This window comes from Andrographis paniculata, unplaced genomic scaffold (assembly GCF_009805555.1).
Source record: "Andrographis paniculata isolate CXL003 unplaced genomic scaffold, ASM980555v1 Contig71END, whole genome shotgun sequence".
Lineage (NCBI taxonomy): Eukaryota > Viridiplantae > Streptophyta > Magnoliopsida > Lamiales > Acanthaceae > Andrographis > Andrographis paniculata.
This window is the reverse complement of record NW_026137608.1, coordinates 2058291-2130379: the sequence shown is the minus strand read 5'-3', so window position 1 is coordinate 2130379 and position 72089 is coordinate 2058291. Positions and strand designations below refer to the sequence as shown.

The window sequence follows — 72089 nt, the reverse complement described above, 5'->3', positions numbered from 1 at the left end:
GGTTTCGTTTTGATTCAGCCGTTCGGAATATTTGTTCAAATATTATAAATATTTTTGATTAATTTTATTACTTTTTTTTATATAAGTAGTATTGTTGGTAGTTTAAATATTTTTTTATACTACTTCCGTCCATCACCAATCTATTCGTTTATTTTTTGCATGTTAATATTTGAATATTAATTATTATATCATAACGTAGTACAAATCAAGGAAAAACGACAAAATTATTTATATTGGTGTCTTATAATACTAATGTAATGACATTTGTACAAAAAGTTATACAAATATAAAGATATTTTTAATGTTAAAAACAATGACGCCAAATACAAATGGATAGATTGGTGGTGGACGGAGGTAGTATTTTATTTAAATAAATTATACAATATGAATAATAAAATTTTATATGATTCAAAAAAATATATTTATTTGTTTATAACTAATTTAAAATTAATTTTATAAAAAATGAAGAATTTTAAATATAGATAAAAATATGGGTAAACTGATTTTTTTGTCTCATTATTAGACCACTCTATCATTTATGTCTCGTAACTGAAGTATATCGCAAACTAGTCCTATAAATAAAAAAATTTCGCACTTTACTCATCGGATGCCGGAGATGCCTATGTGGCCACCCACGTGGCTCGCCAAAGGACACGTGTCCGTCAGGGGTCACTCCACTCACTACAAGAAAATAACATTTTTGTAACAAAATTTTTTCGTCCCTAAATTCACATTTTTCGTTACTAATGACATTAGAGATAAAATTAGGGATGAAATTACATTAGTTACGTGAATTTTATGGACATAATTCCGTTACAAATATATTATTTTCTTGTAGTGACTAGGTCATCGACCCCTGGCAGACACGTGGATTTTTTTAGTTTTTTTATTATTTTTTTAAAAAAATAATTTATTTATTTTATCTTTTAAAAAAAAATTAAAAATTTAAAAAAAAATTAAGACAAAATTACTCATAATTTTCTTGTGGTTTCGAAATTCAGCGTAAATTCCCTTTACTTTAAAAATTATATGGTGCTTTCTTATATTTTCCAAATTATTGCATGAAACTCTTTTGTGGTTTCGAAATTCAGCATAAATCCCCATTTTATTTTAAAAATTGTATGGTCTCCCCTCATACTTAAAAAAAATATTGCATAAAACTCTGTCATACAAAAAATATAGATATGAAATAATCTATTAATCACATAAGGGAGGTTTCATGCAAGTGCAACATTTTTTAAAATATAAGGGGCGCCATGCAATTTTGAAGATATAAAGAGATTCTATGCTGCATTTCGAAACCACCGGAGAGTTATAAGCAATTTTACAAAAAATTAAAAAAAAAAATTTAAATTAAAAAAAAGAAATAAAATGAAAATCCATGTATTTGCTAGATGTTGTTGACTTGGCGGACACGTGTCCTCCGGCGAGCCACGCGAGTGCCACGTAGGCATCTCCGGCGCTGGAAGACTAAAATTGTATAAGTTTTCTACTTGCATGACTAGTTTGCAACATGCTCGAGTTATAGAACTAAAATGATAAAGGGGTTCAATTACAGAACTAAAAAAAATCAATTTACCCTTATTAAGCACAAAAAAATAAGGTTCGGGTTTGAGCCCATAAATGATGAATGGATGAGCCCAGTGACAATCCAGTAGAGGGCCAGAGTCATTTGGTCGGATGGTTGTTGGGGCCAGGCCGGTCGGACGGTTGCCCCTACGGATAGTTTTCATCCGAGTCTAGGCCTTGGGACGACTACAAAGGTTACCGACGTGGAAACGGTTTTGGTAGGATGGCTGGTCGGTTGGTCACAAAGGTTACCGACTAAGAAGCGGTTTCGGACGGTTCAGATCGGTAATCAACGATAAAGCGGTTTCGGACAGTTCAGATCGGTAACCCATGAGGAAGTAATTTTTTACAGTTACCAACGTGGAAACGGTTTTTTATAGTTACCGATGTGGAAACGGTTTTGGACGGTTTGGTTTGATACATATATAAGCAACCTTAGCGATTGAGATGGGCATCTTCAATCAGACAAACTTCTAAGAGAATCTCATTGGGATCATCATTTTAGTTTTCCAGTTATCTTTTTCAACTTTCCTTTTTCCTTTTTGTTTATCGCTTGAGAATTATTAGTTACAAGCTTTACTGTTCAAGTTTGAAATATATTTTTGAATTTTACTTTTTATTTGTTGAAATTTTACCATCAACAAATTGGGGACCACAGTGGGAGAAAGACGAAATTGCTGATCCTACGTCTAACAAAAATTTCATACAACTCCGCTCTGGTCGAGTCGTTGCAAGGAACTTCATTGCAGGTTCTCAATCTTAAGACCTCAGCACAGCCATCGGGGCCACCACGGAAACACCACCATTACTCACTACGGGGATCGTCTCCCAAATACCATCTGAATGGTTAAATCATGTTCAACAAACGAACAATCAGCAAATAGAAACCTTGCAGATAATGTTGCACGAACAACAAAACTTAATACAGAATATGCTTGATCAAGCCCTGTCGAGAGTTTCACTTAAGTCCGAGCCTTCACCTCCAGGAATGTCCCATTCTCGCTTTCAGGCAAACTTTGCAGGGCCGTCGTTTATGGATAGCACCATGCCAAGTGCTATAGCCCCTAGTAGGGTAGAGAGAGGGAAAACTCCCCTCACTTTTCCAAATACTATCTCTCTGGGGACTCGGCCTGAGCCGTTTCAACAGAGGGATGACCGACCTGAAGATCATCTTCATGATCCCATTCCAGTTCCAGATCATCATCCGATCGGATTGGACCCAAACAACGTCGCACAGGTTATCAATCGGCCCGCATACCAACGACTGTTCCCTGAGATGATCAGTAATGAACATCCTCTTCCCAGAACTTATCGACCACCCGAATTTCATGCATTCTCGGGAGAGGACGAGTCTTCTACTATTGAGCATATGAGACGCTTCACGGCCCAATTAGGGGAAGTTGGTTGGCCTCACATGGTAAGGATTGGAGACAGCCGTCCAAAGGGAAGTCGGTTGGCCTTATGATATGTCTACTAACTCCTCTTCAGCAGGAAGTCGGTTGTCCTTAGGAGAGTCGGCCGTTGGTTGTCTAGCTTTGGAAGGGCCAGCCGCCGGGGGACCCAAACACGGGAGCCCAATCATCAGAGAATTTATAGCCAGAAGGTCGGCTGCTAGCAGGTCGATTGATAGTTATTCAGAAAAAGCCGGTAGTGTGGTCAGGCATGAGAGCCAGGAATACCTTGTTGACAACTGAATTGACACGCAAGAAAATAAGGTTGGTAGTTGTTGAAACGTGACTTGGATTTAGCGGTCTACCCGACCCGAAACCAAAGCGAAAGGGCTGTTTCAATTGGCAGAGTTTCTTTTGGGCTTATCCTAATTAATAACAAATAGGCTTAGGATTTAGGGTGTTTTGGGGTGCTTATAAATAGATAGCTATGGTTCTTAGTCAGATGACATAATTGTAAATCTCTGAATCAATATAATAAAATCTCTCCGGTTTCTGCCCGTGGAAGTAGGTTGACACACCGTCACCGAACCACGTAAAACCTCTGTGTTCTTTACTTTCTTTCTTTCTCGTTTTCTCATAACAAGTGGTATTAGAGTCATATCTCATTGATTGAAGATGTCCTTGTATAAGTTTGATCTGAAGAAGTTTAATGGGTCGAATGACTTCACGCTCTGGAAGGTCAAGATGAGGGCACTTCTGGTTCAACAAAGATGTACGGCTGCGTTGGAGGGAGAAAACAAGTTTCCTAAAGACACGAAGGAGGAGGTAAATATGGAGATTTTGGCAAGGGCTCATTCCACGATCTTGCTGTCAGTTACTGATGAGGTGTTACAGGAGGATGTAGATCAGACAACGGCTTTTGGGTTATGGAACAAACTGTATGAGAAATACCAAAACAATTCTCTCACGAACAGGCTATATCAGAAGCAACGTATTTACACCCTCCGGATGTCCGAAAGTACTCAGGTAAAGGATCATCTTGATACCTTTAACCGTATCATTCTTGATCTTCAAGGGGTTGAGGTTAAAGTAGATGATGAAGATCAAGCCCTAATTTTACTGTGTTCACTACCTGGTTCATATGAGAATTTTGTAGATACTATGCTATATGGTAGAACTACAATTTCTGTTAATGATGTGAAAGATGCCCTTATGTCCAAAGAATTGAAAAGGAAGGTTTCTCTGGAAGAGGGTTCTGGTTCAGGTTTGTTTGCAGGTAGGGGAAGACCACATGAGAAGGGTAACGGGAATGGGAGGTCGTGTTCAAAATCAATATCCTCTAGTATAGTTAAGTGTTATATTTGCAAGGAGAAGGGGCACGTTAAAAGGGATTGTCCACAGAATAAGGGAAATACAAAGGTTGATTATAGTAACAATGGCAGTAGTGCTGCTGTGGTACAAGACAGTTCTGATGATGGGGACTTCGGTGAAGTTCTGACAGCGTGTAGTGCTAGTACTGCTAATTCCTGGATTATGGATACCGGTGCTTCTCATCATATGACGTTCTCTCGTGATCTACTCACTTCTTTTAAGAAGTGGAATGGAACGGTGAAGTTAGGTGATGATGGGGTTCTAGCCATAAAGGGGAGTGGGATAGTGCAGATAAAATTGCATGACGGTACTGTCAGGAAATTTGACTGTTGGTATGTTCCTGAACTCAGAAAGAATTTGATTTCTCTTGGCACCTTAGCCAAGAATGGTTTAAAATATCATGGTGAAGGTGAGTGGGTGAAAGTCCTGAAAGGTGCTCTGGTAATGATGAAGGGAAAACTGCAGCATGGAATTTATTTTCTACAGGGCAGTTCAATGATGGAAACGGCGGCGGTATCCCAATCCTTGGATAAACATGATGAGAGGAAAAATTACATGATGAGAGGACAAATTTGTGGCACCGTCGATTAGGTCACATGAGTGAGCTAGGGTTGTCTGTGTTGAGCAAGCAAGGTTTATTTGGTGGGGATGTGATAGGTAAAATTCAATTTTGTGAGGCTTGTGTAAAAGGGAAGCAACGCAGGGTGAGGTTTAGTACCGGTCATCACACTTCAAAAAAAATTCTGGAGTATGTTCATTCAGATCTATGGGGTCCTTCTCCGGTGAAATCGTAGAACGGGTGTTTTTACTTTGTCACTTTCATAGATGATTATTCGAGAAAAGTATGGTTGTACTTTCTGAAGACTAAAGATGAGGTGTTTGGGAAGTTCAAGGAGTGGAATACCATGGTTGAAAAACGGACGGGTAAACAGGTCAAGACTCTAAGAATTCATAATGGGTTGGAGTTCTGCAACGCTCCATTTGATGATTTCTGCAAGAAAAAAGGTATAGTGAGGCACCGTACTGTACGACACACACTACAACAAAATGGAGTTGCGGAGTGAATGAATCAAACCCTCATGGCGCGTGCTAGGTGTATGCGCATATTTGCTGGCTTATCTAAGCAATTCTGGGCTGAAGTAGTTAACACTGCTAGTTATCTGGTTACTAGATCTCCATCAACTGCAATTGACTTAAAGACTCCTCAAGAGGTATGGTCTAGTAAACCCTCTGATTACTCTAATATAAGAGTATTTGGATGCCCTGCATACGCTCATATGAATGATGGTAAGCTGGAGCCGAGGGTGGTAAAATGCATATTTCTAGGGTATGCAACAAGAGTAAAAGTTTATCGACTGTGGTGTATAGAAGGTAAAAATCCTGGTAAATTTCTTATTAGCAGAGATGTAACGTTTGATGAATCTACTATGCTTGATCAGAGTAGAGGTTGTGAAAGTATTGCAGGTACAAAAGATTGTGGTGCTAACCAGAGGGTGGAGTTTGAGACTCCTGACAGAGTTGTGTTAGAGGAAGAGCAGCAGGATAATACTATGGATCAATTCGATCAACCAGATCAATTAAAACCTCAAGGGAAACCGGTTGAGGGGAAAGCTGATGACGCTGGTACTGGGGTTGAAGATTCCATAGCAGCAAGGAAGGGAAAGAGAAATATTCAGAAATCAGCTAGGTTTGCAATATGTGTCAATACGTGTGACACGAATTCTGTGGCATATGCACTGACGGTTGGTGATGATCTTGGCTCTGATGAGCCAAAGACATATAAAAAAGCTGTGGCGAGTAAAGATGTAGAAACCTGGATTATGACAATGAATGAAGAGATGCAGTCTCTTGAAAAGAACAAGACTTGGGATCTTGTTGCACTACCAAAAGGGGTGAAGCCAGTGGGATGCAAGTGGGTCTTTAAAAGAAATGAGGGAATTCCTGGTGTTGAACCTGCTAGGTTGAAAGCGAGACTGGTGGCAAAAGGGTTTTCACAGAAGGAAGGAATCGATTACCATGAAGTCTTTTCTCCTACGGTGAAACACAAAACTATTCGGGTTCTTTTGGCAATGGTGGGTGCTTTTGATCTGGAGTTGGAGCAACTTGATGTAAAAAAAACATTCCTTCATGGTAATCTAGAAGAATAGATTTACATGTCTCAACCGGAGGGGTTCTACAGTTCTAAAGGGGACCAGGTATGCTTGTTAAAGAAATCTCTATATGGCTTGAAGCAGTCTCCAAGGCAATGGTACAAGAGATTTGACTTATTCATGGTGTCTAATGGTTATACTCGTAATCAGTTTGATAACTGTGTTTACTCGAAAAAAGTTTATACTGATTCCTTTGTGTATCTGCTGTTGTATGTGGATGATATGTTAATTGCAGCTAAAAACATGGCTGTAATTAATGACTTGAAGGATCTACTAAATGGTGAGTTTGAGATGAAGGATTTGAGTGCGGCAAAGAAAATACTTGGTATGGAGATCTGGCGTGATAGAGAAACAAGACGGCTATGGGTTTCTCAAGAAAAGTATTTTGAGAAAGTTGATGACTCTAAAATTTAGCATATTCTTAGCTTGACAAAAATGTGTATTACTCGAATTTCTGCATAAGAACCATCAAAATAATTCGTAATTGGCATACAATATTGATTTATATCACTAGGTATGATCCAGAGTTCGTTGTTGAGATTATTAACGATTTTCGCCCTCTTAAGCGGTAATCTGGTACCAGATAATCTAAGGCAGATGCCGCAAGCGACAACCGCCTTCGCTCGCAAGCACCCAGAGCACACTTTGGAAATACTAAGGCATGAGAGGCAAGCGGCCACCGTCACAGCCCGCAAGCGATAACCTCTCCCGCTTGCAAGCGACAGTCCAAATACCCACCGCTGCAGACTATCACCATATTTCAACTAAGTACTTCAGCTACAACGGTACAACCATTCAAATTCCAGCCAGCACAAGTGAGCCAAGCTACGCTGATGCCCTCCAGCTCCCCAGCAAGCGAGAAAGATCTGTGCCCTTAACCTTTAACGCAAGCGAAGCGGGCACCCTGGGAGTTATGGTCAGCAACTGTTTCAACAGAATAACTACCAGCAACCGCCTAACTGCCCAGCGGTTGGAACTGCCTAACAGCTACTTGCAACCGTCTCTTTACACCTGCTATAAATAGGGCCAGATATCTTTATGTAAAAGGATCGAATTTTTGGTGATTTTCTGCATATTTAGCATTCGTCGTCTTCCTGTTTCAGAGAGCTCCAACCCTGTAAGGGAGTTCTCCACAGGAATGGCCAAGGGAGTAGGGGTTTTCCCTCTCCTTGGCCACGTCTTTATTGCTTTCTTAGATTAGATTACTGCTTTCATTTACAGCTTTGTAGTTCTAATCTTTCACGCTTTCATAGTATATAAAGAAATATCATTCACTTCTTCAAACAAAATTCTTTCACACTTTTCCACACTTATATAAATCAAATTTAGAGAGTTTCATTTCACTGGTATAGAGCGAGAGAAGAATTGATTATCTAAGCCTTGTTATGCGCCAAAAGCGGTCTCAAGGTAGTTTAATGCAGTTAAGTACGCGGGAGCCTTGTCGACCTGCTTAACTGCTGTGCTAAATTCGATTTTGATTAAATAGTAGTAACATCAGGGGGTAAAGCCACTAATGAGGCAGAAATTGGGAAAATTAACGGGACATAGACGGGGGTCTGTTAGGTCGCAGAAATTCCTAGTGACAGTAGGGTTTCTTTCATATAATGTCTTAATTCTGGGTATCATTGAAGTCTTGTTGTAAATCCCCCCAGGCCAAAAGTATTAGTGTGATGAGTTCTTTACAATTTAGTTTGTATAATTGCAATATCTTTCTCTCATCATTTCCATAATATACATATACTCTTCCGATAACACACTTACATCATTCGCTCACTATATCCAGGAAAACCTATCCATTTAGTAACGCACAGATCAGACACAACACCTCTCCTTCACTCTAATTCGCTCATATACATATATATATATAATATGCCGCTCATTCATGCCCCGATCCTCTGGTAACCGCGATTCATCCATGCCCCGATCATCTGGTTCCCACTTCCGCTCATGTCCCGATCATCTGGTTACCACTGGCACTCCACCTCTCGCTTTCGCTTCACTCGTTTCCGCTCACCTCATTTTTATTGCTTTATTTACCGGCTTTCAGTAGATAAATTTTGGACCCACTGCAAGCGGATCCTTTCTTGTATCTTTCGTCGCTTTCTTCATGATTTTCACCGTTGAAATTCATGACTTAAAATCCTTGTGTTCGACCTGGAAACTCACCAGTAAAAAAAGTATAAATAATTGTGATAACTACTCAGGGTCTACAACCACACAAAAATTGCTATATCTGAATGTTTCCCTATAAAATTCTATTCATTTATTTTCAAATGAAATTCCCTATGAATCTGTATGCAAATTGCAATATAATTCAAATTTGTGTTATCAAAAGTTTTGCAGACATTCTCTGTTGATCAGTCCAAACCGGTAAGTACCCCTTTGGCGGCACACTTTAAACTTGATCGAAGCACTATACCGGCTACAGATGAAGAGGTTAGTTACATGAAGACGGTTCCATATTCAAGTGCAGTTGAAAGTCTTATGTATGCGATGGTATGTACGAGACCGGATCTCGCTTATGCGGTTAGTGTGGTGAACAAGTTTATGGGTAATCCGGGTAAAGCTTACTGGGAGCTGTAAAGTGGATCTTGCGATATTTGAAATGAGCGTCTGATATTTTTCTGGTATATGATGATAAAGGCCATGGTGATGGTCTTGTTGGCTATGCAGACTCTGATTACGGGGGTGACTTGGTGAAACGAAGATCACTGACTTGTTTTATCTTCACTCTGTTTGGATGTGCAGTCAATTGGAAGTCTACTTTACAATTTACGGTTGCACTGTCGATGACTGAGGTGGAATATATGTCAATGACTGAAGGTATTAAGGAGGGTATCTAGTTACATGGTCTGGTGTAGAGTTTGGGTTTGAAGGTGAAGAAACCGGTGTTATTTTGTGATAGTCAAAGTGCTTTGAGTTTGGCTAAAAATCCAGTGTATCATGAGAGAACCAAACCTATTGATGTAAGGTTGAATTTTATCCGTGATGTTCTGGAGGAAGACAAGTTTTCTATTCAGAAAATAGCTACAGAACACAATCCAGCTGATATATTGACAAAGGCGCTACCGACGGAGAAGTTTGAGCACTGCTTGAACTTGGTGAATATTCGCAAGAGGTAAATCCCTCTCGGGGCATCTGGCAGGAAGGAGACAACTGAGAGATACTGACGAACCTTTGGCAGTTGGAGAAACTCCAAGTCAAGGTGAAGATTGTTGAAACGTGACTTGGACTTAGAGGTCTACCCGACCCCGAAACCAAAGCGAAGGGGCTATTTCAATTGGCAGGGTTCCTTTTGGGCTTATCCTAACTAATAACAAATAATAGGCTTAGGGTTTAGGGTGTTTTGGGGTGCTTATAAATAGATAGCTATGGTTCTTAGTCGGATGACATAATTGTAAATCTCTGAATCAGTATAATAAAATCTCTCCGGTTCCTGCCCATAGATGTAGGTTGACACACCGTCACCAAACCACGTAAAACCTCTGTGTTCTTTATTTGCTTTCTTTCTCGTTTTCTCATAACAGTAGTTAAAGACTCCCAACCGTCACTTCTTGCGCCGATCGAGAGTGACATTTGGGAGTCAGAGGAGGAAGGGGCAAGTTGTTGAGTACAAAAAAATTAGGTTTGGGTTTGAGCCCAGAAAGGATGAATGGATGTACCTAGTGACGATCCAGTGGAGGGCCAAAGTCATTCGGTCGGATGGTTGTTAGGGGCTAGGCCGGTCGGACGGTTGCCCCTACGGACATTTTTCATCCAAGTTTGGGCCTTGGGACGGCTACAAAGGTTACTGACGTGGAAACGATTTTGGCGGGACGACCCGACTAAGAAGCAGTTTCGGACGGTTCGGATCAGTAACCGATGAGGAAGTAGTTTCTGACAGTTCAGATCGGTAACGATGAAAATGCAGTTTTTTATGATTACCGAAGTGGAAGCGGTTTTTTACGATTGCCGATGTGGAAGCGGTTTTGGACGGTTGGTTTGATACGTATATAAGCAACTTCAACGATTGAGATTGACATCTTCAATCAGACAAAATCCCAAGAGAATCTCATTGCGGATCATAATTTTAGTTTTTCAGTTATCCTTTTCAACTTACATTTTTCCTCTTTGTTTATCGATTGAGAATTTATATTTCCAAACTTTACTGTTCAAGTTCGAAATATATTTTTGAGTTTTACTTTTTAGTTGAAATTTTACCATCAATAACCCTAAAAATATTTATATATTAAGGAAAGATAGAAATAAAAGAGTTTTGAATAGGTATCATGTGTAAAATGTTAGAAATTTAAATAAATTGATTTATATTTATTAAGTATGTTTAAAATAAATAATATTACTAAATGAGACGGACAAAAAAAAGGGGTCAACTATGGCAGACGAATGGAGTATTTGTTTTTATATCCGTGTCAAATTAATATTTTTAAAATGAAAAATAATTAGTTATAATTAATTTCTAATTATAAGTAAATAGTTATATTTTATCATATCATATCACAACAAAAGAAAAATTAAAAATATTTATTTTTTCTAATCGCATCACCTAATTTTGAATTATCTTATTTAATATTATGCATTTAAATTCTTGTTCCGAAAATCAAATATTGCATCATATTTGAAACGAAATATACTTAAGCACTGAAATAGTTATATACTCCATCTGTCCATATAGGATGTCCCCTTTAATTTGGGACACAATCATTTAGATAGTGTACATAAGTAATTTTTTAATAATAATTATGAAGTATAATTTTATTATTTTTTATATGAGTAGTATTTTTGGTATTTTAAATAATTTTAGTATTATATCCCAATAAAATATATACAATATGGATTATATTTTGTAAATAATAAAAAATTTATATAATACAAATAAATAAAAATAAAAATTTATATATTCATAATTTAGCTTAAAACTAGTTTTATAAAAAATAAGGAATTGCAAATATATTAAAAGTATTTATTTATTGAGGAGATATATAAATAAAGAAGTTTTTATTTGGTCCCACTTGTAAGAAGTTAGAAATTTAATTATATTTATTTATATTTTTTAAGTATGTTTTTTTAAAATTAATAAATTTACTAAAAATAGAAAAAAAAATCATCTTTACGGACAAAAATGGAAAATGAATTATCTATGGCGGAATGGAGAGAAAATTACAATATATATCTTGTACCTATGGTCAATTATCACTTTTATTTTTTAATTGTCACCCTGGCAAAATATATTTCACATGTGTCACTTTTTTGTGATTTTCATCATCTGGCCGCGCGTCAAATTCACGATAGATATAATCTCACGTGCAAGGATAAAAATCGCTAAAAAGTGACACATGTTGGATATATTTTAATTGTCATCATGAAAAAATATATCCTACATATTTTAATTTTCATCATGACAAAATATATCCTACATGTGTCATTTTTTTCGTGATTTTTGTACTCTAGTCGCGCGTCAAGTTCAAAACGGTGTCGGTGCAAGTAGGATAGTGCTACGGAGGACAAAAATCGCAAAAAAGTGACATCTTTAGAATATATTTTTCCAGAGTGACAATTAAAGGGCTAGAGTGATAATGAACCATAGGTACGAAATATTTATTGCAATTTTCTTGTGGAATAGAGGGAGTAATATTCTATATAAACTTATATCATACATTGTCAATATATATATTATATTATCACATGTTATTGTAAGCATAATAATCGATCTCAAAATGAGGAATAGAACTCAAGAATCGAAACTAAAATAAATTCCAAAATGTACCTTCAGCCATTGGTGTCAAATTCGAATACAATCTTTCTTGGTTATTCTAAGCACTTGCACTATATTCTCTAAATGGTGTAGCAGGATTAATATAGAGATGCTTAGGGGACCAAAAAGTTTAAAATTCATGTCTCAATTACTTCATTCCATCAAAGAAGTAACCAACATGAAGAGTGGAGTAGTGGGGATAGTAGTGGAGACCTTTCATATAGGTCACATTAACATTCAGTAATGAAATGGAGTAGTAGGGATAGTGGAGTAGTGGAGACCTTTCATATAGGTCACTACTTCACATAGACCACATAATATTAACATTCTCCCACTTGGTCTATAATTTACTCCATAAGAAACAAAATACATGAATCATAGCGATAGGCCCTCTTCAATGAGTATTATCTTCCATGTATTACAATGTAGTTTGATTCCTAAAACCACTCAAACATCTTAATGAATAAAAACCTAATGTTTATTCTAGGTCCTCACCTTTACGATAATTTTCTCAAGACAAATATACGCATAAAACCAAATGAGAAAAATATCAATTGAATAAGAGTTTTATTTAATACAAAAATGTACGGACAAATGAAATTATATCACAAAACCAAGTTTCATTCGTACCACATGATTCTTAAAATTCTTGGTGGCATGCCTTTAGTTAAGGGATCAGAAATCATCAATTCAGTGCTAACGTGTTCAGTGAACGCTTTATTTTCTTTAATACATTCTCTTATGGCTAAGTACTTAATATCGATGTGCTTACATCGACTACCATTTTTTATTATTCTTAGCCATAAGAACCATATCTGAATTGTCACAATATATCTTCAATGGCCTAGCAATAGAATCCATGATTTTAAGCCTAGATATGAAACTCTTCAACCATACACGATGACAAGTAGCTTTGAAACACGAAACAAACTCTGCCTCTATGGTATTGCACTTCTCCTGGATATGGCTCTATTAGCTAACATGAAAATGTAGCCGGATGTTGATTTTTGAGAATCAACATAACCAACAAAGTCTGAATTAGAGTAACCAATAACATCTAAAATATCGGCTCGTCTGTACATGAGCATGTAATCCTTTGTCCCTTTAGGGTACCTCAATACCTTCTTTGCAACTCTCCAGTGGTCAGGACCTAGATTACTCTAATATCTTCCTAATACTCCAACAACATATGCTATATCAGGTCTAGTACATACCTAAGTATACATGATGTTTCCAACCATTGAAGCATATGGAATGTTAGTCATATAATCCCGCTCAAAATCATTCTTAGGGTATTGATCTAAAGTGAATTTGTCGCCCTTGACATTTGGAGCTACATTTGGTAAGAAATCTTTCATCCGAAATCTCTCTAAAATTTTATTGATATAGGTCTCTTGAGACAAACCCAAAATGCCTCGAGATCTTTCCTTATGGATCTCAATACCAATGACATAAGATGCCTCTGCCATATCTCTCATGTCAAAATTTGTAGAGAGAAAATATTTCACCTCGTATAGCAAATCTTTATCATTAGTAGCAAGCAAAATATCATCTACATATAGCACAAGAAAACAAATCCTACTCCCACTAACCTTCAGGTATAAACATTGATCCATAACATTTTCTCCAAAGTAATGACATTATGGAACTTTAAATACCATTGACGAGAGGCTTGTTTTAAACCATATATGAATTTATTTAGCTTGCATACTAACTGCTCACCGTCTCTAGAGAAGAATCCTTTAGGTTGTTTCATATAAACCTCTAAGAAATGTCATTTTCACATCCATTTGATATAACTCAAAATCAAAGTGCGCTACTAATGCAATAATGATTCGAAGAGAATCTTTCTTTGATATAGGAGAGAAATTCTCTGTGTAGTCGACTCCTTCCTTTTGAGTGAAACTCTTGGCAACAAGTCGTGCTTTATATCTTTCGATGTTACCTTTCGAGTCTTTCTTTGTTTTAAAGACCCACTTACATCTGGCGACTTTTATACCATCAGGTAACTCGACAAGATTCCAAACTTGATTAGATGCCATAGAATCCATCTCTTCTTTCATAGCAATATACCGCAAGTTCGATGTTGATGAACTCATAGCCTGTGAAAAAATTTCAGGATCATTTTCAACTCCAATATTGTAGTCACACTCTTGTAGGTAGACAACATAATCACCACGGATAGCTGATCTCCTTATTCTAGTAGATCTTCTTGACACCGAATCATCATTCTCTTGAGAAACTTGTTGCTTTGCCGGTTGATCAACAATATCAACTGGTTGTTCAACAATTTATTGTTGTTCCTCGTGTATAGTGTGATCTACTTTATCAGTATCAACAGCTTATGGAATTGCGATAGTTGGTCGTCTAATAATGATTTTTACTTGAGGGGTATAAACAAAAACTAATCTATTACTTAAATCAGAGGGTTGAGCTTCATGATGATTCTTTTCAGAAACAACGTTCCGAAGGCGATCACTCCCACTGATCAAGTTATTTTCAAGAAATTTTGCGTTTCTTGATTCCACAATTTTAGTACTGTGAGATGGACAATAAAATCTATAACTCTTGGACCTTTCAGCATATCCAATGAAATATCCACTAATGGTCCTTGGGTCTAGTTTCTTTTCTTGTGGATTGTAAACTTTCATTTCAGACTGACATCCCTAAACGCGTATATGCCTTAAACTCGGTTTCCAACCTTTGAATAACTCAAAAGGTGTCTTTGAGACAACCTTAGTTGGAACTCGATTCAATATATACGCTTCCGTCTTTAAAGCTTCAGTCCACAAGAACTCATGGAGTTTTTACATTACTCCGCATACTTCTCACCATATCCATTAAGGTCCGGCTTCTTCTTTCAGTAACACCATTCTGGTCGGGAGAACCAGGCATAGTGTATTGGGCAAAAATCCCATGCTCTTGAAGAAACCTTGCAAAATGACCAAGTGTTTGTCCATTCTCCGTATATCAATCATAATATTCACCACCTCTATCTGATCAGACGATTTTAATCTATTTTTCACATTGTTACTCTACTTCAACCTTGAAAACTTTAAAGGCATCAAAAGCTTCATCCTTAGAATGAAGCAAATAAACATACATATAACGTGAAAAATCGTCAATGAAGGTGATGAAATATTTTGGACTACTTGCGTCCATGTTTGGACAACAAATATCTGTATGTATAACCTCCAATAGGTTTGTACTCCTCTTTGCACCCCTTTTAGACTTGTTGGTTTTCTTACCTTTAATGCAATCCACACAAGTCTCAAAATCAATAAAATTCAAGGTACCAGGTACTATTTCATTTACCAATCTTTTAATTCTCTCAATGGAGATATGTCCCAATCTCCGATGCCACAATATAGATGGATTATACATCGTTTAGTACCGACATTATCTTAAACGTGTAAAGTAGTTGGGCAATCAATATTTTGCATATTAAGTCGAAAAAAACCATCACTCAAAACTCCATTTTCAATGACATTTGATTTGAAATATAAACAAAAACCAAGGTTGGTGAAAGTAAAACAGTAGTCAAATGAAATAAGATTTGAAACAGAAAATAAATTTCTAGCAAAACTAGGAATGTAAAAGGTCTTTTACAAAGTTAAAACAAAACCACTACTTAAAACTAAATTGCACGTCCCAATAGCTTCACATGTGATGACATTTTGTTTCCAGAATACATGTTTAACTCACTTCCCATTGGTTTCCGAAGGTTTTGCAATCCCTGCATGGAATTCGTAACATGGATTGTATAACCATAATCAATTCATCATGTATTATGAGTGGCATCAACCATATTGGATTCATAACACACAAATGAAAGTTGAGTACTTTTTTTCTCAAGCCACTTGAAGTATTTAGGACAATTTTTTTTTTGTGTCCTTTCTTTTTACAGAAAAAACATGTGTTGGCTTTCTTGATGTCCTTTTGTGGAGGAATTTTTTCTTTTCCTTTATTTTTGGCTTGATTTTTCATATTCTTTCCTTTAGTCACAACCACCATGTTCACTTTCTCTCCCTCTTCCATAGCAAGATGTCCCTCTTCTTGAACACACATGGTCATCAATTTATTTATTGACCTTTATCTTTATGTGTGTTGTAAGAGATCTTAAAAAGACCATATTGCGGAGGAAGAGTACACAAAATAAAGTGAACAAGGAAGGAATCAAACATATCAACTTCTAGTCGCTTCAATTGAGACGTTATATCCCTCATGCGAATGATGTGATCACACACACCTCTTAACCCGGTAAGTTTTAAGGATGAGAATTGCATTATCAAGGTACTAGCCAATGCCTTATCAGAAATCACAAATTGATCATCAATAGCTTTTAACAAGGCACGGACATTAGTACAATGCTCAACATAACCCCTTATTTAAGTAGATATTCGAGTCTTTATGAACATAACGCAGAGACGGTTAGATCTCTCCCATTTTTCATAAAGATTGACCTCATCTGGAGTGCTATTTTAAGTAATAGGAGGTGGTTCATCTTTTTTGAAGGTATAATCTATGTCCATCCACTCCAAATGCAGAAGAATCCTCTCATTCCAAACTTTATAATTGTCTCCATTAAGATCGGGAATATCGGATTTCATATCAGAGATATTAATAGATTGAATTGTTGCAATAAAAATAAATGAATAAACATGCTCAAAACATAATTAAATCAAAGCACAAATAAACTATATAATATGTTTTACCAATGTAAGACATGGAAAAATATAAATCTATTGACATAAAACATGTCTGTGGACTAAAGTTTTAATTCAATTAGACTCGTTCAATCATACGATAAAACTATCAACTACATTCCTTTTCTAATTCCTATGGGTAAATTATAAATATAGTTGATATAATATTCTAATTAGTCATACAAATAAAACAAAATTCATGTGGGTAAATTTCATTGTATCACGTATGATTAATTACAATTTATGTTATTTACGAAATGTGATTGTAAGAATATAAAATATAATTTCAATTAATCAGAAAAGTGTGGCTATTTCGAGATTAATCAAAACTACACTAATCACATAATATTGAAAGAATATCGATCTCAAAATGATGTTCAACATCAATTTTATAAAAATATCTCAAACCAATGAAATCCGTTTAAAAGAAATTTTAGAAGAGGTAAAAATAAGCTCTGATACCAAATGTAAGCATAATAATCGATCTCAAAAGGAGGAACAGAACTCAAAAATCGAAACTAAAATGAATCCCAAAATGTACCTCCGGCCATTGGTGTCAAACTCTAATGCAATCTTTCTTGGTTCTTCTAAGCACTTGCACTATATTTTCTAGATGGTGTAGTAAGCTTTATATAGTAATGCTTAGGGGACCAAAAAGTCTAAAATTTATGTCTCAATTACTTCATTCTATAAAAAACGTAACCAACATGAAGAGTGTAGTAGTGGCGATAGTAGTGGAGACATTTTCACATAGGTCACATTAACATTTAGTAATGAAATGGAGTAGTGGAGATCTTTCATATAAGCCACTACTTCACATAGACTACATAATATAAACAATTGTCATATATAAATTTTATTTATATACATATATTGGATCAAATCAATTTGAAGCAATTCTTACAATAAACACTAAGGAAGTGCTTGACAATTATCTTTTAGTTTTTAACAATTAGTTTATTTGATTAACAATTAGTTGTTAACTTATTCAATTAGCTGATTTGACTAGATGAATATATTAGTTATTTATGCTAAAATATTTAATAAAATGGCAGTTTGATATTATTTGTTTATATAAAAATGAAAATTAAAAGATATTTTATATTGTATTCTTAAAATGTTTAATTGAATTCTCTCAGTGTGTAGGATTTTTTATAATTTTAGTATTAATTATTGTAAATTATGATAAATTTATTAAAATATTTATTTTTGCAATTTTTAAATATTTTGTAAGAAAATTGATGCATTTTTATTAAAAAAACTATGAACAAATTTTTTTATAAATAATATAAATATAAAAAACAAATAAATAATTCATATATGTATTTTTATTAAATTATTTTTTACTTAATGTATTCTTTCATTAAACTTATGTTTTAAATGACCATTAATAATTTTTCTTTTTCTTTTATTTTATTATTACAAACTGGAAAATTTTTTAAATAAAATAACTGATATATATGAAAAAATAATTTCATTTTTTTTTTAATTTATGAAAATAAATTTATAAGTTATTAGAAAAAATATATTCAAAAATAATAAATAGTGCAATAAAAATATACATTATTATGTGTGAATTAATTAATTAATTATTAAAGTCAAATAAAAAATAAGAAAAAATAAAAATAATATCTACTAAGAAACGCCGGGGTCACTACAAAAAAAGTGTTATTTCTAGCGGACCTGAATTCGCTACAAAAGCTCATTTTTTTGTGGCAAAAAGCTATTTGTGACGACTTTGTTGGGGATTTTGGTCGGTATGTTTAGTCGAATAACAAATAGTCTGTGTTGCCACAAATTTTGCAACAGAAGTCAACGCCTGTGGGATGATTTTTTGTTACGAATGTTTGTACACGACAAAAAGAATAATTCTTTTTGTAACAAATAATGTCCGTAACAAAAGATACGGTACAAAAATTTTCTGAAAATTACATCATATGTTTGTATCAGTTTTTGTTACGCGTACCTATTTGTGACAAAAATAAAACTCTATTTGTAACGAAGCGTAGTCGTAACAAATAACTGGTTGCAAATGTTTTCTGACATGTATAATAACTTTTAGTAACAGTTTTGGTACAAGCCTTTTGTGTCAAAAAATTGATAACATGTCCATTATAATAACATTTTGAAACAACTTGAAGAGAACATTGTAACAATTTTTGTAACAACATCAATTTCGTGATAATTAACGTTTAGGATTTTTTCCATAATCACTACACAAAATAGATCACCTGTTCATTATTAGTAGTATTTTTTCTACATACGGTAGGACTACATAAATGATAAGCAAGCCAAAATTACATACTAATGCGCAAAATGATCATCTAGTAAGCCGTAGAGACGTCATAGTTCTATGCAATAGTGTTCAATCTATTAGATTAAAACATGTAAGGCATCAATCCAAGTTCAGCACATAAACATGGTGGGCAGATGCTCATGGACGACAAAAGTACAGTGGAGGAATTCAGGTGCGGGGAACCAGCTACAATGAATAAGTAGGTTAATTGAGTATTTAATTGGAAAAAACATAAATTACTACATCAAATAAACCTTCAAAGATAAATTACATACATCTTTGTACGTTCACTCGATAGGTTCGACATTGACTACCTCACTGAGGGTACGTGCTCCAACAACTGTTAGTAGAATAAGTGCGGTCTCTAGAACCGTGGCAGCAGTAACATAGACCTTAACAATTGCTAGCATATCATCTATATATAAATAAAACTTGCTTTCATGAAAATAAACAATGATATCAACGAGCAGTTTATAAATGTGCATATAATTAAGAGAAATTCATTGCGAATAAGAAGCAACAAGCTAAAAGAAAAAAAAAAAAAAAAACCCATCAAATTTATGTCCATTACATCTACTAAATGTGCATATAATTAACTATGTAACAAAACCAGAAGAATTCATTGCATTTCTCACTCGCGGTAATCAACTCTAAGCTTTTCTATGAATAAAATATCTAGTAATAATCCAATGCTCACCGAAGTCTCGGCTCTTTAAAATAATAATATTGAAATCATGACCCATATATGGAATACGTATAATTTAAATGAACATGCATTCATGAACATGTTCACTATCAACGACAACTACGGTCCACCAACAAAAGTGCCATGGATGCAGTATACAATAACCAAAAGCACTGCATATCCCTAGCACTGAAAGTACACTGAATTATGTTTAAAATCCAAAGAAAACCTGCTGAATAGATAAATTCCGAATGAAACAAATATTGTGAACACAAAAAACACAATAATCCTAATAAAACAAGCTAAAATAAACAACAAGAACAAATGGTAACTCCTAGTGAGGGTTAAACCTCAAATCATAACTGTGTCAGACCCTACAATGATATAGAAGTACGCATTGAATATTATGCAGACACTTATACATTCAGACACATCACGTATTAAATTGCGATAACAAACCTGGGGTGGGGGTGGATAACATGATCCCTTCTGCAACATGTTTTACCAAGCCACGGGACATCAAAAGAACATGGGACCCGACCTACGTGAGGGTGTTTGCCACTATCAAGAACATTCTTATACGCTAACAATGTATAAGAAAAATAATGTGCTATGTAAATGAATTTAGATATTATGTTAAAAATCCATCACATATTCTTGTTAACTAACCGGAAGTGGTTCATGGACCTCGTTCCCCGGTGTCTCCAACGTTCTATGGGTGCGGCTACATCCCTACAAGCAATTAAGGAATTATTTGAGTCGCTAGTAGATTGGCGGAATAGAAAGTGTCATACAGTTTACGTGAAGATATTGTATCTTCCTTACCGGGGCTCCTATTGATGCTCCACCAGGAGAGTTCTTCCAAGCAGAATACTCGGGCATGCATGTTTCTAAGCTCAGCCATGACAGCCCTCAACTCAACAAGGCCTTCCTTAAATTATTCTACAAGTTTTTGGGCATCTTGGCTATTGGTAATGCCCGTTGATTGAGTATATGGGTGGGCACAATTGTCTGCACTATCTATAGTTGTCTTCCTTTTCCTTTTTCCCCTGAGAGCACGTTGGTATAGAGCCTCTCTTGCAGCCGGGGTTCTTTTATCGGCTTGGAGTTTGTTAAGTTCTGAACTCAAATAGGTCTACATAAAATCACGTGTTTAAGCATACATTTACGTAGTTGATAAAAACTAATGGAATGAAAGTAACAATAACTATGCCCTCAAATTTTTCGTATGCATACCAAGATATCATCTGTCGGCTCATCATCAGGGGCCCGTCCCTGGGTCCGAGAAGATATCCATATCTCTAGGTTGTCTGCGTCTTTTCCAGACGCCTTTATCTACAATGTGTTTATGAAAGAGTTAGTAATAATCCAATATTCTAAGGTTGGGTACCACTGTTTGGATTCCATATTTGTAATGTATCAAGAACAAATATTCATTCATAACCTCTTCAGCCAATGTATTGAATGATTTTCTTCTTGTCATGTGAGGAAATTTTCTTTTGTATGCATTTCTTGCATTTCTCCTTGCAACATCCTACAAAAATTAGATAAATTAAAGGAAATACTATGAAGCATGTCACCGATGCATTAATGAGTCCAAATCAGAATCTCTTGCTACGAATGGTTTAGTTTCAAAGCTTTAATTTCCTCTAACACCAAGCAAAGATATAGGTGGAAAAGAGAAAAAGAACAGTAGATGTAACAACAGCTAGACCGAGACAAAAGTAAATTGAAGACTGAAAGTAAAACAAAATTTGCAAAAGAAACTGATTAAATGGGGAAGTGTCAAAACTGTTTCTCGTCTTCTATTTTTCTTTCACTTTCAGAAGAGACTTAAAGACGACTCATCCATCATCGACTCTTGATCTTAAGATTTTTACTATTTCCTATACAAACATGAGAGTAATAACACATGACATGCCTAAAGACATCATTTTAAACAACACCAAGATGCAATGTAAAAACTGTAAACTTCATCTTATGAAAACAATGTTGATAAAACTTTAAAAGAACAATAAATTAGAATCTTCAGTCACATAATACATTACCTAATATACGATCTTCGAACAGTGATAAGTCCACCTCTGCAGCACCTCGTTGTTCAATAATTTAATCCTACAAATGAAAGTTGATGAAATGAGTATTATTCGACTATGAAACAGTCAATTTCAGAGAACACATCCATACTCGGTATTTACCCAAGATAAATTATAAAACCAAACTAGTTATTTACCCAGTAAAAATATGAAATAATTTGTACAAGAAGATTATCCAAAATCCTAGAACATTAGTGAAACTAAAAATCAATTTTGATAGCTTCAAAATAGAATGCCCTAGGTTTTAACTCACCGTTCGATTTCGTGAGAACTATAATGCGGCGAGGAAGAAGAGAAAGTGCTAACACGCTTTTTATCATTATTCTTTTTAAATTATTATATATTTTTAAAATATTTTATAAATATATTTTTTTAAGTGGTTAATATATACTGAGAAAATGGAGAAAGTGTTAACACGATTTCTATTCTTGATTACTTTTTAATTATTATTTTGTAAAAATAATTTTATATAGATTGGATAATTTTTTTTAGTACGTACTTTCGAGTAGCGACTGCGGGTTCCCACATCATATAATAAAATAATACTCCCTCCGTCCCAATACAATAGTCCTGTTTACCATTTTTGTCCGTCCCAAAATAATAGTCTCATTTTTATAAATAATCATATCACTATAAAACTACCCTTACTTTTTCATTATTATTACACAACTGCTATTATTTTTTACACTAATACACTCACAAGGGAAAAAAAGTCTTTTATCCGTACTTTTTACCCGCTACCAATATAATATCAATATTCCTTAAATCCCGTGCTAAACACAACCCAGACTATAGTTCTGGGACGAAGAGAGTATTATTTATTATTTTACTATTGACTTTTTATTACGGTTTGGTATACGTAACAAATACATAGATACCAAGTCTCGTTACAATTGTAGTTGTTACAGGTAAACGATCGAAACAAATAAAAAAAATGTTGACCAGCCTAATTTCTTTTGTTCTGACAAAAATCGTAACAAAAAATACTTTTTGTGACAGAACTATTGTTACGAACAAGATGTCAGCTACAAATCGTTGATTTTTTGGTAGCGGGTATACACTGATCAAAAATCAACTTTTTGAACCCAACAAACTATTTTAAAATGTTAATTTATCAAAAATCAAAATTAATTGATTTACTGGTTGAACAATTAAAGATTTTTCAATAACCTAAAATCTTCTTAAAAAATTGTTTGTCAAACACCCTTATAGGGTCGGTTTGGTTCAAATGAGGGTAGGGGAGGCGAAGAGAAGAAGAAAGAAGTATTAAAATTGTAATATTATATTTTTTTCATATCATGAGAATCCATAACAGCTACTTGACGAGTGTGTGCTCTAGGTAAACTCCCGGCTGAATATAATACCATGCAAACTAGACCCGACAAGACAATTCACACTAGGCGAACCATGTATAATAGGTAAACTTGGAGGCGTTGATGTAATATTATATGTTGGTTCATATAAAAATAAAGGAAGAGGAAAGAATGCAAAATAATTTTTTTTTTTTTTGTTTAGTCAGAGGGGGAAGCGGAGAAAAATATAATAATCTTGCAATTATACCAATGTAATATAAGTAAATAATAAAATTTGAATAATTTATTAATAAAACATATATTTCGACATAATAGTTAATATAATATAATTTATTTTATAATATGATGATATTTACTGAACTAAAATATAAATAAACATAATTTTATTTTAAAATAGTAACAGAGAAAATACATAAAATATAGTGATTAAATCAGTTATTAATACTAATTCTAATAATTTAAGACTTAATTAATTTAAATATATTTATTTAAATATTTTATTGTAAATTATAGTTGTACTATTTGTTAAACTAAAATTATATATATATTATAATTGAACTGATCTAAATATTTAATTAAAATATTTTAAAATATATAATTATATAATTTAGATCTATAATTAAATATATGTACAATATATATTAATATTATAATTTCAATATTCGAAAGAATAAAAAATAAAATAAATAAATATTTAAAAATTTGAATAATATAATAAAATATAATAGTATTGCTTCAATTTGGCTCAAATCCAAACTCAAATTCAACCCGCAATCCAAATCCTATACTTCGGTCCGATTCTATACCCATCGACCCCTCCTTTTCTTTTTTTTCTTCACTGAGTGAAAAACATAATTAGTTCTTCTTTTTTTGCACGATTTTTTTATGGGTTTTCGAGGAGGTTTCCTTTTTCGTTGTGGTTCAACCGTTCTCGTTCCCAATTATTCCGGTATGTTGTTCTTTTGTGTATTCTCTGTGAGTTTCTTGCGTAATCAGTCAATTAGTCGAGTTAGGGTTCTATAGATTAAGTCCCATCGGTTTGGGGATTTGTTTGGAGATTGTTGGGCTAGTCTCTAAGTGAGTCATTAGGTTGTAAACTGAATCAACCAAATAGTTTCCCCAATCGTTCTTGTCGAATCGATTTGTGAGTTGTCGGGGAAAATCAATAGTAATATCAAAGTCAATCCGTCAAAGCATAGAGAAATCAATTTAGGGCAGAATCTTCGGTTATAAATCAGTCGATGGTAATAGATCTGTTGAGTACAAAAATAAGATTAGGATTGAAGTCTAGGAAAGATGAATGGATGGGCCCAGTGGTGGGCCAGACCCATTCTGATGAGATGATTTTTGGACCCAACCGATCGGACGGTTGGTCCTTTAGACAATATTTTTATCCGAGTTTGGGCCTTGGGATGTTGGTCACAAAGGTTACCGACGAGGAAGTGGTTTCGGACTTTTCGGATCGATAACCGACGAAGAAGCAGTTTTGGATGGTTCAGATTGTTAACCGATGCGGAAGCAGTTTTTCGATTGGTTCGGATAGGTAACCGATGCAAAAGCAATTTTCAGTTGGTTTAGATCGTAATCGACGCGGAAGTGGTTGTTGGGCGGTTCAGATTGGTAATTGACGTGAAAGTAGTTTTGACAGTTACCAACGTGTAAACGGTTTTTTGGGCGGTTCAAAGGTAACCGCCGTGCAAAGAGTTTTTGACGGTTACCGACATGGAAGCGGTTTTTTGGACATTTCAAAGGTAACCGATATGAAAGTGATTCTGGACGGTTTAGTTTGATATGTATATAAGCAATCGCAGTGAGAAATGATGAATATCTTCAATCAGACATAATTCAGAGAAATTCTAATTGGGATTCATCATTTTAGTTTTCCACTCATCTTTTTCAGCTTTTATTTTTCTTTTCTTTAGCAATAATATGTACTCTCTATCTAGGGATCTGTGATCTCAGACACTTCACTCAAGTTCAAAATATATTTTCAAATTTTAAACTACAAGAAAGTAGTTAATTTGCGAAGGATTTTTGTGATGGATTTTTATTCTTTCACAACACTACAAAATGTAGTTATTTGTGATGAATTTTTTTTATAAATGTTTTTATTCCTTTCCAAGAATAAAATAGCTTTGTGCTAAATTTCTCACTATTAGTGAAGGAATTTAACAAAAATTTATATTTCTTTCTCAAAATTCTAATTTAAATCAAACCCTACCCTCATTTTTATTCCTCCAATTTGACGTAGTGATTTGCAAATCTTTCTTCGATGGCGATTTTGATTCTCTTCTTGGCGGTGACAGTGATGACGACTGTGATTCCCTTCTCGGTGGCAATAGAAACTGCGATTATCTCTTCAGCAGTGACGGCGATGGTTAAAGCTCGACGACAGCGTGAATTTGGGTAAGTTCTCCGATAGTTTATACGATAGTAACTTTTGGTGTTTTTTGGAATTGGATGGATTTTTAAGGGCTTATGTGTAAGATTCTATGTGTATGGGCAGTATTTCATAAGTCAGAAACATAATTTTGGAAATAATTTGTTTTGAGCATTCTCTTTTGTGTACTGCAGTGAAAAAGTTCTATGCGTATGGGTATGCATTTCGTAAGTCAGAAGCATACTTTTTTCTAGGAATTGGATCACCTGCTCAGACTTAGATTTTATTTTATCTACAGGCATACTTAAGTAGTAGAGCTATATGTTCTACTATTTTTCGTACATACGTGTATATGATCAATATAAATGAAAATTCCTCGAATATTTCTAGCAACTCCACAAATAGCATAATTGAAGATCCAACATTTGTACTTGAATTTGAATGGATAACAAGAAATATGGTGAGAAATATCAGAGCAAATAGATGTTTTGGCTGGGTTCCCCCACTATGGTGGGTAGTAGTAATAATAAATGGGGTTTCATTTTGGATTGGATGATGGAGGTAGGAAGCAGTGGACAAATACATTTTGGCTTTGTTCTCTCAGACCCCAACCTACCCAATGACAATCAATCAATAATATTTGCAAGGTGAAGAGAATTCAAATGAAGTTTGTTTATGTTTAATCTCAACTCTTTTCATAACTTATAGTTTATATCACTCTCAACTCAAACCTAACTATATAATTTTATGGAACAAAACTACAACTGCCCTAATACGTGTATATATATAAATATATATTAGTCCAATTGCATTTGACATAAAAATCTGACAATCTAGTTTTGCGCAAATACTATTTTTAAGTTTAATTATTTCAGATTTTCTGCTGCAATGGTCAAGTAAAGATGTTATGTAGAAATAAAGTTGGACTAAAACAATACTGATATCTCAGAAAAAAAAAAAAAAAAATTTTCACCAAGAATAGACTGCCGATAGATGCCAAAGTATATATTGTGGCAAAGCTTCAAATTGCTATAAATAGTTTTAGCGAAGAACATCTTATTGGTGAGGGATCCCTTGGTTCTGTTTACAGAGCAGAGTTTTCTGATGGCATGGTATCATCATGACATGACACAAAATAAATTTTTTTAATTCAAATACTGAAATTGTGAGGAGGGGATGTCCTTGATCATATACTTCACTTTTTGACAGGTCTTAGCCGTAAAGAACATTAGAACAGTCCCTCTGCCCATCATTGAAGAACAACAGTTTTTTGATGTGATCCGAAATGCAACACACTTGAGGCACCCTAACATCGTGACACTCCTTGAATACTGTACAGAGTACGATCAGCACCTCGTTGTGGACGAATTTATCAGGAAGTTGTCCCTCCATGAAGCTCTTGCGTTGCATTACCTACAATCTGACAATCTGTTTTTGCACAAATACAATTTTTATGTTTAATGATTACAGTTTTTCTACTGCCATGGTCAATTTTGAAGATACTTTATTTTTATTTTATTTTTCTAGTTTTTTTTTGATTTATTTTATTATATTTGATATAGAATGGGAGTGTGGTGACTGATTGCATTTTTTGAGGAACTTAGATTTGTGAGCGGAGTATTGTTTCGGATTTTTGATATGCATTCTTTTAATTTTTTTTCCGTGGCACGTGTTTTGGTACATGAGGGAGAGTTCTAATTTTGTGTACTTCCATGAATTGGGGAAGCGATTGATAAGGTTTATGTGAACTTCCAAGTAATGAAACATTGTTGATAAAGTATTTTACTATTTGACTCTCTTAGTTATTGGCCTTGGTAGTTAGTGTTGGTGTTTTACATAACTAGAAGGCTAAGACTATGTTGAGCCTTTTCTTTTTGTTGCCACTTATTCCTCTAGATGCCAGTTGCCGATGGGATGATTAACACAGTCTTGAAGGTTCATATTTGTTATGGTGTTTTCAACAGTTTCACAGAGTTCATCCTTAGCTATACTGGTGAGGATCCTCAGCATTCCTGAGTAGGTGATGGTCGCTAAAACTCTATTTATTTTGTGGTTAGTTTAGTTGTAGTCTTTACTTTACAACTACACACTTTTGAATAATTTTGTTCATAGATTACAAACCTCTTATCACACATTTCTAATTTAATACTGCTTTCAATATTTCGCAGCACAATAGAGAAATTATCATCCAATTATGAAACTACTTATACATTTAATGGAAAACTGAAACTCAATTTTATTATTATATTAATTATTAAAATTGATATTGGTGATTGCTAAAAATGAATATTATATGAGGGGAATGAATAAAGGGACTAATAAAAAATAAATTTGTGTTTAATGAAGTTCGTTAAACTAAAAGTTTGTCACTTCATTTTTATCTTGTTATTGTTTTCTTTTAGTATATTTATTTGTGGATATATGCACAACGTCCATCTCTGTAAATTTGATCATGATATGAGATGGATATTGATGTGCTGATTGGCTTGCTTGCTGTGCTTAAAAAAATTACTCATGTAGAATCAATCAATCAGCTCTACTTACAAGATTTCAATAATGGGACCATTCATATCCTATAGTATTTTAAATACAACCAAATTAAAGTTAACTAGTTAGGTAAATTAGGACACCTATATTCAACAATTCACCCACAAGCTACAAATATCTTTTGGTTATGCAATAGTTTGGGAAATAGGTATTCATTCATATCAGTAGGCATGTCATGCCATTCTCTCTTACTGCCTTAAGGTCCATCTATCTTGTAATTGAAACTGCAGTAGAGTTGGTAATCAATGTTGTAATAATACCTGTGATTGATTGATTAAGTAATTAATTACATAACTTAAGTTTGTACTGCAAAAATAGCAGAGCAGAGCATCTGGCATATTCAGGTATCTTAACTATTGATTCAAATAATGTCATTCCATGTGAAATATCCTCTGGTCTTGCTCCTTTCTATTTTTTTAAGATTAGAATCATTTTGTTATTTTTTTTATTAGGTATTCTAATCAACACAGAAGTACATCAGGTGTGGGATCCTGCCCACAAGGAAATCTTAATACTAGGACACAAAAGGCCTATAACAAATGGATGAGCAATATTTGGATGGGCGGGATAAAACCGCACACAAGATCATTCCCATTGCGGTGCTCGATGCGTGGAAAGGGCTTGATTAGAAAAAATGTATATTCAGGTTAGGGTGGTTGGCTTCAACATTGTCTACTGAACGATCGTCATTCAGTACCAGCTGAACCTACAGACAGGGAATGTATAATGAGAATAGATAAGAAGCAACGGACTCTAAAGGAACATAATATGACCATCTTGGAACAGTTGTGGAAGATCCAGGTTCACTTAGACCTTCGTGACCCGGACGGTGATACCGGTGCTCCCCTGGTCACGTGATATATATTTGCTTTTTATTTTGTTTACTTTCGGCATTTTCTGAATTGATGGAATGATTGCTTTATTTTTATTTATTGTATGGTATTGGAGATAGAGTTTATTTTGTATTGCACAGTGTGTTACTATTTTAAATTTATTGAAATGACTTCTTATATTGTTAGTTTGTTCTTGTTTGAGACAGGTGTATAAATTTAAAATAAATTTATATTTTTAGTTTCTAATTGTTTGGGACAAGGTATATGAATTCAAAATGAATCCATATTTTTTTTAATTGTTTGAGACAGGTGTGCGATCAAAATGAATTATTCATAGAAATTTGTAAAATAATTTGCGATGGATTTTTGCGAAGGAAATGAATCCCTTTACAAATTTTGAATCAACAAAAAACAAATTTTGCGAGGCAATAAATTCCCTCGTATAAAAAATGTAGTTATATATTTGCGAAGGACTATACACTCACAAAATTCCCTCGCAAACATTTACGAGGGAAATTTTCCATCGCAAATTCCTTCGCAAACTTTTCCGAGGGAATTTTCCTCACTAACGAGTTTTGCAAGCAGCTGTATAGCGATGACGTTTATTCCTTCACAAATTCTCTCACTAACGGGTTTTGTGAGGGAAATAATTTGATTTGCGAGGGAATTTTTCCCTCGAAAATCAAGAGTTTTTTTATAGTGTTACTTTTTATTGTTGAATTTTTACCATCAACAAATTGGCGACCACAGTAGGAGAAAGGTAAAATTGTTGATCCTACGTCTAACGAAAACGTCATAAAACTCTGATATGGTCGAGTCATTGCAAGGAACTTCATGGAAGGTTCTCAATCCCAAAGCCTCATCACAGTCATCGGGGCCACCACGGAAAGGCCACCATCAATCCCCACCACGGGGATCGTCTCTCAAATACCATCTGAATGGTAAATCATGTTATACAAATAAACAATCAGCAAACAACAACCATGCAGATAATGTTGCATGAGCAACAAAACTTGATACAGAATATGCAAGATCAAGCCCTGTCGGGAGTAACACCTCACTCCACGCCTTGATCTACAGGAATGTCTTTGTCGCGCCTTTAGGCAAACTTCGCAGGGCCGTCGTTCGTTGATAGCACCATTCCAAGTGCTACAGCCCCTAGTAGGGCAGAGAGAGGGAAAACTCATTTTTCTACGGTTACCGACGTGAAAGTAGTGTTTCGAGCAGTTCAAAGATAACCGACATGAAAGTGGTTCTTGAGGGTTTAGTTTGATATACGTATATAAGCAATTGCAGTGAGAAATGATGGACATCTTCAATTAGACAAAATTCAAAGAAATTCTCATTGGGGATCATCATTTTAATTTTCCAGTTATTTTTTTCAGCTTTTCTTTTTATTTTCTTTAGCAATATTATGTATTGTCTGTCTAGGGCTCTGTGATCTCAAACACTCTTCACTCAAGTTTGAAATATATTTTTGGATTTTACTTTTTATTGTTGAACTTTTTCCATCAACAAGATCAATTTTGGTAAAAGACTAAACTATCCTTTTGATTTCTTGGTTAATCTGTTGATTGCATATTAATTATTTTCTTGTTGAATATGCTAGTTGCATATTAGTTACTTTCTTGAGAATCTTGATGTTGTTTGTGCTTTTGTTTGCTAATTGATTGATAATTACTTTGTGGATCTAGTTTGTTGTTGTTGCAAATCTTGTGTTTGATTGACAATTAGTTAATTGCTTAGATTCTAAGTTTTTGAGGTTTTTTTTTATGGATAAATATTTTTCTTTTAAATGACTGCTCCTATGGGTATTTTTTTAACATGCAGCCATTTGATGGGATAATAGATTTTATTACTTGAAAACAAAGTGAAAAGTATCTTAATTAATCAAAAAATTTCTCGAGTAATAGATTGTACATACGATAATGCTACACCTCTTGAAAAATGTGTTGAAATAGATGAATGTGCATGTGCATGTATTGTGTTGCATTCAACTGATAATATGCTTAGAAAATTAGATAAGGTTTCTAATGCAAGAATATTGTGGGATAGGTTAGATGCATTGTACATGAAACTGACATTGTCATATAAGTTGTTTTTACTTGAATTCTTTTTACAATTCAAACTAGACACTAAGAAAAGTGTGGATGAGAATATGGATGTCTTTTAAAAACTAATTCAAGATATAAAGTTGAGTGGAGATTAATATATTGATGAATATTCTCTTATTGTGCTTTTGAATGTCATTCCCGATTCTTATAGTGATGTTAAATTCGTAATTAGATATGGTAGGGATAATATTACTTTAGATATAGTAATAAATGGCTCTGAAAATAAGGAATTAGATTTCGTAGCAAATAAATCAATTGAAAACTCAAGTAGCGAGGTCATGCATGTTAAAGGTAGAACTTTCAAAGGGAATAATCAAAACAACAACAATTAAGATAATCAATCATTAAATAATAATAATAAGAAATATAAAAAAAGAATTATAAGTCAATGCCTATTAAATGTTATAGTTGTGGTGGAGTAGACCATTATATTAAAAATTATTCTAGTGTAACTAATCAAAATCAAATAAATAACACAAATTAAATAATTGCGTCCAATGATCAATCAAGTATGGCGTAATGTAGTCAAATTTTAGGTGATGTATATTGATTGAACTCGATTGTTCTTTACTTGTCTTTAAAAGATTTACATTTTGAATTTTTATTTTAATAAGTGCTAGAATATTTTTCTTTATATAAAGCATATGTTTTTTTTGTTAAATCAATGCAATAATTTTTTTCAGATGTATTAAAATTGTGCATATTTTTAAATAAAATCAGTGCTGCTAGATTCCGTTCCATGCTGAAAATTTGTATGTAACAAATCAGTTTTGAAAAATTTGTGAATACCGCATCTCGATCATTAACTATTGAACGAGGTACACTTAGTGAATATTTCAGCAACATAACGGGCTGAAAAGGGCATGCATAAAGAAATAAAGTGCGGATACTTGGTTAAGCGATCCACCACCCCTATTACACAAGAGAACCCTTGGGATTTAGGCAGCGAGGTGATGAATTCCATAGAGATATCTTCCCAAATCATCATCAAAATCGGAAACGGTTATAGAAAACCTGCCGGGGAAGATATTTCATATTTGGCATTCTGGAAAACGATGCAACTGGCCACATAATGCCGCACCTTACGGTACATCCACGCCAATACACATAAGCGGCAAGACGACAATATGTGCGATAAACACCCGCATGTCCTCCACTAGGGGTTGAATGAAACTCACAAAGCAACCATTGAATCCATTCAGAACCATCTGGGATGACTAACCTACCTCGACAGAGAAGTTGGCCATCAATTAAGTCAAAGTTACTTTGCGTTGTGCCTCCATTTTGTAACTTTTTTGTTCATCGCGTATCTCTTCCCAAAATAGCCATGTGGGTGCACTAATGGCTCCCAAATCCCCTCCCTTTTCACCATACCGTGGCAAAGAATCAGCTGCAAAGTTAACTCGGCCCGGCTTATAGACGATATTGAATAAATACCCTAATAGTTTGGTCATCCACGCTTGTTGTGAAGGGGTAGCAATTCGTTGTGTGAGCAAGTATTTCAAGCTATGGTGATTTTGCCATACTGTGAACCGTTGACCAATTCAGATAAGTGACCCATCAATTCAGATTTGCTAATATAAGTATCTTATCCCAAAATCGCTAGAACATAAGATAAGTGATAGAGTCGGCTTCCCACAATCGACTATACATAAGTATATTTTCAAATAAAACCAAGACAAACTTTCGTAAGAGTGGCCAAAACAAATCATTCATGATAGCCTGAAATGTTGCCGTAGCACTCATGAGGCCAAAAGACTTGACTAAAAATTCGTAATGGCCATTGTATGTCCAAAATGCCATCTTTGTTATATCGGATGGTGTAACTCGAATTTGGTGATAGCCCAGACGAAGATCGATCTTTTAAAAGACCATTGCACCCTCAAGCTCATCCAACATCTCTTGAATGACAAATATTGGATATTTGTTTGGAATAGTAAGCTTGTTTAGTTCCCGGTAATCGATACAAAATTGCCAACTACCATCATTTTTCTTCACGAGTAACATGGAGCTCGAGTATGGGCTTGGGCTTGGCGTTATGATGCCTTTGCACAACTTATCTTCCACTAGTCCTTCGATTTTGTCCTTTTGCACATGCCCATAACGGTAGGGACGAACGGATATAGGCTTTGCTCCATCCTGCAAGATGATATAGTGGTCCACCAATCTGGTTGGAGAGAGTTCCGTGGTCTCACCAAACCCCTCTGCATATGGCTTTAGCAAGGTTTCGAGGGCTGCATTGGTTTGAGAGGTTGTTGCCCCCTATTTGCGTAACATCAAACACCAAGCTGAGTCCATTACGATGGCACAAATTTATGTTTGGGTAGTGTGGAGCATGGATCGGATGGCTATTGGGGAACGGCTAAGAGCTGAATCTCCTTGTAAGGTGGAAAACACTTCATCAAATTTGAAAGACATTGAAATCGTATGCCAATTTACCCGCTCCCTAATGTTTCCACCATGCAACTCCCAATATCACATCCATCCCACCCAAGGGGAAAACATAACAATTAGCTTGGACTATGCATCTTTCTAAGGCAATCTGTAAGCCAGGACATACTCCTCGGCATTCCAAACGTCACCCATCCCCTAACGTGACTCCAAACTTTCCTATAGGTTCTGTCACTAATCCCATCTCTGTTATGATAGAATGCTAGATGAAACTGTGACTTGCTCTGCTGTCGATCAGCACAATCACACTTTTACCCTGTAAAATTCCTTTAATTCTCATAGTACGAGGTCCTATAAATCCCGACATCGAGTATAGAGGTAAATCTCCCAAGTTTGATTCATCTTGAGGTGCAGCCCCCTCTTCGGGATCCATGGTTGCATCCTCGTCATTTTCTGCAATTCTCTATCTCACGAATCTCCCTCTTCCATTAAAAAAATTCTCAACTCTTTCTTAGGTCACTCATGTAAAGTGTGATAAGGAATATTACAGCGAAACAAAGGCCCTTAGCTTGTCGCTCATTGTATTCATGTTGCGACAAATGACAAAAATGACTTTTTGTTGTAGATTGCCCCGTGCTTGTTGTTCGATTTGATCCAGCCTTTGAGACAGTAACGCCTCCTTTTTCTGGCAGTCTCGAGTTAGTTCCACTAGATTGAGGCATCAAATTATCAACTGTGCGAGTCTCCCATGATGCCCCGTGTGAATGTGGCAGCTGATCAACTCTAGATCCCGACTAGGCTCCTTGCGATTCCTGCAAATCCAATTCCACACTTTGACTCTCTCCAATGGCTGTTTCTAAGTCTTTTGGTTCAAAAGCACGCAACTTATTGTGAAGAGGGCGTTGGAGGCTATTCAAAAATATCCCAAGTAATGATCATCAGCGAGTCCCGACACCTGATTCGCAACTGTAAAAATTTATCCACGTAGACATCCACTAGGCCAGTCTGTTTCACAGCCGCTAAGCATTCAAAGGGGTTGCCAACATAGTGTTCATCAAAACAGACTATTAAAGCTTCGGAAAATTCCACCCATGACGCATCGGAATAGTGTCCACAATACCACCGGAACCAATGCAGATCCCTCCATTGCAACCATTGCAATTGCACTCGTTGCAGACCCGCAACCCGATGTAATTCAAACTGTTGTTCTACTCGTGCAATCCACCCGATAGGATCGGTGCCATCAAAACTCGGTAAGGTGACATTAGAAAGATGTAGTACATGTGCTTCATTATCTCGAACTTTCTCTTGATATGGGAGTGTATTCGAAGCCTTTCCAATTGATGCGGATGCAGATGAGTCTAATGATCTTATAGGTACTCTTTGAAAGGCCTGAACAACCGCAAGGATTTCCGCAGTCTGCTTTTTCATCGCTTCTTGCTGTGTTGCAACGGACACATTCAGTACTTTCAGTTTCTGTCAAATGTCTCGATGCTCCTCATGGACCACACCAATGTATTATCTATTTCCACAACTTTTGCATCCCTTGTAATCAATATCTCGGATTGATCCGGAAGGTTGGACCAATTTGATAGAAATAAGAACGCAATTTAATAGAAATAAGAACCAACTTTATTACTCAGAAAAAGAACTAATCTCTTCTGCCAGCCGTAGCCACTAATCTCTTCTGCCAGCCGTAGCCGCCTTACACTAATTCTCTGGATGATCCCTCTAACCTTAATTATCATTTTTTTATATCAACTCATAATCTAATTATAAACAAGATTAAGGACTAATTTGCAATGCTAACATATAATAACTATGGTAATGCAATGATTAGACCAAAATGCGCTTTTCTGTTTCGTGTATAGACACGCAGCGGTACCTGGGCCATTGTTTCTGGTGCTTGCACTTGCGGTTGTTCCATATCATTCAATCCCTTTATTTTTGCACCATTACAATTCTGTGTAACCATTTTGTTTCTCAAGTTTCACTAATGTTCTCATTTTCATCTCATCTCCATCTCCATTCAATACTACACGAGGTTCAAATCCTATTATTGAGAAGCATTCAATATTCTCATGAAGTCGAGCAATCTAATACTTAACTGGAAATGATATGCCATGAAAATAATGGCTATTATGCTTCTGTTATGGTGAGGTAGATAAATTGATAAGCTGAAATGATTGTTCCTCACTAGCGATATTGTCGTTCCTTGACCATACTATCTTTCATTTCTCAATTTATGTCATTATTTTGTGTTGTGTTTCATCAACGTAGGAACCATTATTGGTGTTCCCATCATTAATCAATTATTGTTTTTTCATGCCAATAACTTCTAAATATTATTTCTAACGTAAATTATAGAATCAGAGAAATTGAGATTTTAAATTATCAATTGTTAGATAAGTTATTGCTTTTTTTTTTCTTTGGATTTACTGTTATAATTGATTGTGTAGAGTTTTAACATATTATGGTTTTGGCTTTGATAGAGGCCTCTTGTTTTGGAGATTCATCTTATGTGTTTGTTAATTAGTTACTTATTTTCAAAAGAGCGATGATGGATTTCTTGGCTGTGTGAGAAATTCTATTAGATAAATTAATATTCGAAAGGTGAGAACTATGTTGTGCATTGATCAACTATTTGTATTAATCGGAGAATATCATAGTTTGATAATTTGATCCACTTTGTATGGCTCTTCTTGCACCAGTGTCTCTTTGTCTCTCAATCTATGTCTTTTCATCTTGGATACAACATAACTTGGATTGCTCAATTGTGTGTTCACTTGCCCAATCGCCATTGTTGTCGACATTTAGGTTGTATTCTTTTGTGGATTTTATCACATATTTTTACTATTCAGATTCTTTTTTCCTTCAAAAAATATCAAATCAAACAATTATATTTTTCTACATTATACTACAAATTTATTTTACAATCAAAATATCACATCATTATCTATTTATATCACATCAAACAACTATTCAAATTCAAATTTTTACTATTTATAAATTCAAACCAAAAAATCCAAACCCACAAACAAACACACCCTTAATTCTTCACTAGATGCATTGATAGGATGATTACAATTGCATAGGCAGGCGTAGCGCACTTACAAGTTCTAGTGAATGACATATTTTAAGGGCAAATAAATAATAAGAATAATTAAAATAAAAAATTTGTTCTAAAATATTCGGATATATAACGTTTTAAAAATTAGTTTTATGGTCCAATAAACTATCTCAAAAAAGTTAATTTATCAAATAATTAAATTAATTGTTTGACTAGTAAAAAATGTTCAATAAATGAAAATTTTTTTTAAAAAATTATTTATCAAACACCCTCCAAACTCATTTGCAATACAAACAACTCATATTTTTTCTTCACACTTTCTCTTTTTAAATTTTCTCTCTCTAAAAGTTTTTCGTTTTGTAAATACTTAGTCAAAAAGTTGTTAAGGGGCACGAAGGGCTATAGCTTCACGCTAACCAGTCAACTTTTGACATCATTTTCACATATTGCAATAGCATGTTCTATCCAATAGTGATATGATCTAGTTATTTTCTAAAAATAACCGTTGTGTGAACATGACATGCGGCCGGATGACAGATAGGACGGTTTTTGCAAATATGTAACATATATTTTTCCAGTAAAATAAATAAAAGACAAAATTAATAATTGAATATACGTGAAAGATATTTTTTGTAATTTTTTTCAAAAAAAATTAAAGCATGTTGTACCCTTTGGATGTATTTCAAAATCTGAATTGACAAAAAGGGCCACTAAGTAATATAAGAATGTAGAACAAAATGAGAATCTTGTCAGAAATCTTTATTACAAAATACGTCCGTAATAAAAAAATACGGTACAAAAGTGGACTTCTTTCCAGAACAATTTTGTTATGAAATTTATCCATAACAAAAAATATGCTACAAAAGTCATGTCACCGTGAAACACCTTTTGTTTCGAAAAATATCCAGTACAAAAATACACTATAAAAGATGTCTTTGAGTCAAATAAGATTTTGTCACCATAAAAAATGCAATGGACTTTATATTTATTATGTACCCAGCTGCATGAAAAATAACTAAAGTATATTTACCATTATTAATCTGAAATCCTTAATGATACCAACAAAATGACATCAATCCAACAATGTTCATAGACATGCCTAAAGCAGAAACGGAATTATCAACAGTACTTTGAAGCATCCTCAAATATGAGTGTGCCCTATCTAGTATCAAACCAAAATACAATCTTAAGGCCGGAAAAAATGACTACTATAGGTGACTAAGCTTATCGATTGTAAAATCACAAAGGAAGCAATCAGGAGCGGCGAACCAACTAGAATGAGTTTCCAAAATATATAAGAATTTAATACTACATTTGAAATTATTTAGTTCCCAAAAATAATAATACTAATAAAAAAAATACTTACGTTTTTGTATGTCAAATCAATGTTATTTCCATTGAGTACCTCACCCAGGATATTTGCTCCGACATTCTTGAGAGAGTAAACGGGGTCTCCTGGAGCATAATAGCTTTGAAAAGCTAGCAACTTGTCCATGAAAGAAGAAATGAGATGAAAATGCAAAACAAAAGAAGGATCCTAATTGATAACAAATTCATCTGTAGAAAGATGTTTGCATACTACATAAGAAAAAAAAAAATACCAAGAACAAAATATGTTGGTAAAGGATGACCAAGATTTGTCAAATATGTAAGCTTGGCATTCGTAAGTTTTTGTTTTTATTTTTGTTTTCTTTTATGACCAACATTTGTCAGTTTTTTCTTTTTCTTTGATCGGGAATTCAGCATCCGTCAGTTTTGATCTATTAAAAGGTAGGCAAAGCCAAAAAGTATCTCAAAACTAAGAGCAGATTTTGGAAGTAAATCATTATCCAACTGGCAAAGGCTTTGATATCCACCAATAATAATAATAATAAAAACGAGGGTCTAGCCCAACCAATAATAAATAACCTATCAACTTTTCTTTCATATAGTAATATAGTGCATGCTTTCTGAAGGAAAATATTTTCCATATAGCAAAGGGAGGACTTTGATGAGGGTTTTGATAGCAGTGTAGGCTGAATGAGAGATTATTAATTGATACGGTGATATAATAATCATTATTATTATCATATCGATCAAACTGACTCGGATATTCATAATATAAAATTATTACATTGTTGATGACATAATGTAATAAAATATTATTCGAAAATTAATTGTGTATATCCAGCAAATTAAAATTTTGAATCACAATAGAACATCACAACAAAATATTGCAAGTATATATAAATTATGTTACAATATAAATTTGATAGTATATTTTAATATATTTATTAAAATTCAATATTATTTTGTAAAAATTAAATAACAATTTATTTTAAAAAGAACTATAAAATAAAATTAATCAATTATTTTTTTTATTTTATTAAAAAAATATTTAATATATTTACCCTCTTCTATTTCTATAAAATTTATATAATTAAATTCATATTTACACTAAAATATTGATTTTAAGGAATAGATTGTTTTGTATATAATTTAGTTTAAAATATAAAATATATAGTATTATTATTTATTACTAATTATTACAGATACGCTGATCCTGTTGTCATTTCCTTTCTTCTGGAGGATCTCTTAGCCGCGCCATTCTGATTTCTCTTCGATCACACCGATCTGCGTTCGGAAATCTTCCTAATTAACGGATTTTGCATCATCATGACTCTGGGCTCGGGAGGATCTAGTGTGGTTGGTGAGATTCTTTTGACTATCGGAAATTGTTGTTATAATTTTTATTTTTCTTGGCGACATAAAATCAATTTTTTTGTTCTAAATTTTTTGGGATTCTGATGGTCTATAAGTGTACGTGTCGTTGAATTTTGAGGGATTTATGTTGTCTTTTTTGTGTGATAATGATGCAAGAGTTAAATGTGAAATTTGCCGATCGTTTTGTCTGATTTTAGGGGTGTTAACTCTCCCCCCCAGAAACTGAATTTTTTTTTTTTTTTTTTTCTGATGCGTCTTAGAGTAAATTGGATGAGCCTTTTTGGTGGATAAAAGTTTTGAGGAACGGGTTTTTATTGATTTAGTTAGTTAGTTTGTCTGTCTATTAATATTTAGAGGTTGGTTCTGGCTTCAATTTCTATTGATATTGAATGCTGAATTGACAAATGAGTGACTACATTTAAGTGATTTAGCTACCTGCTCCTTCCTTAAAGTTTCTGTTTGTTCTTTTCCATGGAGAGTAAATTAATGTAGTTCTTCCACAATCTGATCTGGTGTACATGTTGATCTGCACTAGTTTCCCATGATCTTGGTTGCAAATTTTGTTGACATAAAAGTATTGACAGCATTCATGGGTTTGCCTGTTGCAAGTGAAGATTACTAGACCATTGAGTTGTTTTTGTTTTTTCAGTTCCTCGAAATTTCAGGTTGCTGGAGGAGCTTGAACGTGGGGAGAAGGGAATTGGGGATGGCACTGTCAGCTATGGAATGGATGATGCCGATGATATTTACATGCGTTCCTGGACTGGCACAATCATTGGTCCACATAACGTGAGCATTACCACCTCTTTTTATAATGCACATTGTGAAGGGTGATAATTAAGTTTGAATTGGTTTCCTTTGTTCCAATTATCGTACTTTTTTACCTCCAACATGTGTATTCGACCAGAAAAGGCTGTGAGAGTTCTTATAACAGATTTGATAAAATAAGTATCACTCCACCCTCTGCATGTTTATAGAATATTCAACATTAGTGTAGTTTCTTAAACTAAAAGTAGCTTCAGTGGCACAGTTAGGTGCTTGATATCCATCTTGGTTAGTTCGTACCTTCTTCAATGGGATGTAAATATGATAGTAAGTTAGGAACCTGCAATGCAATGTCTTCAGATGGTGGCAGCATTGTTAATAACAACTGTAACAGTTTGTAGAACAGAAATTTGAAGAAAAAAAAATATTATAGGGTGCTGCTTCATTTGATGTACATTTGTACGTTTGGTTAGTTATTAGTCGTTTGATTGTCCTTATTTTTGGTAACCCAAAATCAAGGCTAATGACAGGAGTGAACTCTGTCTTTTATTCTTGTCAGTCTGTACATGAAGGCCGCATATATCAGTTGAAGCTATTTTGTGACAAAGATTATCCAGAGAAGCCTCCAACTGTTCGCTTCCATTCTCGGATTAACATGACTTGCGTAAACCCTGAAACTGGAGTGGTATGATCGGAATTATTTCATTGACCTATTTATGTTGTCCTTATAAATAAATAAATAAATAAAAAGGTTGTTTACAGCATTTTGCAGGTAGAATTTTGTTAAAGCAAATGTGGGATTTTCTATATGCTTTCTGCAGAACCTGATTCAACTTAATTTGTGAATAGTATATTATATGAACCTGTGGTACAGTTTCTTTGCTTTGATTTGCGAATTGTGTTTTATGCTTGTATCAATATGTCGATGCTAATATAAGATTATGATACTAGTAGCTTGGTTATGAGAGTTAACTTTGTAAAATGACTTTACAAGTTGAAGGTAGACATTAATCTGTAACTTTGGTGGTTTACAGTTATGTTCATCTGCTGTTTGCTACTGAGTGATTGAAGCTGTGTATTTTGAAATAGACGACATCCACTTACGTTTGAAAACATAGATCAGAAATTTTTTTTTTTTTTTTTCCGTGATCCTGATTGCTTGAAAATGATTGCGCCGATAGATGCTTTTCTCTTCTCATCACAACTGAATTCCATTTTGTGAAAATACGGATATGTAAGATACAAAGCAAATATACCATAAAGCTGAACTCTATTTACCTCAGAATTCTCCAACTGCGAATTCGCATCTATTGGAGGTTACATGTACCTGTTATTTGAGCTTCTCCTTGGTGCAGTATGCTATATCTTCATTACTGCTTGATTTTATGCTATATATCCACATATTTTTATGTTGCTCGACCACCTACCTGTCTATACTATACATGATGGATTGCTTGCTGCATATTTTATGTGCAATTTTGTTGTGATGACATTGATCTCTACACATTTGCAAAACTGAGTCCGCTATAGATATGCATCCTTCTTGGGCAATTGTTCCTCGCCTCAACTGGATGCTGCTGTTTAAACTAGCATGTGCTTAATTTGTTTGGACTGATTGGTGATATGTGTATTGAATGAGTAGGTGGAACCAAAGAAGTTTGGACCTCTGGCAAACTGGAAGCGCGAGTTCACAATGGAAGACATACTGACGCAGCTGAAGAAGGAAATGGGTGCTACGCAAAACCGTAAGCTGGTCCAGCCTCCTGAAGGAACCTACTTCTAGATAAATAACTATATTGATTCTTCTATAGTTTGTTTATATTGCTACTTTCTGTTGGGATCATGTGAAATGACAATGCCATGCCTTGCCCCCTAGAGTTTCATCGGATTGTCAGCCAGTCCCTTTTGCATGTCCGTTCCCTCCCTTCCCCTCTCCTTCCTTCTCTTTTTCGGGTTTTCAATGTGGTGTTCCCCCCATCTAATGGCTAATGTGTAGTGTTGTTGGATATTTGGTTGATGGAAGTGATGTGTGATAATTATGGATCGAAAACATCATGCAGGTATCATCTTGATACCTTCAAATATGTATGTGTATTATATTGAAGAAATCTGTTTTTGTTGATTCTAAGGTACAGCGTGTTGGTGTAAAGAAATTTTAGGATCGAAAATCGAGTTTTATTAACAAAAAGAGTTATACTTACAACGAAATATATGAAACAAGGAAGCTTTGGGCGATTTAAGGCTTAGTCACCCCAAATCACTCGACAAGTACAAAATCAACACAAAACACACCCAAAAAACATCTAACATACGAAACTTACCCAAAATCCACGACACACAAAAGAATAATTACTCATGGAAAGTACAAGGCTAAAGAGGAACAATATCACAAGTCTATCGCTTTGAACGAGTCATTTGCAGTTTGAAACAACAAAAACAGAGGGAACAAATCGTGCCATGAATTCCACAAAATTACAGGAGGAAGGAATTGTCGAGAAACTATCGCCGGAGGGTGAGAGAGTGAGAAGATGAGAGAAGCTAGAGAGAGGAACAACAAAGAGAGAGGAAGTGAGAGTGTAAGTATCAGCGTCGGCCTCTCTCACCTCTCATACCTATATATATATATATATATATAGGTTACAACAGATCGGAGGGTAGAGATTAGGCATCGGTTGGACAAAAATTCATCTAAGAAAGGATGCGGATCCTAGACGGGTTAGCGAGTCACGGGTTTGGGTCAAGCGAGCGGGTCGTGCACGGGTTGCGGGCCTGGACCATGGGCTAGGGCTTGGTTTTCATGGGCTACTTAATGGGTATGTAATTGTATTTTGGTGTATGAATTAATATTGGACCCAAAAAATCAACAAATTCTCCACCTAATTTTATATGTTTGCACTTGTGGCCGGGGGTAAACCTCTCATCACAATTGAAGCATAGACCCTTCTCTCTCTTTGCTGCCATCTCAGCTGCAGATAATAACTTGATGTTCGGCCTGGGATTATTTATCTTTGCAGAAGCAGTTGTAGCTTGAGGTTTTCCAACAGGGGATGAGTGAAAACCAGCCTGGTAAGGCTTCTGCATCCCTTTTAACCTCTTGGTGATTACTTATATTGTCTCATGTTGATTTCGGCCTAATTCAATCGCGTGCTCCGGTTAACAGGATTCATCATTCTCACGGAAGCTTTAAGCTCGGGAGTTAGCCCTCCAATGAAACATGCAATGACGTATTCCTCCGAAATAGGTGGACCACTCAAGGTATTCATATAGTCTCGTAGCTCTTCGAATTAATCCACATAGTCCGTGTAATCCCCTGTGAACCTCAAGTGTTTGAAATCTTCGATCACCTGATTCGTCTTTAGTTCTTCAAATCTGGAGCTACGAGCCTGTATGAATTGCTGCCATGTTGCATGCGGCCTATGTTTAATGAATGATTGGTACCAAATTGCAGCTCTCCCATCAAAAAACATAGATACATACATGATTTTATAGTCTTCCGGCATCTCTTGAGTCATCCGGAAATAGTTGTTGCACCGTAGTATCCATGATCTAGCGTTAGTCCCATCGAACCGGGGAAATTCCATTCTAGGAGTTGCTTGTATAGGTAAATGACTGCCTATACTAGATCTAGTTCTTCCAGAATAATTACCACGCATCGGGTCAGTTTCAGATCTATATGTATTATGGAATTCCACTGGGCTTGTATCATCTATAACATCTTTCCCTCTATTTGTGTGTTGTGCTGATTTTCGTGGTGTGGTTGAAGAACTGCAAAGCTTTTCGAACATACCTTGTACGTATTCTCTGAATTCATCCTTGGATTTGATTAGAATTGCCTGCGATCTCGCTATTTCTGCTTACGATCTGTTTATTCCTGCTTGCATTTGGTCCAATTGCTCATGTATTCTGATTTCATTCTCTGCCCTCTTTTCATTTTCTAATTCCAGCATTTTGTGTGCATCTACCAGGTCCTTGAATATGGTGCCTTCCGCCATTGCAGAAACAGCTTGGGTCTGATTACCAAGTGTAACAAACTGGAGAATTGACTTTCGATATTTTGTGCAAAAGCTAAAAGTGAGAACTGAAGATAAAGTTTGGAATATTTCTTTTTATTTCATTAGGTAATATTTAGGGTTTAAATACTAAAACCCTACATACTTAAGCATGCCAAGCAGCTGAGCCAATCAAGCAAAACAAATCAAACTAGTACTAAGGGTAAGGGTGTAAGCCCTTTACAATATAAAATTAAATTGGTACTAATGGGTGTAAGCCCACTACCTTATAATAAAAACATAGAATCTAGGCCTCAATTAGATGCTTAATACAATTCTCTTATACCCAATTGTGTGCAACTCCACAAGTCTAGATCATTCCTTCTCCATCCAACCGATCCACCACCGCAGCTTCACTCTCTTCTCCCTGTTCTTCCATATCTACCACAACCTTAAACACCTCATCTCCCTGTATGAGAGACTCGACCCCATGATCATAACATATTATTATTATTATTATTATTATTATTATTATTATTATTATTCTAGTTTTTATTATTATTATCATTAGAATTATTTTCTTATGTGATCTAAAAGGAGACCTACCGTTAGTATACATGACTTCTCCCTTATTAGACTTACGAGCTTGCACTACAAAAAAAAAAAAAGTTTAATTAACTATAATTTTTTTAACTACCAAATATTTTTGTAGATAAAACATATTATTCAACAATAAAAATTAATTTTAGTCGCTAAAATTAAATTATGCATTACAAGTTAATTTCGTCTCTAAAATTCTTTTGCTAAAAAATCTTATTTTCATAGCGAAGGGGCTTTAACCACGAAATTATCTTTCATAACTAATATCATTTGGCTAAAAAAAAATCATGTATATTTTGTTGCTAAAACCCTTTTGTTATGAATTTTATTTTTATAGCAAAAGAGCTTTAGCTATAAAATCATATATTCGTAGCTATATCTATTTTCTTAACTTTCATTGCAAAAAATGTGTCTTTCGTTAAGAAAGTCAAATTTGTCACCAAATATTTTTACCAATGCGGTATAGGCGACAAAACTTATTTTGTCGCAAAAACCTTTTTCTACGAAATTTTGTATAGCTAAATTTAAACTTTTTGTAGTATTTCAAATCTAGTTCTTTAGATTTTAAACCATTAATAATTGCATCTATTGTCACATTATCACACCCATATCATATAACATATTTAACATCAGAATATATGTTAGGTATGACATTTAACAGAATTATAGCACTGTAATCATCAATATTCTTATCATCAGTAAGTTTAATACTCATTTTGTATTAGTTTAGAAAAAAAAAATCCAAAATTTTATCTATTGATTTTGAAAAATTTGTTTAAAACTAAAAAAGGTTTCTAACAAATACAACCTATTAGGAAGAGATGTTTAAGTATATAGTTTATCTAATTGACTCCACAATACTAGTGTAGATTCATTCTTGCCCACTTTTCTGATTTCATGATCAACCAAATCAAAATTGTACTAGATGAGGCCATTTCATTCAACTCAGCCCTCATCTCAAGAGGAACTTGACCTGCATGATTAGGCTCCACTGCCCTAATTAACCTTTGAGTTACTAAAATACTTATTATTTTTATTTCCAAATAACAAATTATATTTTACCATCAAAATGTTGAATATTATAAATAGATTGACCAATCATTTTATAATTTTCGATAAATAGTGTTTAATTTTCAAAAACAATAGTATTATGTTTTTAATTTTATAAATATATACTGATTTTTCACGCACGCACACACACACAAAGAGAGATTAAGGCAAGCTAGACACACTATTATTACATAATATAGTATCACACAAAAAATAGATAATCACAACTAGCAGTAAACACCACAATATATTACCTAACTATCACAACATTCTTTCGTGGTACTAGTGAGTTACTCACAACAGTGAGGATCAGAGTTTTAAAACTTTGGTTTCACAATAGCCTTCAAAATTGTTTTGGCGAGAAATTTAAATGCAATAATTAAAAAAACCACAAAATAATAATAGAGTGTATTAATAACGATTACCATCATAGCACGACAACAAAAAAAAAATAATTTCTTACAAAACAATAGGAAAAATACAAAACAAACCTATTCTCTTTTGAAAAATAAGGCTTAGCCAACAAAAATATCAATAGAATATTGGTTTCTCTTTTAACAAAATGATATAATCACCCAAACATAAAGAAATAAGGATAAATAACCACATAATCGAAAGAACAAATACAAGAACATAAGAAGGCTTAAAGATTTTACACATTTCAAACTATAAATTGTTTAAATATTTTAGATCTTAAAAGATTTTTAAAATTTGTTTAAAGATTTTGAATAACTTTTTAGATCTTGGCTAAAAGAAAACAGATCCAACACATACATTAACAAATCTATTAAAAAAACAGGCCAATGAACCATATTTACACTTTATTATTAAAGAAAAAATTGAAATATTAACAATTTAACAAAACAATATAAGCGGTTTTGACAAAAAGAAATGAAGTAGACATAAACTTAACTGATTTACATAGATATGTAGAAGTTAAGTCAATATCTATTTAAAAAAATAACTCAACCAAGACTCAAATAACATCGACCGAGTTAGATTAGACCGATTTGGACATGGATCTAAAAGAAAAAGAATCTAACACTTAAAAAATAGTCCGATTCAACCAGATCCGTTTTTTTATCTATTATAGTTTTTACCACAAAATTTATAAAATTAAAATAAAATATGATTTCATACAAGAAAAAACCACAATGAAGCTCTGATACCACTTTTAAAAAAAATAAAGATAGAAAATCGAGTTTTATTATTAAAATAAGCTATATTTACAACTAAATATATGAAACAATGAAGGTTCGGGCAATTTCAGGCTCAGTCACCCCAAATGAGTCGAAAAGTATAAAATCAAACCAAAACACACCCAAAAAATGACTTACACATAAAAATCTACCTGAAACCCACGACACACAAAAGAATATTCCCCCACTGAAAGATAGAAGGCAAAACAAGAACTAAACCACAAACCTACCGCATTGAACGATCCCTTTGCAGCTCGCAACAAAAATAGGGGGAAAAAATTGTGCCAAAAAATTTACAAGATTACAGGAGAAAGGCAACGTCGTGAACTATTGGAAAACCTTTTCCGAAGGGTGAGAGAGTGAGAGGATGAAAGAGGCTAGAGAAATGGACAACGTAGAGTGAAGAAGTGAGAGTGTACGTATCGGCGGCGGCCTCTCTCACTCCTCATATATTTATGTAGGTGAAAACAGATCTTTCGGTGAAGATCAATGCCCTAGATCGGACAGACAGAAATTTATCTCAAAAAGAATGCGGATCCTAGAAGGGTTAGTAGGTTGTGGGTTCGGGTCAAGCGAGCGAGTCATGCACGGGTCACGGGTTTGGATCGTGGACCAGGGCTTTGTTTTCATAGGCTGCTTAATGAGTGTGTTATTGTGTTTTGGTGTATGATTGGACCCAAAAAGCCAACAGTTAGTGTTTTCGAACCAATGAAAATTTATAACGAAGAATGTTTTTGGCATCTTATATTTCGAATTGGATTTATTTAATGAAATTTTTAAAAATCAATATCATGCAACTTTATTTTATTTTTTAAGAAAATAAATACGATAGAAATGTGTTTTAATGTGAAAGCAAATTTAACCAAATTACTCTCTCCATCCCGCAAATTTAGTCCCGTTTTTACCGTACCATCAAATAGTGGTACTCCCTAATAAAATAATGATTAATAAATAATAATTTAAATCACAAACTTAATTATATTATATTAGATTACTAATACTTTTACTTTAGAGTTTGTTTGGCCAAACGTTTTAGAGTTGAGTTTGACGTTTTGGATAATAAAATTTAAATTAAATAATTATTTTATGTAATATTAAATAGATATTGATGTGATATTTTTAAAAATTAAATTATTTTTAATTTGAGATGTTTTTTTAGATATAAGAAATGACACGCCCGATCGTGTATAATTATACGCATAATATTTTCCTTAGCCAAAAAGTTAAATAGAACCAATGGATTCGGATGAATAAAAGAAAAGAGAATGAAGAAGAAAATATATTGTAGAAAATATGAATTAGGATGATAGCCAACCATGAGAATAAGTCTTGGACCTGAAATCAAACCATAGGCTAAAACACAAACAATAGACTAAATCTCACTGCAAATGATTGGAAGCTACGAACCGATGGAATCACTCGAAAGACCCAATTTGATACTTTAAATGCGAAGAAATCACTCTCTAACGCTAGAAAATTATAAAAGTAAAATTTGAATCAAGACGTAAAACTCTCATTACAATGATAGGAAAGGACCTTATATATAGGTCCTTGAGGAAAATAAAAAGCAAAAAATAGTAAAGGAAATAAACCTAAAGGTAAGTCTAACTATAAGGAAACAAATAATAAGAAAAGGTCGAGATATGAAATTATACTATATGAAAATTAATAATAAAAGGAAATCTATGTTAAGGTAACTTGTAGAAGTTTCCAAAAATGATGATACTCTTGATAATCTTCCATTATTTGTAATTCTCTTGATAATCTTCCATAATTGGTGATTCCCTTGATAATCTTTCAATTTCGATTATTGTGGATCCCATTGGAGTAGTGTCAAGTGAGGGCTAAGTGGTCTCCAAACATCATCTTTAAATTGATTCTCCATGAAAAATCATTGGGTCAACCAAGTGATGGATTTTTTAAATTGACGAGCTCGGCTTTGAGTGATGGGTCCCACGGGCATTTGAATCTTTGAAGATTGGACGTTTGCATCATTCCGTCCTTCTTGAAAAGCTTTCTTGTTCTCCCGAACAAGATATTCATTAACTGCATCAAAAAGACTTAAGTCAGAAATATTAAAAGTAGCATGAACTTGGTACTCACCAGGGAGTTCAAGTTTGTAGGCATTATCATTAATGCGTTCCAACACTCGAAATGGCCCATCGCCATGGGGAGTGAGTTTTAACTTTCGCAATTTTGGAAATCTTTCATTCCTTAAGTGCAGCCAAACCCAATCTCCTATCTCGAATACAACTTTCTTCCGCCCACGATTAGCTTGTTTTGTGTAATTTTCAGCTACCTTTCGTAGGTTATCCCAAACTTTTGAATGAAGTTGTTGGACAGGTTCAACCATTTTTTCTGCCGTCAAAACTAACATGTTCATTGCGTGGCAATGGCATAAGATCAAGAGGAGCTAATGGGTTAAAACCATAAACAACCTCAAATAGAGAACAATTCATAGAGATATGAATCGTATGGTTATATGCAAATTCAGCATGAGCTAAACATTATTCCCAGCTCTTCAAACTCATTAAATAAGGCACGTAACAAACTACCCACATTTTGATTAACAACTTCAGTTTGACCATCAGTTTATGGATGTTGTGATGTGAAAAACATTAGTTTTATACCTAATTTAGGCCAAAGTGTTTTCCAAAAATAGCTTAAAAATCGAGAATCTCTATTAGAAAGAATGGATCGCGGAACACCATACCATCTAAAAACCTCTTTGGAAAATAATGAAGCAGAAACATCAATGATTTTTGTGTATTGAATAAAATGTGTCATTTTTTAAAATTGATCAAACATAAGAAATATTGAATCTTTACCAGACCTACTCTTAGGAAAACCTAATATGAAATCCATAGAGATATCAACTCAAGGGGATTCAAGAATGGGTAAAGGAGTATAGAAACCATGTGGATGAACAGTAGATTTCGAAGAAAGGCGTGTTGTACACCGACGAATTGTGGCTTCAACTTCGGCTTTCATTCGTGGAAAAAAAAAAAAAAATTCCTGCAGCAAATTAAGTGTCTTGTTCCTACCAAAGTGTCCCATCAAACCTCCAAAATGACTTTCTCAAATCAACAATTCTCTCAAAGAGAATTTAGACACACATAATTTATTTTCTTGCAGCAAATATCCATCATGTACATGACACTTTTCAAATGCATGTGAATTACATTTAGCAAATATACCGGAAAAATCAGGATCAGTTGCATATAATTCTTTCAAATATGAAAAACCTAATAGCTTAAACTCAAGTGTGGTAACAAGTGCATACCTGCGTGACAATGCATCCGCGACGATGTTTTCCTTACCTTTTTTGTATTTAACAACATAGGGAAATATGTAAATGAAGGAGATCCATCAGATGTATATCTTACTCAACTTATTTTGGGATTTGATATGCTTGAGGGATTAATGGTCGGTATACAAAACAAAATCATGAGGATGTAAGTAATGGTGCCAAGTTTGCAAGGCCCGCACTAAGGTGTACAATTCCTTATCGTAGGTTGGGTAATTCAAGGCAGCAGCATATAGTTTTTCACTAAAAAATGCAACGGGTCTCTTTTCTTGAGAGATGATGAAACCAATACCTACTTCAGAACCATCACAATCAAGTTCAAATGGTTTAGAGAAATCAGGTAAAGCAAGTACAAGTGCACATGTAAGTTTCAATTTCAAAGTATCAAAAGCATTTTGTTGTTCACTTCTCCACTCAAACTTATCCTTTTTTTGGTAATTGCAGTTAAGGGTACTGCAGTAGTGTAACACCCCAACCCGCAAGCCACGCGAAGCCGTAAAAGTCGGGATCATAGACTTGCCCCTCATATCAACACGAGTCCTTCTAGCACGCTTCTGTCCTCACTCACGCGCAGCCTGGGAGACTTCTCAATGAGTCACCAATACTCTAATTACTCTAGAGCAAGCACTTAACTCTAAAGTTTTTTCAGTAAAGTTTTCAAAAAGAAATATGCATATTGTTGAAATGAGTAGTCTATTTCATCCATGTAACCTATATTCAACCTCGGATGGCTTGACACCGGCTCATCCATGCAAGTTGGCCTAGGACCGTCCCAACTCCGGGGATATTATAAATAGTGCTAAAGTTCCGCGCAAATCAACGATAGAAATTTACAAGATCATGGAAACTGTTGGCATCACGTACGCTTGTAGATGTGGGCCACTCTTGGATGGTTGCAACCTTCACTGGATCTACACATACTCTATCATTTCCTACAATGAAACCCACGAAATTGCACCTTTTGACACAAATGTCACATTTTTTTAAGTTAGCATACAACTTCTCAGTCCGTAAAACCTCTAAAACTGCTTGTAAATGTTCAACATGTGCTTCAATAGAATTACTATGAACAAGTATGTCATCAAAGTATATTACCACAAACTTATTTATAAAAGTTCTTGAAACATGATTAATCAATCGCTTGAACGTGCTTGAGGCATTAGTAAGTCCAAATGGCATAACTAACCACTCATATAGACCAAAAGAAGTCTTTAAGGCATTTTCCCAGTCATCACCTTGATTCATCCAAACTTGGTGATAGCCACTTTTTAAATCAATTTTAAAAAAATTACAGAACCAAAAATTATCAAGCATAACATCTAATCTAGGAATAAGATGACGATACTTAACTTTTATAGTGTTGACGGCTTGGAAATCCACACATATTCGCCAACCTCTTTTTTTTTGCACCAATAGGACATGTACAACATAAGGAGTTAGGCTTTCACGAATTCAAACTTTACTCAATAGATCCTCCACCTACCTTCGTATTTCTTTTACCTCATCCGGGTTGGCTTGATAGGCTGGCCAATTTGGAATTGATGCTCCGGGACAAAATCAATTTGGTGCTCAATCCCACGAGTGGGTGGTAAACCATGAGGTACTTCATCAGGAAAAACATCATCATACGTCTGCAATAAGTTAGCAAAACTAGATGTAAGTTTTTAAGAGTCATTTATGGAAAAATAAGTAGGTTTAAAAAGTAATAACAAACGATGAACTCCTTGTTCTAAGCGTAAAGCTTCCTTCCTGCATATACAAAGATTAGGCCTCTCACTCTCGTGTTTAGAATTCCAGCTGGTTTCACCCTGAATCAGTACACTCGTGTTTGATTTTTGAGTAGAAAGAGTAGAGTATTTAAGAGTGGCTAGGGGTAGATGTATTTATTGGTGAAGATGAAGATTTGAGAGGTTGTGGGGTAGTTAGACTATGTGAGAGAGTAGATACACTTGCATGCAAAGTACCTTTTGTTGAGGGTGATTCTAAAGAAGACTCATATTGGACTCCTCTTATCTGGTTTATTCAACGACATAGTTCACCATTTTTTTGTTTTTTTTTTATTTTGGTTCTTTTTCTCTCTTGCTTCGGCAACAAACTGCGTATACAAGTATTTTTTATATTCATTTACTTCTCGAGGACTCAACGACGTTAGAACTATGGTACGTCCGGCATATGTGAAAGTATACTGATTACGGAGGCCATTATGTACAATTTCTTTGCCAAATTTTCATGGTCTTCCAACCAAAATATGACATGCTTGCATTGGAACTACATCTGATTTTACCTCATCCTTGTAACCTTGTAGCTCAATTCCCACCAACACTTGTTTGGTGACGTTGATTTCCTCACAATTATTAACCATTATAGTTTGTAAGGTCTCGGGTGCAAATTCATCCTCAAATTTAGTTTTTCACTGTGAAGTCACTAATGACATTAGTAAAACTACCACCGTCAATGATAAGATTACATACCTTAGTCGCGATCTTACACCTTCCATTAAATAAATTTTTGCATTGTTCGGTATCTTCAACCTCTTTTGGAAAGATGCTACGAGTTTAGAGAGTGATTAACGTCAAATTAGACTCCGTTTAAAGAGTGATTAATGTCAAATTAGACTCCGTTATAGATTCTCCAGCCTCTTGGTCGTAGGAATTCCCTCATTGACGTCTTCAGATTCTGATTCAAATTTGTACTCACCGGAGGTCGTAAAAATCATAGTACGTTTGTTTGGACATCGATTCGCAAAATGTCTTCGGCTTTGGCATTTGAAAATATAACACATCTCAGCTACGGATTGTGGTATTTTGGGTGTTTGTTGGCGGCTTAGGGCACATTGAATCAACTCCCTCTACCTATTTGCCTTCGTTCATATATTGTAAAAGCGGCACTTAGGCAACCCTACAATTTAAGAAGGTTTATATGGATTATCTTGCATCCGCTTTGGTTTAAGTTACTTCTCCAACTTTATGGTCAATTGTACCATCTCTTAGAGATCCACGTATTGGTACATCTCCACCGCATCAGCAATATCCTTTTGAAGGCCATTCGAAAATTTGGACATCGTTTGCTCCTGATCTTCACGGATATCAGCTTGTAAAAGAAGTGTTTCAAGCTCCTTAGAGTACTCCTCCACTGACCGGGAACCTTGTTGTATACTTTGCAATCTCTGCAGTACTTAACAATGGTAATGAGGGGGGACAAATCTCTTTCGCATAAGTGTACGAAGTTTGTTCCAAGTCCGCACTAGAGCCTCCCTATTTCCGTGGTGGTTGATGCGGTCCCACCAAGTAAGAGCATAATCTGAAAACTCCATTACTGCCACACAGAGCTTTTGTAAGTCAGTTAATTATTGAACATCAAAGATTATTTCTATCCTTCGTTCCCATTGCAAGAATGCCTCAAGGTCAGATTTTCCTTGAAATGGTGGCACTTGAAATTTGATCGAGTTGATAGCCTCATCTCCATCCCGTTTGTTATGGTTATTTCGATGCCTAGGTTGTTCCCAATTTTCTTCAAACTCTTTATCATCGGGCTCGTCAAGGTTGTATGGGGTGGGAGCCGGATGTTACGTCCTGGCCTCGAAAGCAATTGAAGATCATTTCGCCTCTGAGCTTCAAGTAACGGTCAAAAGTTCTCTTATAACTTTTGTTGATTCTCTTCCAGTTGATCCATCCTATCATTCATCAATTTCAATCCAGGATGGTGAAGAGTTTTAAACTCTTGTAGAATGGTATTGAGAAGGCCTTGTACATCAACTTGTTGAGAATTAGATCCTTCACCCCCTGCCATTAGAAATAGAAGGAAAAAAAAATGACCTCACAAGGACTCTCGTGTATCACTCCACACCTTATGTACCTATCCGTCTCACAAAAAGGACTTAATTCAAATCGATGAAATTCTCCAAAAGACAATAGCCAAAAAATCCAAAATAGTAGTGAAAGAAAAAAAAATATAAATTGATAATGGAAGTAGAAGAAGATAAGTATTCTGAATAGATTATTTATTTATTTATTTATTCGTTAAGGCTTTAACCCTCGTGTCCAAGATCTAAATAGATTTTTCATGTAAGCTCAAGTCATTCTCTAACTTCAGCTCATCAAGTTGGAGCACGTTTGTCTCATCAGCTACACATCGCCTCAACTGGGATACATGAAACACATCATGCATCTTGCCCAACTCACTAGGCAACTTCAATTGATATGCCAACTTTCCAATGTTCTCTACAATCATGTAAGGACCAATGTAACGAGAGCTCAACTACTCTTGAGTACTAAATCTTTTGATACCCTTTATAGGGGATACACGTAATAAAACATGGTCCCCAACCTCGAATACTCCGGTCCTAAGGCCCAGACCTGCATAATTTTTCTACCGACTTTGAGCTACACGAATTCTATCTTGGATTATACGGATATGTTGAGTGGTCTCTTCTACTAATTCGGGTCCCACTAGCACTCTATCACTCGGATCTTCCCAACACAGTGGGGTCCTGCAACGTCATTCCGTCCTAAAAATAAATGCCACATTTTTCATTTTAACATGTCCATTTTATTTGACATATTTTTATATTTGGTAAGGCTTATTAATTTAAAATATATTTAGCAAATATCAATCAATTTAATTAATTACATAATTCAGTATATAACAACAGACGCTATGTAGGATTTACTCGAAATTTTTTTGTTTCTATCTCTTTTTAATAAATAAATATTTTTGTTTTTATTTATAACTTCTTATCTCTTATAAAATTAATTTGTGTTAATTATAAATAATTAATTATATTTTTTATTTATTTTTATTTTATAAAAATTTTATTTTTTACAAAATTATATTCATATTATATATATTTTATTGAGATGAAATTTTTAAAAATTTTAAATATACTATATTTTAATTTTTTTAATAATATATATTAATTTTCATTTGAAAACCACCAACAATATTACTCATATAAAAATAATAATATTATAACTCACAATTTTTAACTTATTAAATTTAATTAACTTAAAAATTGTATCATAAATCAAATGAGTAATTGGGACGGAGGGAGTATAATATAATTCTATAAATATATTTTTAGATATTTTCTCTATTCGTCTCTAAAAGTTACATTTACCTTTTGTGTCATCATACTTAATATTAAAAATATTCTTATATTTATATAATTTTATTTATTTATTTATTTTTTTACAAATGTCCTTCTATTAGTATTATAAGACACTTATAGAAATATTTTTGTTATTTTCTCTTGATTTTGTACTACTTTTTTGTATAATAATTAATATTCAAATATCAAGACGCAAAAACTAAATGGGACACTTAGAGCCGAACGGATTTAATACTATATATTATAAATGAATATTTTTGAATTTAAAATTAATTTATTTTTTGTATTATATAAAATTTTATTAATGCATGATATATTGATATTATTTGTATTAATATATTTCAAAAATTAAAATTAATTTAGTTTTCTATCAAATATTTAATAAATATTTATCTCCTTATCATCAATTATATACTTTGTTATATAATATTTACAGATACATACATAATGCATGATATATTGATATGATATATTGATATTATTTGTATTAATATATTTCAAAAATTAAAATTAATTTAGTTTTCTATCAAATATTTAATAAATATTTATCGCCTTGTCATCAATTATATACTTTGTTATATAATATTTACAGATAAAAGATATATAAAAAAAAATCGAATTCAAAACCAAACTACCTAATATTCAAACTAGAACGACTGTACGGTTGTGTCAATCGAGACCAATTTAAATAATGAGTTTTATCATATATGTATCTTTAGACAGGCTTCTTGAGATTTTTTTTTTTTCTTTTAAATTTGAAATAATTAAAAAATTAGTATTTAATTTGAAAAACAAGAATATTCTTTCTGTTTTATTTATCATGTCTATATTTTTATTTGTCTTCTCACTTATTTTATCATTTATTTTTTTAGAAATTAAAAAAAAAATTATGCACTTTAATTCTATTTATAAAATTTTAATTTTATTTTATTTTTATTTTTATTATATCATATTTATTTTTTACTAATAAATTACTTATTAATTATACTTCTTCTAAATTCTTTCGTATGTAGAGTAAAACTGCCAAAATAGCTGGATAGAAGGAAGTATTTGATTTGAAATTTTTTTTATAATTAAATAATACCAAAGGAATAAAAGTTGGTTATATAAACGCCGGTTCCATTCTTATTGGGCTGATTTTGGTTTAACCAAGTAAAAGGCGAGACCAACAAAACAATTACAAGACAAAGTCCATAAAAATAAAATAAAAATAGGAATAAATATAATAAATAAATAAATAAATAAATGCTGGTAAATATTGCAATAAAGATTCCCGAAAATTGCAATAAATTAATGAGAGTAAAATGGTTAAAAAAAGAAGTGAAAGTGAAATAGACTAGTGAAGTGATGAGTCTGAAACACTCGAGTACAATACTACAATAGCTTCTGGGCGTCCGCTGCATGTGGCTAAATAAAATTATATATAATTAATTACTCTCTCCGTCTTATGTAATATGGGTGTATTACTGTAGCCACTGGAATTTAATTAAAGTATAATTAATAAGTAATTAAAAAGTGTATTAGTAAAAATAATTATAGATTAAGATTAAGATAAGTAAATAGTTTAATTAAAATTAAGAAAATTATAAAATTAAAATTTTAAAATGCGATTAAAGTGTATAATTATATTTTCAAAAACAGAAATAACAAGTTATGTGGGACGGACGAAAATAGAAAATATGGACAAATCATGCGGAGTGGATGAAGTAAAATTTTGGAGGGGGTGGTGGTGGTGGTGGTATTAATTAATAGTTTTTAATGGAGGGCAGTAAATTTATAGGAAATTGCGACAGAAAAATTAATTACAAATGGGGTTGCTTTAATTGAATGAATTGATATATCCCCCTAGCTAACTCTGCAGGAAAATTTTTAATGAATATTGGTGGATCGGAGGGCACCAATATAATTAAATTAAGTTTAATTTGATTAATAATTAATAAGAGTAACAGGTGACAACTGTGGGAACTTGAATGTTCTTCAATGTTCAATTTATATTTATGATAATTAATTAGATGCAGTAGTCGTGATGCAGTGCAGTACACTTAAGTAACAGCTCTACTTTTCGGATATATACACTTATATATATATATATATACAAGAATTCAATTAAGTTGTATATGCGTATGTATTAATGTTTTGATGTAATTTTCGGAAATGTTTCCAAACTTGGTCATTCGAGTTGAGTTTCATCCCTCTTAATATATCTTTCGTGGCTTTTCAACAAAAAAAAAATAAAAAAAAAAATTGGTTTTGATGGAGGGCCATTATTCTTTTACAATTTTATAATAATTTTGTGTTTGAATATTGATATAAATATATATATATACACACATATACATTGATAGACTAATTAATTAGTGAAATAATTCCTCAGGCACATGAGTTACTAATGAAGGAGGGAGTGTTGGAATTTAAATTTATAATCCTACTTTCATAAATTTGTGGTTATTATTCATCAATTTAATTGCATTCATACATCTTATTCCCAACAAACACACATATATATATATATATATATTAGTGACGTAGATATTTTGTAATATAAGAAAGTTATGTACATCTTGCCAAAAATACAATAAAACTCATTTACGAATATATACTCCCTCCGTCCCACAACAAGATACCATTTTTTATTTTTATTCGTCCTCAAACAAATATATCATTTCACAATTTAGTAATTGTACTACTACTAAGTAATATAATAAATATTTTTGCAACTTACAATATTAAACAAATGTCATTACTTTTATATTATACTATACTGATAGGAACATTTTTGTCTTTTTACTACAAACTAATATAATACTAATATTCAAAACTTAACATACAAAAAGACAAATGGTGCTCTTGTTATGAGATGGAGGTAGTATAAAATTTTTAAATTAGATATAATTATGTTAAGAATTTTATCAATATTTTTTGTTATTAAAATTTATTCATTTATATAAAAATGATTGATAATTTGCTTCAGAAAGAACAAACAAAAATTATTATAAACAATATTATTTATATATAATAGACAAAACCAAAACGTATCTACATATTTCAAACCATTATTTCATATTGTGGAGTTCAATTTATATATTACTTGCTACTTTGACATATCATTAAATATAAAATATCAAAAAAAATTAAAAATATAATAATTTTGTAATAATATGAAGCATAACATTACTTTTGTTAAGCCCATGTACGGCCCATTTGGAAGAGGCCCAAGATCACGCCTTGCTCGACAAGAGTTTGACCGTATTTAGTTTGGGTTCCAAGTGGCCGACTTGAAAGTGGATGCTCAGGCAACCAAACAATAAGCATAGACACGAGTAACCGAAAGAAAATGGATTATGAAACTAGATACTGTGACTGGTGGCCAAAAATTATAGTTTTATCGTATCAATTGAGGAGATAAGCAAATAAATGGGTGTCTGATAGAAGCCGTTACAACTACCATGAGTTCGAAAGTCACGACGTGAAGAATTATCTGCAGTAAAGTACACGATCAAGGTAATCGAACGTGAACGGTTAAGGACGCTTTTTGGAGGCTCCTATTAAAGTTGCTCTCACAATGGCAATCACATCTTCAACCACTTAAGATTTCAAAAGAAATTTAACGAGGGATCACCGCTTTACCATTTTTTGCACATTTCAATTAGCTTATTATTATAATTAGGTCTGGTACTTAGAGAACTATTATCCCAAGCCCAAAATATCGAATTCGAAGCTACTTTTGGATTTTACTTTTAATTTTGTTGAAGAAATTCTATTTCAACAAATTTGGCGATTACGGTGGGAGTCGAGGCAAAATTGTTGACCTTATGTCCAACGAAGATTTATCTGTCTCCGATCCGGCTGATTCGTTAAGAAAGGTCACATGGCAAGTTCTCAATTCCAAACTTCCAGCAGGACCGTAGGAGTTATGACCTAAGTAGCCTCATTAACATACCCGCTCCGGGAGCAGTAGGCCAACTACCAACCGAATTTGTAGCGTATGTTCAGCTATTGAACAATCAGTAGATGACAACCATGCAGGCGTTGTTGCAGGATCAACAAAATTTAATGCAAAATATGGTTGATCAAGATTTTTCAAGGGTCACCTTGCAGCCTATTACAATGCCACCGGGAATGTCACCTTTCCGACTTCAATCAAGTTTTGCTAGTCCATCATATGTGGATAGTATCATTCAAAGTGCTACTACCCCAAATAGGATAGATAGAGGAAAAATTCCTCACATATCCCAAAAACATCCCATTGAGAACAAGATCTGATTTTGACCCTCCGATTTATTCACGAGAAAAGCGACCAGGAGGATAGGTCTACAATCCATTCCCCTTTCCTGATCACCCACCATTAAGGGTTGATCGTGAAGAGGTAGCCTACGTTTTGAGGGTGCATTTCATAATGAACCCTCATATCGAAAATCGGCTAACCTATCAAAGGCCGTTCCCGGAGACGATTGTCAATAAGCATCCTCTCCTAAGGAACTGCCGACCCCTAGTTTCTATACATATTTTAAGAGGATGCTATTTCGACTATCGAGTATGGCGGAAGGTTCACAGCCCAATTAGGAGAACTTGGAAATAATCCTTACTTCAAGCTCCAAATTTTCGATTTTTTGTTAATAAAAATGGCATTCTCATGGTTTGTCAATCTTCCACCAGGGCAATTTCAGACATGGAAGGGTCTGAATAGGGATGTCAACGGAGCGGGTATTGCAGGCCCCGAAACCCGCCTCGCTAGAAAATATTAGGATCCAAGACCCGTCCTACCCCGCTTCAATCCGGCCCCAGGACCCATCCCGCCCCGAACAAATCTGTTTTTTTTTTTAAAAAAAAAATAATAATATATTATTTTTAAAATAATTTAATGCTAAAAAATAAAAAGTATGCATCAAAAGACCAAAAAATTCTAATTCTAAAAATTAAAACAATCAAATATTGACAACAGTTCGCAATGATGACGGTCAGTAGTAGTCCCCTATTATAAATAGAATTGTAGGAAAAATAAATGCGAATACAAATTTGATTTAAAATTAAGGTTCTATTTTATATTTAAATTTTTTTAAATAAATAAGTACTATAATTTATATTGTATAAAAATATAAATAAATTCTAATAATTATTAAATATCCGGGTCCGGGGAGAGGTGAGTTTTAAGTAAAATCCGTAACCCGCCACGAACCCGCTCCATTAAGACTGGGTCAGGGGCGGGTCTGGGGCTAACCCGCCGTATTTGGCATCCCTAGGTCTAAAGGCTGCTGTCCACACACGTTTCTTTAATCCAATTCCAACAGTGTCCCTTACTGACCTTCTAGAGACTAGAAAGATGCCAGAAGAGAACGCTCCCCAATTCATTGAGTGAATTCGGCTTATGAAGGGTGTTGTTTGATTGCTATCGATGAAGGGGAGATGACCAACCTTGTGGTCCGAAACAAGTACGCGCGACTAAGAGAAACCCTTAAAACTCATGATATTGAGAATATAGCACAATTAGCCTATAAGGCAAGTCGATTATAATTAATTTTTAGAGAAAATGATCAGAACTTTAGAAGAGAAAAGATATAACAGATAGAAAGTGTGGAGTCTAAAATGCATCCTCTAATTCCGAAAGGGTCAGTTGAGATAGAAGAGATGACAACTAAAATTATAAAAGAAAAATCCTATGTTTGCACTAAGCTTAAACCTACTCCTGGGATGAAAGTTAACAAAGGCCAACTAATATTTGATGTATCCAAAGCAAATGAGATCCTCGATATATTTTTTGCAGATGGGCAAATTCGGATACCTAGGGGCAATGACTCGCAACCAAGGAAGATATCAAGGGAATACCTTATTGTAAATGGCACAATTTGTTTATACATGGCATGGGTCAGTGTACTAATTTTCAGGAAAGATGTACAGAAAACCATAAGAAAAGGATGACCGAAATATGTTACCCTAGGAGTGGAACAAAAACCTTTCCCGAAGGTTTATGGTTTCGGTTATAGGTGCTAGAAAAAAATTCAAGGATCGGAAGGTCGCGGCTCAGAGGATCTAAAAGAATGAAGAACTCAGATCATGAGAAGTTGAAGTGGCCGAAAATTGGGGACCAACTAGATGGATCATACGAAATAGAAGTAAAAAAGATTCTAGTGCAAAGACAATTGATGCGCAAACCACACCACACCACGAGCCCTACAGGATACGAAAAATGCTAAAAAGAGAAAGATTTAGAAATCCTAAACCAAATTGGAGGTTTTAGTTGATACTCACACTAACCAAAGATCGGTCAAGAGAGTGATGGAGGTAAAGTTGCGAGTCTGGGAGCCTTAAAAGAAAAAGCCAAATGTTTCTGATGCGAGCTTTACCAACATACTAATTTTGACCTGAATGACGCAGAATAAAAATAAATTCAGGAAGCCAGTTTCGGTTTCTTTACACCATCCGAAATGGAAACACAGATGAAGATGCAAAGGAAACCAATTGAGGGTGGGCTCCTGCATACTCTTCGGTCCCCCTTTTAGGTTAGGATGACAATAATGCATTTGATTAAAAAGAAGCCTCTTTGGGCCAAATTTACAGATAAAGTTATAGGTGAATTAGAGTGGGCATCATTTTCCGTCCCAGACTTGGAGTCGGAGTCCACCTCCAATGGTGTTCGTCCCTATCAATGAGAAGACAATTTCACATTTGAATCCATTTTATATGTGTTCATATAGAAAATGGAGCATTTTCAATGTCATGTCATTGAAAACACTCAAAAAGCTAAGCAAGGGTGTGTCCGATTTGACTTCAATAGACATTGAGATGACCAAATTTATTGGGCAAGCGACCAAGCCAGAAGGAATGATGGTTGCACCAATCGAGGTAGGGTTGAAGACTATCACAACGGTTTTCTTTATTGAAGATGTAGATACAACATACTCAGTGTTGTTGGGTAGAGACTGGATCCATGCGTAGCAGTGCGTACATTCCTCGTTTCATCAACAATTAATATTTTGGGAAGCTAATCAAGTGTTCAAAATAGAGGCTAATACTAATCCTTTCTATTTCTTGGATGCAATAATTGAATCTGTGTTGTATTCAAGTCACAGTCCCCTAATTTCACAAAAAAATTGGTAAATAAATACCTATGGCGGAGCTACAAGATCACCAATCAAGGATACTTGTTCTTTTAGAACATAACCGAAACTATTTATGTTTGACTCTTAGCGAAACTGTCACTAATATAATCATATTATTATGGTTGATACAAGTAATGATAAGTGTAGTGATGTAATTAGTAGATACTATTTTAATCGGTTATTATATAGATGACGGGGATCGGACTTGACGCACAAATTTTTAGTGAGGGTCCATTCAGATGGTCTGACCTTTTGGAAAAAATAGAACTGTCTTTCTCAGTTTAAAATCCAATGGTGGAGTATAATTTAGGGACTAAACAAACTCCAAAAAAAAAAAAAAAAATCGTATCAATGGGCTCTTATCAACGGACCAGCTGCAAGAGATGAAGTCCTAATTCAAATATATGTTGATTCTTTGGCGTGAGATTATTCAGAAATTTCTAGTTTAGATTGAAATCTAGTCGAGCAACTCCTAACCATCAAGGCAGGATTCAAGCCTTACAACTAAGCACCAAGACGTGTTAGCACCGAATTAATGCCGCAAATTAAGGAAATATTTGAGAAAATTTTAAAGGTAGGCTTTATTTGGCCCTGGAGGTATGCCGAGTGGTTAGCTAATATTCTCCCAGTAACAAAGAAGAATGATGAAATAAAGATTTGTATTGATTTTAAAGATTTAAATTTGGCTACCCCAAAATATGAATAAGCCATGCGTATGGCAAACATGTTGATTGATTCGGTTGTTAGACACTAAATTTTGAGCCCCGTGGGCGGATATGCTGGGTACAATGACATCTTCCTGGCTGAAAAATATGTCTACAAAACAACATTCAGATGCCCGGGAGCACTTGGAATTTATGCGTGAATTATCATGCCTTTCGGATTGAAAAATGCAGGGGCCACTTATCAAAGAGCTATGAACGTCATCTTCCATGATCTCATCGGGCATTCCATAAGGTCTACATCGATGGTGTGATTGTGAATTTGGTTGGTTTTGAGGAATATTTTACCAACTTTTTGGGGTTTTGGTGAAAAGGGCATCGAGATTGATAAAAATAAGGCAAATACTATTTTGGATATTCGGCCACCAAGAATCACTAAGGAAATTCAAAGTATCTTAAGAAAAATCAATTACCTAAGAAGGTTTGTTGTGAATGCAGTAGGGGAAATGAAATCTATTACCAAGTTATTGAAAACAAAGTCTTCAAATGTCGTTTGGGCTAGGGAGCAATAGTAGATGTTGAATTCGATCAAGCGAGCACTAGCTAAACGACCGGTTTCAATACCACTATGAAGAGACCGACCATTGAAACTTTATTTGGCACATATGCATAATGTTATTAGCTGCCTTTCAGCACACAATTAAGATGGTAGAGAAAGGGTTTTCTACTATCTCAACAAAACGTTGGTAGGGCCAGAGTTGATTATACCGCACCCCGAGAAGATATGTTACTCGTTCGTGTATGCGTGCAAGAAGCTGGAGAATTACATTCTGCCTAAAAAAAAAACGGAGGTAATAGCCAAGGTCGATTTGGTTAAATTAATTTTACACCGACCTAACATACAGAGAATACTAATGAAGTGGGTAGTTAAGTTAGCTCTATTTTCACTAATGTATAGACTGATCAAGGCGATCAAAGGCCAGGTGGTGGCTTATTTCTTAGCCGAATTCACAGGGTCAAACCGAGAAAAAGACGGTTAGGAGACCTATGTTGGGACACGAATGATAACACTAATTTTGGACGTATTCAAAGCAATTTCTATAAGCATTTCTTGCGATTCTAGACTGAAATTGTTATAATTTGTGCCAAAGTTATCTAGTAAATGTGTGTTGTGCCTTTCTAGTGCGAATTGATAGGCCTCGGTAATTTTAAGTATTTCATATGCGAAAACAGACAAATTATGCGTTTTGGCAAGGATGCGGACGAAATAATTGAGCCACATGCCATATGGCTCATCACATTACAATTTGGAGATAAGAAAGAATGCAAGGTCAGTTGTATGAGATAAGGGGACTAAATTGACCAGGATCTTAGTCTCAATCCATATCAAAAGACATATTGGCCATTGATTACAAATTAGCATCTGCAGGATTGGACGATGGGGAGTTAATTCGCCAGTTGTCAATAGCAAACAACATCTTCTACAAGTTGGGTCAGCACTTATAAATAAGGAGTAAACCTGAGCTCATTTATCGAGATTTCACATTCTGAAACTCATATTTTTTTGGAAAAAGAGCTCAAGCTGTAAGGAACTCTAAATGCTAGATGCGGATGGTTGGTAGCACTTGTGACAAGATTCACGTGCTTGCGACCCTTTCCATTTAAATTCCACAATTAGATAAATTTACAAGCTTTCTGTTTGTTTGGGGGTTTGGATTTTGAGTTGAGATTTGAATAGTAAAAATCTTAAATTTGAATAGTTGTATGATGTGATATAAATGGATGTTGATGTAATGTTTTGAATATAAAATTGATTTTTAATATAATATAAAAATAAAAAATGTGTGTTTAATTTGATTTTTTTTAGGAAAAAAATTGGATGAATATTGTATTTGAGGGAAAATCCCCCAAACAAAGTATTATGAATGTTTAAATTCCAGTAGTGCTTAAGTAATAAAATATTATATTTCTTCGTTGCAGTCTCACTTATGAATGACATAAACTTGAGAGTTCGTGAAGTACTTTAAGACAATGGGATTGAAAAACACATATACATCACTTAATTGAATCTAGTTAAATGAATCCGAAAGAAAATCACGATATTAGCTAGACCCAAAATGTTCGCGAATCGAAGCCGAAGACGGATCAAGGCTTAAAGTAGCCCTTCACATGCAATTTGACTTAGAAAATATAATTAAAAAAATGTAGGTGATAAGCTAATTAATTGATTTATCATTCGTGAGTGTCAAAGAAAATGGCTCGCATGAGTAAAGTACGCATCTAGGAATATATAATATATATGTATGTTATTCACTCACAATAGCCAATAATTTAATACAGAATATTATTTTTTTATATTAACGACATAAATTTTTATAACTAACATAAAAAAATTCATTCATCCCAAAAACCAAAGTGGACACACCCTCTATTTAAATAATAGTTTAATATGATTTTTATGAGTAAAAAATAGTGTAATTAATTTTATAAAATGATTGTAAAATTTCATAGGGGATGTTAACTTAATGGTTTTTTTTTTCTTTATTATCTATAAATTTTTGTTAAACAGTGAGTTAAATGTGATGTCTAGTGATATGAAATAATATATTTTTATAAAGTACAATAATTATTGCATATTTAAAAAAATAAATTAATTAATTAAAATAAATCTTGAAATTATCAAAAAAGTAAATAAACAATAGTAAATAAATTGTAAAGAAAATTTTAAAAATAACATACCAAAACATATTAGTTTGCATTGAGAATATATATTTTCATCAAGTAGTAAAAAAAAAAAAAAAAAAAAAAGATGAAAAATTAGAGACTTTTTCCAACATTCCCAAAAAAACAACCTAACATAACCTATGTTTTATTATAGTCTGCTTGACTTACCAAATTACAATATGTCTATATACATATATATATATATATATATGTCTATGGAAAAAAAATAAAAAAATAGCAATACAATTTAGTTTTAGATATTTTAAACTCCCTTTTGTTTACTAAAAAATTACAAAATTTTTATATGGTTTAAAATTGGTGAGAACTGTGTATATTTTGTAAACACTGATGTTTGCCTGGTAGATTCTATTTAGGCATATAGCAAAATTTTAATAATGATAATTTAAAATAAAATAATAAATGATAAATATACCATCATTTAGAAATACTAGTATATTAACAGAGGCAGAGCCAGATGCTCGACTCGGGGGAAGAAAGGCTATGTGAGAAAATTTTCATTTTTGTTTTAACGAATTTATAGAATTTTATTAAGTTAAATTATATATATTAAACAAATTTTTTTCTTAAATTTTAAATCTAAATTTTTATTTAAATATAATATTTTATTAAAAATATATATTTTAATTTCTTATCATTATTATTATTTTGATTAGTACATCGATTTATTTGATGGTCATTATTATTATCATTAAATATTTTTTTATAAAAAAAAATAATAACTACGGTTCCTAATCTTGGGAGATGTATTTTCGTTTTTTTTAATTTATTTTCTTCTTTTCTTCTTCAACTACGACAACTATCGATCACCCTCTTTCCATTTTCTCCTCCATCTTCTTCCAAAGAAGAGGACAACCCTCTCTAATCCCTGTCTCTACCGGGGTGTTCGGGGGATGGCGGACCCTTCGGGTCCCCATGTGGCTCCGCCGTATATTAATGAATATTAATGATTATACAATTCTTTTAGTATATATTTTTGGTGATTATTTTTCAAAACAATTTATTTATTGTGTTTTATTTTCTCATTCTTTTATATTTTCTAGCAATTTTTCTTTCACTTTTTTTATTTTTTTATGTTTATTTTTTTTTCTGTGTTTCTACCGACTAAATTTCTAACAAAATTCTAGTGTTTCTGTGTAAATTTTTAACCCAAAATTTTAATTACTATTTTTCGTAAAGAAAAAATAAAATTCAAATATTTATTTTTATAACAGTTATATTAAAATATCATATCATTATAATTTTTTATTAATATCATATAAAAAAATTCAATTGAAATTTACTATTCAAAACTCACAAACAAATATGACATCTTAAATGATTTTAACTATTAAAATTATAAATAAACAATTTTATTATTTTCATTAAAAGTGACATATTATTTAGGTTTATTAAAATATATATTGATAATAAGATTCCAAAAAAAAAAGAAAAAAAACTTATATAAACACAAAAAATAAGACATTGTTTGTCTACATATTTTTTTAAAAAGAATTATATTATTAATTAATAATAAATTATATCATAATTTTATTCAATTTCCTCACAAAATATCATATTAAATGCTCTCTATTTTTTATTGTTTTTATTTTTTTTTTTTTTGAAAAAATATATAATTATATTTGCACACACTTTTAGAATCTTTACACTATTTATTTATTTGTAGTAACATTTTAAAAAAATATATTCTTCGGTCTCATTATAAATGATATATTTGATTAGGAACATAATTTTTAAAATGATGTATTTAATTAGTTAATAAATTTAGATTATGGTATTATTTTATTATTTTATTATATAAAAGGTATTCTTAGTAATTTTAAAATAAGAAATAACATATATGATTAAAATAAATTCAAAATGTATATTAAAATATTTTATAAATTATACGTTAATAAAATATATTTAATATGAATATTATTTTATAAAGAATAAAATTTTATATAATATAAATAAATAAAATATATATTTATTTAATTATGAGTAACATAAATTAAATATATAAAATAAGAAAAGTTTTAAATGTAAATAAAAATATTTGTTTATTGAAGATATATAGAAATAAAAGGGTTTTGATATCCTACATGATGTATGATAACAATTTATCAATTTTTTCATTTTGGTCCGTCCCTTAACAATCTATCTATTTTTCCATTTTGATCCATCACATAACAAATATTTTTTTTTTTTGTAATTGTACTATATATCTAACATTACAAATATCCTTTTAATTTACAATATATTATATAAATATCATTACCTTTATATAATACAATACTAATAATGTTAGTTTAGTCTTTTTACCTTTATTTCTACTACGTCCCAATATAATACTAACATTTCTAAAACTCCAGACGGATGGAGTATTATATATTATAAAATTAATTAAGTTATATTATATTTGTTAAGTATGTATTAAATTATTAAAATTTACAAAATAAAGGAAAATATCATTTGTTATAGGACGAACTGAAATGAAAATAGTATGATTTGTTATGGAGAAGAGGGAGTATTACATTAAATACCATGTTTTCTCACATAATAACACATCAGATATTACCTTTTATTTTTAGGAATTAAAAAAAAAAGAAAAAAATCAAAAATTTAAAAAATTTATATCTAATTGGAGTCTATAATCCAAACAAAGATCTTTGATCGAAAATCATACAAATATTGTTGAAAAAAAAAACATGAAGAAAAAAAATGCATAATTGATAATAAATAAATAAAATAAAATAAAGATAAAATAGCAAAAAATTCCCTTGATTTTCCGAATTCGCTGAAAACTTCCCAAGGTTTTAAAATTTCAAAAAACCTATTCGTGATTTCGAAAATGTTGCACACTCGTCCCTTCCCTCTAAATTATACTAACAGACGTTAAATTTTATAAATTTGACCGTTATGTCATTGTTTATATTTTTTTTAATTATTTCTCTCTTCTGTTCTTTCTTCCCTCTTATCCCACACATCCACTCTCATTTTCTTCTTCTTCCTTCTTCCGCATTCACTCCCATCATCCATTTTTTTTTCTCCAATTTTCTTTCAGAAGTTCAGTGAAAGAATCGTAGCGCTAGACACCGTTGTTGTTTGGAGTCGAAGCCACCGCTGCGCGTTGAGTGTCTGTTTTTCTCAAATTTTTTTTCTTACTTCTTCTTCCTCAATTCTTATTCAAGACCACCGTTTCTGTTTTTCTCCATTTTTTTTTTCTTATTTCTTCTTCCCAATTCTTCTTCAAGGCAAACGGTTCTTTCTCTTCTTTTCTTTTTCCAATTTTTTTTTTCTTCCTTCTTCTTCCCCAATTTTTCTTCAAGCGAACAGGTTATTTTATTTATTTTTTTCCTAATTTTTTTCTTCATTCTTCTTCTTCCCTAATTCTTCTTTGGGCAAACAAATTATTTTTTTTTTCTTTTTTTTCCCAATTTTTTTTCTTCCTTCTTCTTCTTCCCCAATTCTTTTTCAGGCGAACACATTATTATTTTTTTTCCCCAATATTTTTCTTCTTGACCAATTCTTCTTCAGGCGAACAAAGTTCTTTCTTTTCTTATTTTTTTCCAATCTGTTTTATTCATTTTTTCTTCTTCTTCTCTAATTCTTGTTCAGACGCATAGGTTTTTTTTCTTCATATTTTCTCCATTATTTTTTTCGTTTTTGTTCTTCCCCAATTCTTCTTCAAGCCCACCATATTTTTTCCATTTTTTTTTTAATTTTTTTTCTTCGTCCTTCTTCTTCTCCAACTCTTTTTCATTAGGCGCACGAGGTTCAAGAACGGCGGTTTAGAACATGATATTTATCATTTCTGAGCTTAAATGGACAAATAAGAGAAGGGAATGAGAGAAGAGAGAAAGGGAAGAAGAAAATAGTGCTTAAAGGGTCATTTTAGTAACTTGCAAAGATATTTATCATTTTTTGGACAAAAAAAATCGCATTTGAGGCACGTCACATACACTCTCCATTAAGTCCTAACGGAAGGGGGGAGGGGGGTTATGCAACGTTTTAGGTTTTTTGAAGTTTTAGAACTCGGAGATTTTTTTTAGCAAATTCAGCAAATCACATGGGAGTTTTATATTATTTTGCCTAAAATAAATTCAATGCAGATGTTTGCTTGATAATGAGAAGAAAGAAAGTATTGTATTAACATAAAAAAATATATATAAATAAAAAAAATACTCAACCTTAATTTAGTTAATATTTTTATTACGAATGGCCTGTTTCGAAAATTTTCATAGTATTTGTTATCTTTTAAATCTCTACTACTTACATAAGTTATAAATAAGTACTAAGTTTATTAGTGTTAGTGCACATATGTCATGAAATAAGCAATTCCTAATTTAAATAGAAAAAATTTAAATGAAAAGTATATTTGATTACAAAGTTGGAATTGTAATCAAAATTCGATTAATAAGATATTGTTTGGCTATAAATTAAAATATACTATCTCCGTCCGACTCTTAAAGGTCTCATTTACTTTTTGCGTGTTGATATTTGAATATTAGTTATTATATCAAAACATAATATAAATTAAGAAAAAATTGAAAAAATATTTCTATTAGTGTCTTGTAATATTAATAGAAGGATATTTGTACAAAATATTATTAAAATATAAAATGTGACTTTTAGAGGCAGATGGAGAGAGTAATATAATATATATTTGATTAAAATATAATTTGAATAGTTTAATAAAATATACTTTCTTCATCCCTTCAGTATACATTAGTTTATTTTTTGCACGGAGTTTAAGGTATATTAGTACTATATTGATATGTAGTAAAAACAAAGTAGTAATTACTAAAATAATTTTATTAATATTGTGTGATATAAATGTAATAACATTTTTGTAATATATTATAAGTCGTTATGGGATAGACCAAATGAAAAAATAAATAATTTGTTAAGCTACATGGTAGTATTTAATATAAATGTAATTTGTAAAAAATAAAATTATACTTTTAATTTAATTTTTTTTTTTTTTTACACTACAATTTTTTAACACTCCCAATAGAAACATACAAATTTTATGTATAAAACACAAATATCTAACTATTACTTACTATTTTATATATAAAAACAACAAAAACTAAAATCTATAAAATACAAATCAAACATACTATAAAATTTTATATTATACAAATAAATACAATAGAAAATTGTACATAATTAATATAAATTAGTTTATAAAAAAAGTATTAAATATATTTATTCATTTAAAAAATATAGAGACAAAATATTAAAAATTATCTAACTTTAAAAAATATAGAAAAATAATTGGAATTAAAAACTAAAAACCTAATATCATCATACATCATAATTTTAAAATAAACTATTGTTAGTGTATTTATTTATACGCAAATTAAAAAAAAAAAATTAATACTATCAATAAAAATAAAATTCATATATATATAAAAAAAGAGTAATGTATACTTAATTTTATTAAAAATCAAATGAACTTGATTAAAGGTATAAAAATAATTTTGTAACATTAATTATTACTTATTGAGCAGATTATGCCCATTAACATGACCCTTATGTAAAATTCTAAACCAAAATTTTCATTAATTAAAGTTTAATAAATATTGTCTCACAATGTTAAGACACAATTGAGTATGCAATCTCAATTACAATCCTACCATTTGAAACATATCAACTTTAACTTGCCTAGAGATAACTCTTTTTTTTTCTGCACCATCATTTTTAATTGTGATTTTTCAAAAACAATAATAATAAATACAAAATATTTTATAAAAAAATATAAAAAAATTAAAATACTTATTAAAAGAGTAAAAAATTAAAAGAAAAAAAACTTTAAATACTCATTACAAAAAATCAAATATTCAACCAAAATAATATATTTTATATTTTTAATACAAATTCTCATTACATACCAAAAATCAGTTTATCTGAAAATATTGGTTGATCAGAGCCAACATTTTGCACAACAATACATATAAATTTCAAATAATTTTCAATAAAACCAAATAAATAATATTTTCTCTGTCCATTAATAAACTTCTCATTTGTCATTTTACTCTGTCCAAGTCAAAACTTTTATTTCATGTTTTTTGGAAAAGAAATAACTCTCAACTAAATATCAAAATATCCATATTTTTAATTTTTTGCATTATTTTTCAAGAATAAAGTAGATATTATATTACTTTATTGTATTATATATATATAATACTTCCTCAATCTCATAATAATTGAATTATT

General features: G+C 33.0%; 1 protein-coding gene across 1 annotated transcript; it reads left to right on the top strand.

The window, feature by feature from the left end:
- Positions 1-39187: 39187 nt before the first annotated feature.
- On the top strand, positions 39188-42254 carry LOC127265096 (ubiquitin-conjugating enzyme E2 variant 1D-like). The gene is made up of 4 exons (XM_051294778.1): positions 39188-39353; positions 40017-40156; positions 40692-40817; positions 41775-42254. The coding sequence occupies exons 1-4, from the start codon at positions 39320-39322 to the stop codon at positions 41913-41915; spliced, it is 441 nt and encodes a 146-aa protein (XP_051150735.1). The 5' UTR covers positions 39188-39319; the 3' UTR covers positions 41916-42254.
- The last annotated feature ends 29835 nt before the right edge of the window (positions 42255-72089 follow it).

Coding starts and splice junctions, on each gene's coding strand:
- LOC127265096 (XM_051294778.1), top strand. CDS start 39,320: ATGACTCTGGGCTCGGGAGGATCTAGTGTGGTTG. Junction 40,157..40,691: donor CAATCATTGGTCCACATAAC/GTGAGCATTACC, acceptor TATTCTTGTCAG/TCTGTACATGAAGGCCGCAT. Junction 40,818..41,774: donor TAAACCCTGAAACTGGAGTG/GTATGATCGGAA, acceptor TTGAATGAGTAG/GTGGAACCAAAGAAGTTTGG.